The sequence below is a fragment of the Eimeria tenella genome, genomic scaffold, assembly GCF_000499545.2.
Source record: "Eimeria tenella Houghton genomic scaffold, Eth_scaff12, whole genome shotgun sequence".
In the NCBI taxonomy this organism is placed as follows: domain Eukaryota; phylum Apicomplexa; class Conoidasida; order Eucoccidiorida; family Eimeriidae; genus Eimeria; species Eimeria tenella.
Genome location: NW_013541485.1, coordinates 63,162 through 130,516, shown reverse-complemented (window position 1 = coordinate 130,516; position 67,355 = coordinate 63,162). Strand labels below are relative to the sequence as shown.

Genomic DNA, 67,355 nt, shown 5'->3' with positions numbered 1-67,355 from the left:
AGGATCTGCCAGCTGCTGCAGCAGTATTTGGATAGCCTCGCGGAGGAGTCCCTCTGTGTCAAGTTCGTGCTCTCCCAGCGCTGTATCCCCTGGTGCACCAGTTGCTGCATTTGTTGCTGTTTCACTTCTCGGCAGTGAAGATGATTGTTGCTGCTGCGCTAAGGTCAGCGTATGCGCTGAGAAAGCTCCCAATGCTGCTGCAGCGGCCACCCGCAGGCTTCGGTGGTAAAGAGGAAGCACAGCGCTCCTGAGGGCCCTCAGAATGTGACAATTTATCAGGCGGTGGCGCTGCCACTCCTCGAATGTAAGCCGACAGAGTAATACACATGCACCGCTTAGCTGATCTGGATGGTACTTCTGCTCCTTCTGCTGCTGCTGTTCTTGACCATGTCGCTCCTGATGCTGCTTCACAGGGAGTGATGCTGGAGCAGTGGGAGCACCTGTCATAAGGGGACTTACAAGTTCTGACTGCAGCAAAGAAACAAGTGTTGCGCGGCTGTGTTTCAGGAAGTCTTTACAGGAAAGAGGCTCCGACAAGTTTGAAGAGGTACCTGAAGAGACAAATTCGTGAGGGCTCGCGGGTCTTCCGTTTGGGTCTTCGTCCTGCTCTGCAGCTGCTGGGGCTCCATAGCCACCCAAGACCTCCAGAGCTATCTGGATTCCTTTGCAACGACCAGCTACATAAGCGGAACTAAACAATGTGCGCAACAGCGAGGTGAAGGAGCCTTCCTTTTCGCTCTGGAGGCAGCCAAAATGATGGGCCTGACAGCATTTCACTTCAGCTTCTGTTGCAGTGCTGCTCGTGCGCGTTGCTTGTGGCAGCAGCAGCACTTGTGGGTATCGCCTAGAAATAGCCTGCAGCACAGAGAAAAGCCCCTCAAGGACGGCCAGGCCGCTCCGTTCGCAACTGCTGCAGATCCCGCTGTCTACTGCACCCTTTGGCTGCCCTCTTGCGTGTGTCGTTGCTGCAGGGGGAGCATTTTCCCTTGACTGAAGCTTTTTCTTCTTAATACAATCTTCTTTAGAGCCCTGGTACTCTGCGGTAGAGCTTAGATGGGCCATAGTCGAGTCTTCATGGGCAGGTGGCGTTAGAATGCACAAGCAGTTCTGCCACATTAACACTAAGGTCTGCAGGGACTTGCATATCAAAGATGGCAGGCTGCAGGGACCCGTAATAGCTCCCCCTCTTCTCAGAGGAACCAAAAGCGCCTCTGCTATTTGGGAAAGCCTTTGCTTTTTCCCTACCACAGCAGCAACCATGGATAGGGTCGGCCCTACTAATCTCAAGGCTGGGGTGCCTCTTGCCAACACTTGGGCAACGAAGAACTCATAGCCGTCCAAAGACACAATATCCCTCTGGGGCTGCTTATTCTTCTCTTGTTCATAAATTAAGACTCTGGATCTTTCGCAGTTCCGATTTTTAGCTGCCTGCGACGGTGAAGCTGTGTCAGCAGAAGAAGCTGCTGCTGATGCAGTTCCTACCTCCGTACAGGTAGAAGCCGCTTTGCTGCGCTTTATAATATTGGCAGCCGATGTGCTAAGGTTAGGCTGCTCATAGGCAGTAACCTCAGTAATCTTCACAGTAGTGCAAAAATTGCAGGAGAGCTCCTGCTGTTGCTGCTGCGGTTGAGAGTGCTGTTCGATTAGCAGCTGCTGTCGTTTAAGCTGCACACAAAGTGCCTCTGTCAGTAGAAACACCACGGGATGGGCGAGACGAAGGGCAGCAGCCGCGATTCCTGGCTGCAAGATGCCCACAGGCAGCGCAGGGAGCACCTCTGCGAGGCCTCTGAGGGCTGCCCCTGCATGGCTGTTCAGGCTTTCCTTCTCATTGGGCGGTCCTGCGTATGCAAGCGTGCTGTGCTGGTGGATGGGACCACACTGCAGCAGAGCTGGCTCTGACGCAGCATCAGCAGAGGCAGTTCTGATCACTTCAGCAGCACTCCCAACACCAGTCCGACGGGAGATTAAAGCAGCATTGGCTGAGAAGTCAGCAGAAGGATTCGCTGTTCCAGAGTCAGCGTGGGGCGTCTCTTCTGCAAGGCCGTAGCACACCAGGGATAAAAGGGAGAAAACAGCGCAGCGCGAAACCTGTGCAACTGTGCAGGAGAGCGAGGTATACGAGCCGGGACCTGCGGACTGCTGCTGTCGTGTTGGCAGGGCTGGGCACCCCAAACTATGGGGAATTCCTTCGAGTCCCCCGGACCTGGCACTGGAAGACTCCGAGACCCCAAAGCCTAGGGGTCTCATAAGCTTTTCCCAGTCGTCAGCCTTCATTAGCACGGCCTTCGGACCGCAGCGCATGCAGGTGGACGCTATGACTGGCCATTGCCTAAGTGGCGAGGCCTCCAGCAACGCACACAAACAGCCCACTGCAGCTTTACAGACCTGAAGGACACAACAACAAACCAAGATACAAGCTCTTCGTTTGAGTCGTGGCCACAACCTGCATAATTTGGCTTGGGTTAAGCTGCTTCCCTTGTATGTTGGTTATACGCGCGACCATATGCTGAAGTTCACGCGCAGTTGTGTGCAAGTGTTCGGAAAGACAGACACAGTGAGAGGGCTACTTAGAAGACAGTGCGCCGAGTCGAGCGGACTTTGGGACCTTCTTCGGCCGTGGCAAAGCAAGCCCATGGTAGCTCGTGTTGAACTGGATGCCGCATTCCCAGAAGCTTGCTAAGCCATTTATCCACCGTTTCTTCCGTCGTCTGTTTGGAACGCAGGGAACACGTAAATGGGAATGGCCTCTGCTCGTCTGTTGCCGCCGGAGAGTGGAAGTCCGGCAGAACAACTGAGGCTGCAGCATTGCAGTTAGGGGTGGCCCGTGGCAGCGGGCGCGGCCCCTTGCACTGCAGCAGCAAGCCCCAGTAAGCGAAGAGTTCCCTCCCGCACAGGCGTAGCAGCCCCTCGATACACCGCAGGCATTCGAGACGCAAGGCGTGGCCTCGAGACGCTGACTCCGATTGACGCGCTGCGGTGTCGCCATCAGAGCGCGTTGCTGGAAGACCTGAAGCGCGCCTTGAAGGACTAGAAACGGAAGACTCCTGGAGTCCCCTTCTCCAGGGTCGGCCCATACAGGTCCACTGGTCCGTCGTAGGGGAGCGGGCCGTTTTGCTGCTGTCTATTTCACTCTCTTGAGTTGACGCAAAATCAGTCGCCAGGCCACAAGAGGGTCCCCAACCTGTTGCTGCTGCTGCGTTGCGGAGCTGCAGTGGCTGCTGGAGCGCAGCAGCAGACGGCTCAGCCAGTGCCAGAGGCAGCAACAACAGAAGCAGCTCGACGCTCAGTTCACCTACAGCGCCCGGAGGAGCCGCAGCAGGGAAAGTGACGCCTTTATCATTCTCTGGGCCAGCTAGGCCTGCCTTAGTAGCAGCACCAGTGGTGTTCTTTGTCCTTGCTAGCTCGGCCAATAGAGAATGTATCGAGAGCAGAAGGGCTCTTGCGACTGCTATATGCTTCGGCTGGGACGCCGCCAGGCCCGAAGCTAAAATGTGCTGTTGCTGCTGTCGCTGGAGCTGCTGCTGCTGCAGATAACGCTGCATCCCACGATCTGTTCGCGGGCGGGGTTCTGAACCCAAAACTCGATGCAGCACCACGACAGCAGCAGCAGCTACAGCAAGGGCCTCCTTTAGCGCTGCCGAACCGGCGGACCCCAACTGCGGCGCAGCGCGAAGTAAGGCGCACACACAGCATATGGTGTGCCGCTGCACGATGAGCTCTGCAGCGTTTGCTGTTATGCTGCTGCGACAATAATCCGAAAGGATGAATAAGGCTGCTTGGGCTGCCTCGACTGCAACTCCTGCTGGCTCTAGGAGACCCTTCTGTTGGTGATGGGTTCCGGCAGGTGGGTTAGAGTAGACCACAAAGTCTTTGAGAAATGAAACGACTGCAGCAGTCGCACCACGGGCATCTCCACTCTCCGCACAAGCGCAAGCACGGTCAGCCAAAGTGGCTAAGGAGGCAGGCAGCCGGTGCTGCTGGTTTTGCTGCTCCCTTCGTCCTTGAGGGTGGTCTTGGTCGTCATCACAGAACCTCTGGAGGGCTCCCAGGAGTCGTCTGCACAGTTGTGCCTGGTGTTTCTGCTGCTGCGCTGTGTACGTCGAACCCCTAAGAGCATCTGCACTGGGGTAGTCAAGCTGCCGTCGACTCTGTCTGTTGAGCTGTACCTCATCATGAGTCAGTCGTGTGCCTGGAGGGCAATACGAATCCCGATGGGCGCCACTGGGGGCCCCCATCTGAGCCATCCTGAGATTGCTGATGCCTTGCGGGCGCTCCTCATGTCTGTTCAGAGCACACAGATTACCAAAAGTAGCATAGGAAGTCCTCGGCTGCTATTTAGCTGCCTCCGGACTTAAAAGGTCTGCGAAGACCTCAGCTTCCCAGGAAAGAGACACATGGGAGACAGCAGTCGAGTCTGTGTATCCAGCATCCAACAGTACTGTGAATTCAGCTTTTAAAACAAAAGTATAGGAGGGGACAGAAATTTTTATTACTGGTGGTCTCTCTATGGAGGTAAAAAAGGATGGTGTTCCGCAGTACAATGCAGCGAGGCTTGAGCTGGGGCTGACTATGACAGCCTGCACAAGCATGAAGCGCAAGCTGGAAGAGATATTGTTCAGCTTATTTTATGAAGTCACAGTCTTCTTGGCTAACGACTTCGTCTGTTATGTACGCTTGTTGTTGCTTCTGCCTCGCTAGTAGTGCCTGCACCAAAGCACACGCTGCAATGCCCTGTGTATCTAATCGTAGATAACTGCAATCACGTAATCTCTTGCTGTTTAGCCGCTGACTGTACCTGGTAGACATATACACTGTGAATCAGTCGTTAAGATACGCTCAGGACGAACGATAGCTGTTCCTGGGTACTGTCTGTATAGGGTTGTTACAGTTTGCCTTCGCGATATCACTTTTACCACTCCAAAACAGGTAACTACAGTCCGAGCGCAGCAACTGCCCTCTACAGTTCAGGGCTGGAGATCCGAAATTAGGATCTTCGGTCTCACTGGGGTCAGCAGAAGGAGTCTTGTAGCTTGTTCCAAACTTCCTGCAAACGTAGTGAAGCGGCACATCATAATGCGAAACCGAATTTGAGCGTTCTGCTTCATGTCCGGCATTTTCTGGGTGTTTCTGCTTGATAATGAAGCTGAGTTTTCTCCTGTTCGTCTCTAGACTGCGAATTCCGTGGCACTGATATGCATTTGCTTCAGGGGGAAGCAGCTCAAGTCCTTAATTAGTGCTCATTCTTCGTTTCATGGACGCATCTATCTTACTTTGAAAAATCCTAATTGGCATTTCCAGTGCACCTGTACGACAGGTGCCACGAGCCAGCAGCGTTATGGGCAGCTCCGCGTGCTAGCCAAAGATCAGCGATACTTGCTAGTAATAAACGGAAACTGGCGCAGATAGTAGTTTTTTCTCGTATTCAATCACTACTGCGAAGCGACGAATGCAGCGCCAACAGGGTTAGGAAGCAGCAGGGCGGGGGGGCAAACAGGTCACATAAACCTTAAAGGATGCTTCGTGAAGAAAGCCCTTGTGATTCTGACTGGTGCTCTCTAATAAACCGTGGTGCATCGCATGAGGCATTAGACGAACCAAGGTAGCATAAGGCCTTGTATCCCTGGCAGAGTAATGGTTCCTCCGAAGCATAACTCAGAATGCTAGCTTTCTTGCGTGGACTGTTAGGCTAGCATGGCCATGGGTACTCCAACAGTTACGCTAGCTGCAAGTACATAGAAGTGCACAGCTGAAAAGGCGAACGGATGTGTAGCCGCCAGCAGAGGTCCCTGTATTCCGTCTTTGCTCGAAATTGGTGCAACAAGGAGCGGCCGTGTTTTTGCATGTTGCCTTGCTAAAATTCACTTCAACCTATATTAGAAGACAGAGATTAGTTTGTCTGAAGGACGAGGAAAACGCCTAATCGTACGCACGACATCCCGAAAGACCTTCCCATCCTGGTTCGCACCTCTCTATCTGAATCACCGTTTAGTCGATGAAATCTTGGAGTAAGCCATCTTCAAATGAACACGCAGGAGAAGACGTCTAATCTTGACTACACTAGCTGTGGAACTATTGACCAACAGGCGTCTGTTTCCACCTTAGGGGTGCCACAGGACTAGGCAGAACAGTTCCATCTACAGCAGGCTCAGGCCCTCAGTTCCAACAAATTTCTGCCGTACTATGCCAATAGGACGAGCTAAGGAGTAAAAAGACGGCGTCGCATGACAGGCCCTGCCCCTGGGAGAGGGGGATACAGTCTTCCGACAAAAAAATGTATTGGTGGTTCTAGTTTTCTGCCCTTGTGTGCAGAGTCAGCCTGACATACGGAAGAACAAACTTCGCCATCACGAAATTCAGAAGAAGAGGGGCACGGGGCAGTAGCCAATACCAGCCGCCGTTGGGTTAGCTATAGTATATTCTCCTTTGAGACGCTCTTCCTTGACACCGTATGGCCAAGCTCGGCTTATCCGAGGTTTTGTTTCGTGCGGCACTGCAGCCAGTCACCCACCCATAACCAAAATCCCACACTCTCAGCCTACGCTATGTCCGCTATGTTTCACGTTAACCAAAGTTGCGCGGTTGGCATTCCGTTCAGATAGAATCCGTATATCCTGCCTGCCCGCTCTAGCATTTAGTAGCTCTCGGTTATGAGCTATAATCCCTCACTGTTCCATCCCGGAGGCGGCTGCTCCATAACATGCCTCGTGTAGCGCACAGTCTTCCCTTCTGCCAGCTTAATCGGCCGCGGCCTATAACGACCTGAGAGCAATACAGTCCTTCAAGCACCAGGAAAGGCATCCTCTCAAACCTTGTTTTCCCTCCCTCTAATACCTCTTAGCAAGTTATGTTAGTTCCAAGGACTCCCCATCATGAGTAGACAAGTGAACGCTTGTGGCACTCACAGCAGCCAATGCTTTACGACTTAGTGCGCCTATGCACGCTGTTGAGTTGACAGCCAAAGCTACGTCAGTGCAGACCAACCAGCTCTTAAAAGCTAGAAAAGCTAGGTACTTCCACACTTCTTCAAGCGTCAAAAAGCTTAATATTTACACAGAAGTAGAACCCACCCTTCCACAAACGCTGTCTGATCAGAAATTTGCAGCGGTCCCCGTCAACGGCAACTGGGCTAATGGCCTGTAAACAACGCTTGGCAGCACGAGCAAACAAGAAGTTGGCTATTTGTTCTGTGAGGCTCTTGGCCCTCCTAGGAAAGAGAACTCAAGGAGTAAATAAGAATCACTATAAAACACGGCATGGCTTTAGAAGAGGGGCAAGAGGAAGTTGAGGTGATGGGGCTGGCAGTGTCGCACCCGTTTTCTGTCCCTGGAGTCCGGGATGGCGAAATGGACGCACTTAATGCCTGGGGAGTCGCCAAGTACACAAATACAGACACAAATATGCAGCATCGCGAGGCATCCGAAGTTCTTCAGTAGCCTTTGGGGGGAAAGAACAGAGCATTAGCAGCGCTCAAAACTTATACGTGCCAAGGACAGCCTCCGTACTCGGCTCAAATCAATGTAAGTGCAAGTAAATGGGCATAGAACAAGGCGGAGAGAGTGGTGAAAGAAAAAGCAGCAAAGGCTCCGTAAAGCCCCTATCAGCTTACGAAGCACGCTGCAGGTTAGTCTGTATAGGTCATAGTCGGTCCTGTAGAGGTACTTCATGACCCTCTGTCTTCGTGCTAGCCAGATAGAAAGAATCCTCTTCTTAGAGTGATCCCGGCGATGCTTTAGGAGGTGCTGCCGGGCGTTCAGGATTTTCTCCGTAAGACAGGCAACTGCAGCCAAAACCAGCACTCAACCAGTCAGTTTACCTGCCAGTTTCCCATGCTGAACATGTGGGCTGCAGGAGTCACAAACTCTAGAAACGCTTGGCACCTTAAAAGTTGGGGCATTACTAAATGCAATCCGGCAGCTAGGGATAAGTGGAAGTACACTAAAACGCACTCTGAACAGCGCTGCTGCCAGTGTCGAACGGGCGGCGCTGCAGCTGTCTGCAAAGTTGCAGCTTTCTCCACTGATGTATTTGCTTGTTGGAGGCACAGCGAAGGGAAAGGCAGTATCGGACGGCAGGGTTTAGTTTCTCTAGGTCTTTCTCTCTCCACCGTTCAATGTATCCTTCCGGAATCTAAAGGGACAAAGCGTGAGAACATGAAGCCCTCGAAATCCACAAAGCTCCAGTCTTAGACTACCAAAACGGCGTGATCAAGCGCCACGTAAGCCAGCTAAAGGGGTGTCGGCGAAAGGAAGAAAAATGTGTGTGCAGGTGAGACAACACGTGATTGGGCCAGCTGACACGATGGAGAGAAAATGACACTGTGTTAGGTCACGAGCTTGCCTCTTCTCTTTCGCTCAGAAACTCCTTTTCTGCCTGAATGTACCACTCGGATTTGGGTGAGCGGATCTTCAGGGGAACGACTCCCGCAAAACGGTGCACCTTTACACGCGCGACAAATCGACATTGTACTATACTATGCCCCCCACACAGCAACTGCGGCAAAGGCATCCCACTATTATCTTTGACAGAAGACGCGGGTTCTTTAGGTGCGATGCATAATCCACCAAACGGTACAGGGACCCTTCTAAAAAGGGCGGGGGGCCCCAAAACAGTTGCAGCTGATCCTTTACGGAGGGGAAGAACTCCTTCAACGGAGACAGGGGCCTTGTAAAAAATCAAATTTGTCGAAATCCAGGCTCTTGCCACATCTTTTGCATTTGCGGAGTGGGGGATCGCCCCTCTGGTGTGAAAATTCCTTTGTCCGTTTTGCCCGGGGTGGTTGTACGAGGACAGCTGCTGAGCTACGGAAAGAGTATATGTTTCGCTTGAACGAACGAGATGAGCAAGAGTGGAGTACCGAGAGGTGCCCAGCTTCAATGCCACCCCTCCCACGACATGGAAAGTCATGATTGTGCTAGCCAGTTGCTGCCTCGTAAGACTCAGTCTTGTAGGCCTTCCACAAGCCCTCAAGCACCAGTATACTTAAAAATTGTAAGTTCCACCGGATGAAGACTATTCAGTTCCTGGTTTGCAGAAATGGTAAGGGTTAAAGCCCAGCCTATGCCTCCAACAAAACGGGACAAAGGAGACTGCAACGGGATCGCAAGCCCCCGAGCCAGTGGCAGCTTATCATCATATCAGTGCATTCACCTACCACTGTGGGCTGCAGTACGCAAACACTCGCTAAAACTTTCAGACATTTTTCAATGCCCATAAAACCAGGAGGATCACGCAGACTCTCCACACGGGTGCTCTGCCCCTTGGCTAAGTTCTAAAGCCCACTCTTCATACAAAACTATAGAGTAAAAGGAATTGCATGGAGTAGAAAGAACACATGAAGGCAAGCGTCTGGACGTTGACACAGGGACCCGAAGAGCCCCAAGTCCCTTTTAGGGGCCCTCTCTCGGGCCCGCAGCCCCGCAAGAGAAGGAGAAGGACAGGGAAATACCTAAATGTGGCGTACAATCGTATTGCATATGTTAGTTCAATATGCATTTGACATTAATTCTTCATTTATAGCTAGAACGCCAGATCTTGTGCGGCGAAACACAGATCAGTGACCCTCAAGATACTTGTGTGCAAACACGGCCTGCTTTCGGTTCTTCTGAAGTCGTCCTCGGAACTTGATAGTCTATTCTCATTGTGCAAAATCAAGAGGTTATCGCACTCTGATCTACTTCTCTATTGCTGGGGCTTCAGCGGCAGGGAATCACACCGGCCTGCCGTTTCTCTGCCTTGGCTACGTCGACCTCTCGCTGTGGTCCATTATAAAATGGCGGAATCTCTGGTATCTTCAGAGGACAAATATGGCTCTCTCATGGTCGACCGGGCACTGCTGACTTCCTTGATGGAGGCGGCAGCTTGTGGCAACAAGGACTCCCTACTATCGGTCGTGCGCAAAGTAGAAGAGCGATATGGAGCCCAGGCCTCTTCAGATTCTGAAGGCGGAGCTGCTGCAGTAGGGGACAGTCTGTCTCCCGGCGCCTTGTTGGGCTTTAGAGATGCTCATGGCCGCACAGTTGCGCACTTTGCTGCGCTTGGTGGGGCCCCCGATGTTTTGGAACTGGTGATTAAACTCTGCCCCTCAGCAGTTAATGTCAAAGATAACAGCGGGAAGACTCCTCTTTTTACTGCTGCGTCTTTGGGACACATAAATTCCTTGGAACTGCTCCTAAATAAAGGCGCTAACATAGGCGCAAGTAGCGAGGGCGGTAGCACTGCCCTCCATGAGGCCGTCTACGCTGAAAAGGCTGCTGCGGTAAAGCTCCTGCTTGAACGCGGTTCCAACGTAAGCTACCTGTGCCTTTGAGTTTTTGCACTTCTATTTGCTCCAAGTTTCCTCCACCTGTCAGTCTCTGTGATGTGCATTCGTTGTCGCATTTTGTAATCCTGTGCGGGGCATGGTCTTTTCGGTGCTGCTTCAGCGTAAGGTAGACTCTCCTGTGTGTGTACGGCATGTGAGGAACTCTCGTCTTTGTGTGTCTTATTGCTTTTATCCCTGTCCTTGAGTGTGTCTGTGCGCTACCGCACTTCTGCTGGCGTCAGTATTAGTATGCATGAACCAGAACATGCGTACTTTGTGATCTTTGCTTCACTTTTGCGAGTCTGTCTGCGATGACGTGTCTTGTCTTTCTGGCATCTGATGTTCCCATGGGTTGTCGTTCATCTCTACACGCACAGGCAACTGCCAGTCACGTGCTGCTTGTCACGTGCTGCTTGTCACATGTGGGTGGCTCGTTATGCTTCTCAGCCGAATACGGCCTCTGATATGGGTACCCCGATCCAGATTGCGGCGGTGACACAGCAAAAGGAGATATTGGAACTGTTATTGTCGCACGGAGCGGACCCCAACGGCGTCCCCAGTGCTGATGCCTCTTCTGCCCCTTCCAGCCCTTTTCCGCCGGCATTGATCCTGGCTGCATCCAAAAACGAGTGCGCCATCTTAAAGCTGCTGCTGGAGAAAGGCGCAGACCCGAATGCTGCGGATGCTGAGGGCTTTACGGCTCTCCACTGCACGGCCGAGTCAAACTGTGCATCGTGCACGCAGTGTCTTCTGAGCTCAGGAGCAAACTGGGGGATGCTTGCGAATGTACGTGAAGGTGACTGCAAAGCGAATTGTGAACCAGCATGGGCACACGACACGTCACACTTGAAGTTTAACTATCGCAGAAAGGAGAGAATGGAGTGTTTGCAGGGACGGGTTGCATGCACACGCAGCTCTGGGAAGGCACACTCAGCTCTGAAGAAGTGAAAGCGCATCACTGCTCCATCTGCAACATACCTCTTAATTTGTGTTGTCTCGAAGAGGGCCTGCCCCTTGTTTGTCATGTGCTTTGTTGGAATTGATAGGACGGTTCAGCACCTCTCGATCTGGCACGCCAACACAAATCTGAGGCGGTATTGAGACTTCTGGAGCCACTCGGCGAAAGTCTCCGCAAGCAGCGACCAACTCCTTCACCATCCCCAAAGGTAAGAACGTGCATTCATCGCAAACGTTTTTACTCTCCGTAATTTACCTTCCTTTTCAGGAATCATTGACACAAGTTTCTCTATCGCGTAGTGCATGCACGTGTCTTCTCGTAGCCCCTGGCGCGATGCTGGCCGCCAAATGTGCCCTGTGAGCCCAAGGCTACGGGTTTGCTCTTGAAAGACTGCAGATCAGTTTGCTCTGGAAAGACTGCAGATCGTAGACAGAATTTCGCGACGGCAGGAATCACAGATGACTATACGCCGTGTAGCCAACAAAGCATCGCTGGGTGATACGGGAAAAATGAAAGAGAGGGAGAGAGGCACAGCCCATCTAGTCGGGAGGTGGACACAAAATCAGGCGGAGGGCTTTTATTTAACAAATGTTGATTGTTCCTCAGGAAAGTTCAACTGCTGCGGAGACAGGAGGAACCACCACGAGCAATGATCCGGCTGGCAAGGCTTCTTTCGTCCCGATTACCTTGGATCCGGCTGGCCAGGCATTGCCAGAGATGGTATCGAAGGTAGAGAAGTTGAAAGACGAGGGGAACGCGGCTTTTCGAATAAGTGATTTTTTGACGGCGAGGGCGAAGTACACACAGGTGCCTACTGATGTGCTTGTGTCTGTTTCATCGTCTATCTGCTCCTCAGAAGTGATCCAAAAACAATCAGTACCACGGGCTACAGTGTTCGTAGAGGGCTTGGCGTGGGCTATGGTTGGCGAAAAATTGCTGCAGATGGACGCGTGCGCATGTCTCTAGGCAATCGAGGATTGCCCAAAGGTGGAGACCCTGCGGGACCTGCTTGGTATCCTTTATTCTAATCGGAGCTTTACCAACGAGCAACTAGCAGATGCGGAAGCGGCCTTGGCCGATGCGCAGTGGGTAAGACGAAGCATTTTCAACAAGCTCACTGAGGAGAAACTGAGAGCTGGTGGGGACTAGGACCAGCTATATTTAACGACGTCCGTTCTCTGCAGCATTATTCGGCGACTGCCACCAAAAAGCATGCACACCAATATTGGCGCACGGCTCTGTATCTGATGCCTTGTCCGCTGATGCAAGTACAGCACGGTGATCAAAAGATCGCCTGGAGGGTTTATGTGAAGTGCTTGTATCCATCTTCCTGGTTTGGTCATCTGCTTATTGCCTGCAGCTCATGCGAGTCATGCGGGTGCAGGCTACACAGTTGCGCCCCGAATGGAGCAAAGCGCATTATCGGCTAGCGCGTGCCCACCGGCTGTCTGGTGGCACTGAAGATTACATATCTGAGCTTTGGGAGGCTCTTCGTTTAGACCCCACTAGTTTGCAGATACAGTAAGAGCTTTGCGATCCTATTCTTAAGAGAAATGGCAAAATGTCCTGACCAGGAAATTTGGCACATGAAGTGTCGTACCGGCTGTTGGAACCCCATTAGGCGAAGTGCTGTTGCTAGATGAGATGCTGTAGAATACTCCGGGTCTATGACGGCCCATCTGACGCAGAGATGCACAGGGTTGAAGTATTCATTCTTAATTGCAAGGCTTTCAAGAGCTAGATATGCCTATTGTCTGCTTCCATTCCAGGGAGGAGATGAACGCTGCCGTCCAGGCCGCCCGACAGGCCAATGCGAAGGATAAATCCAACGTGTCTGCCTGATTCACCATGCTTCCTTCGGCACCTCACTTAAGGGCTGCGTAAGTTATGTTGACATCGCGCCAGAACCGTGAGAATGGCTGCGACGAACAATCTCAGTGCTACGGAGACTCGAGAAAAGTGTGGTTAGCGTCGAAAAGTATCTTCAGGCAGACGCCATGAGGGTGTACAGTGCACCCTACATAGCCTAGTTCACATTGGTACCGTAGAGTCGAGGGTTCAGCGTTTAAATGGCTCCCTCCACTGCCAACGCGCAGCCAGGCGCCTCGCCAAGTGCTCGTGCGTGGCCATCGTGCAGCCCTCGCCCGGCAGAGGGTTGAAGAACCCCCGAGGCTTAACTCGGGGTGTGAGCACCAGCAAGCAACCAACACCTGGGACAACCTGGACGCGCTCTCGCTATGGCTCATGGGTCAGAGAGCCCCCCGTTCGTGCCCCTCGAACTGCGGGAAGGGCGGTCCCTGGAAATCCCAGCTTGCGCCATTTTTTTCGACCAGCTCGAAAATGAAAATCCTGTCTCGTCTATACGCGAGGGCTGTGGCATCTGCTGCTGCCACAGAACGGCAAGAGGCCGTCTCATCTCACTGCGGGACTGGAGACAGTTTTCTGCCCCTCTCACTCTTGATAGTCTACAAGCTAAGCTATTTCTACCGAAACAGACCCAGCCAACTTCATGCTACATGACGTATGGGTGCCACTGACAAGCATTATCCGGCACTCCCTGTTGTTAAGATGACGCATCACCTCCCCCATCCCCCTGAGTTCTCCGGTGCTCCCCGTTATCAGGCGCTGGCTCCGTTGGGGCTTCGCCCACATGCCTCTCTGGGGAAGCAGACGGTCTAGCTGCGTCCACGGGTTGCTCCGCAGCGGTAGCACTTGTGAGTGCGCGAGAGGCTTCGGACTCAGGTGCTTCGACCGTCTTCCAAGACTCTGTGGCGCATTGCTGAACCCGGCGGTTGTATTCACGCCGATTTTCCGCGTACAAGCGGGCGGCCTCCTGGTTAGCCGGGCTACTAGGGTTCGGGTCGCTTAGTAGCGACTGCATGAGCACAGCACCAAAAACGACTGGGCGAGGTGGCAGAGGATCGAGAGCACCGCCGAAGCTTAAGAACGTAGACTCTTGTGTCAGGCCATGCACAAATCTCCCATAGTTCGCGCAAGCGTGGCAGCTGATTCGCTGCAGTATATGGACTTTGTCGTTCAACGGGCTGCAACTGTTTACATCATACCTGAATCGATGTAAGGATCGCTGATATGTCATATATGGGACTCCACTGCGCCTGCAAAATGTCCAGGCAGATATTTCCGTCAGTGTAGACTGCGCAAAAAACAAGCAAGGGCCGTGTGCTACTGAACCCCGCGGGCACGCCCAAAGTTTTTGGTAAACCAAGTTGGAAGAGTCGTCTAAGTAAACAGCCCGCGCATTTCGTAGCTCGGAAGCACATTTTCTGTGAAGAGCATTCTACAACCCTACAAGCAACAAAGGTACGGGACTCACCGTTGGGGTGAAAGAGCCGAGAGAGGAAGCGGACATGTGGAGGTTTGTTGGGGTATTCATTCGTGAATTTGAGCTCAAGTTGGAACGTTCCTAAAAACGGGAAACGAAACACCTGGTTTCAGGCAAAGTTCTGATGCGGGACGTGATGAGGTATCAGATAATACATGTCATCCAGGAGTCGCGTGTAGGACGAAGCCAGTCCCTGGTGCAAGCCTCACCTCCCTCCCACGGGGTATCCTCTGGGCCAAAGATTACAGCATGCCATCGCATAATGTCATTTTGTACGGGGGCGCCGCTCACACCAAATGGCGGGTCACTCTGTAGTTTGCGAAAGTCACGGATCAGGCGCTTCCTCTGCATTTCATATGCCCACAGCAGCGATTGTATCAGTAATATCACAAAAAACAGAATTACTTAGCTGGTATTCCCTGATTTTCGCCTTTGCTCCGCCTAAGCTCCTAATTCACACAATGCATGTGCCGGTCAACTATGGAATGGTGAGCCTAATTGCCGGCATTTTGCAAAGTGGTGTTACAAAGGTGATGAAGCGGATCAGAATATAGTCGCTGTCTCGGCTATGTCTGTGCCGAGTTCAGCATTTTTAAGCGTGTGCCTTTATGCGGAACTGCCGCGCCAAGGCGAAACATCCCAGCAACAGATACCCAAACCCCTCAGGCGACTCCCCAATACGTGTTTAAGCGTTGTTGAAGAGAGATTTTGTAAAAGGCCAATACAAGACCTACAGCATGGCTCGCCATGGTTCAACAAGACCTGGTTTCAGCTCGACAAGGGAACGGCACTCCGCACCACCTTAAGGGAAAAATCTCGTCAGATCACTATATGATGCAAAAGCCATGAGCGCTCCGTGATGAACACGGAGAATATAATTTGCAGCGAAATCCGTTTTCCGAAGTCCAACTAAAGCCTTGATTCGTTGAGCAGGCGGCTGGCGCACCCCTGTGCGTCCAGCCCGGCTCCACTGTGCATGCGTTCCCTCCAACTTCTTAGTTTATATTGCAGTAATAGGATAAATTTGCAGTAAAATGGATATGAAGTAGAGGGTCATAGGTTCCCGGGCGTCTACATGTAGCTTGGTTTATTCGGGTAATCTGCTTGTAAGAACGTTAGTGGCCGACCCGGTCGAAAGGTTGCTTCATAAGCTACTGTTCCTAAAATAATGCAGTGACGCATTTTACAAAAAATGCGTACTATTTTCTTGTGGTCTTTGGACCGGGAAGCAACTAAAATCTGTGTGTTTCCCTTCCAGCATCACCATCCAGCTCATACGGAACTCTCACACAGCGACCACCACAGTGGTGCATTAACACATTGGAAATCCGCGAATCTCTTCCCGCTTCCATCACTAAAATGAACCGTTATAGGCGTAAAAATATTCCGGAGAGAATTAACAAACTGTGATCGACGGGCTACGGCAGTATCTGAAGCCGCCATTGTGCATATCTGCATCACAACAGACGGCGTTCCTTAGACTCGACCTCGCTCTCAGTTTCTGAGGCTGTCGGAATTGCGGAGGAACTACCAAGGAGTCTCATCGTGGTTCTGCGCCCACAAAATCGCTGTCTCGGCGACCCAGGACCGTTAAATTTTTCGCACATCGAAATACTAGACTTTGCGGATATCGACCTCAGGCGAAACTACTGCGAACATAATGCAAGAAAGTTGCGTCTCTCGCTGTCTTGATCCGTTGGCTGGACGGCCTAACCAACTTATATGTGTTCATTCAACTTAACGTACGTGGCAGACGTCGTTGAGAACGTCTTTAAACAAAAGGGTTCGAATGGACTATAGCATATAAATGCGGCTCTACTGAACAATCGCTCCGCCATCCTCTAGACATAGCATACCAATTCAAACGCGTCGAAACGCACCACCGATGCTGTGTGGGCGGACTCTGTTCTGCAGTTGAGCTTCACAGGCGCTGTAGCAACGAGAGGAATTATTTGGTTCTCCACGAGTTGCAGTCCAATATTGCGCCTTCCTCTCAGGCTTGTACTTGTTGATCTGCCCTGCACTGTAATTCGTCAAGCGCCATCACTGGTTCTACAGCACTTCGAGATGTCCGTTTCAGCAGCCTTGTCACTGTCCCAACCTGGAAAGTTTGGAAGCTATACCGAATACGTTTTCCCCCGAAAAGGGAAGCCACTAAGCAGTGGGATCACTCCTGCATCGATTGGCACAGACTTGAACGACACGTACAGAGCACGCGACTAGAACATCGTTGCAATAAATGACTTGACCATTGCGCTTCTGAGGGAAAACAGGCACAATCTTGTTACGTCAACGTCCTGCGGGTCCAAGGACAAATCTTCGCATTGCTCCGAAACTGCGCAAAAGCATATGAGCGCTGGAAACGCCACTGCACACTACCACTGCATATCAAGCTGTCCCTGCAAAAGCCTACTTCTGACCCCGGAGGTTGATGTAAATACGTGTGCTGTGTCTTTCTGCCTAGCTAGGAAAACAGCAGATTCTGAGCACTTCAACAACTCCACAAGTATCGCTATTCGCGTTCACTGGTACTCGGGAGATCGGGCACTCCAATAATTCCTCAAGTAATGCTGTTCGCGTTCATTGTTACTTGGAAGAGTGCTTGGCCGGCTCTGTAGTAGCCTGTGTGTAGGTTCTCGGCAGTAGGTGTGTTTCTGCAGCCCCTACTTTTTGTACATTGGAATAACGGAGAGGGGCTTTACACCCACTAGAGTCACCAAGCGTTCCGTACACCCTCAAGTTGGCCGGCAAAGAAGCCAGAGTAATACCATGAGTGCAAGAGATCTGCAAGGGCTTCTGCATTTTCCACATCGAGGTTGCCCGTGATATTATCAATCACTTTCTTTAATGCACCTCTCGCGGGGTTTGGCATGGAACGTGTAGCAGCTTCCATAGCATGAGGCTGACACATCAGGCTTTCTGGGGCCACCAGACAGGCTAGCTGTGCTTGCGTATGTCTGTCGGGTCGTTGTGTCCCCAGAGCACGCTGCTCTGGCAGGCCCCCTTCAAGCATCTCGTTAAGTCGCGTTTGCGCAAGCCAAGACACGGCAAGGCGCGGATTGACTCTGCAGAACTCGCGGTCGACAGGAATGGCTGGGGGCAGTAACGACTCCCCCAAGTCTGCCCCCAACTGCGCGATGAACCCATGCTTCTTTGCTGGTTGCCGACAATTAGCAGAAACTGAGGCATGCTGTTTCCTTTCATCACCGCCCTCTGTTGTCCCCTCCGAACTGGAAAAACCAAAAACCTGCGGGTTGTCTAGGATTGCTGACCGTATGCTGCCGAGGATGTGAGGGAAGTTAGCACCTAAACACAAAAGCATATCATCCTGAGGAATAGCCGTGCTAGGGATTCGCCACAGAAGCTGTAGAACAAACAGCTACAGTGATATTTCCTCCTAATTTCTACATCCAAATTCTTCGCCATCGGCGAATGAATAACGTATAGAGCGAGGCACTGATGCTGTGGCAAGAAAGGAACGCCATACAGAAACCAAGGCCCCGTCATTAAGCAGACGGGAGCTAAGAGGAGCGGGACTGTCCGAATTCACGTACGTTTTAGAGAAGCAGCGACGTGTTCCCTTAACTGCGTATCAATGCAGCCGTCAGCCACGCAAGCACTTTCCGCCCTTTTGAACTGGAGTGTGCCGCTGTCCACCGCCAATCCGTTTCCACGGAGCTTCTGCGCCTCTAAAACCCTACCTGAGGATTTCTCATCAGGTGGGCGGCCACATGTAGATGCATCCAGGGAGCTACGCTCCGTGCTGAGCTTTGTCGTGGGACCAACCTTTAGTGTGGACGAGCTGCTTCCCAAAGAAACAGCAGGGGGCTCGGCAACTTCTGCAGTTGTTGCTTTCTCAAGCTGTGAATACCAACGCACCACATGAGGACGCAGATAAATGGAAGACTAGGTGTCGCAGAAACTGAATTGAAAGAATCATGCGCAGATATAAACCCAGCGAGAGCACAGTTCCGTGTACTCATTACGGCCGCTTAAACAACCAACGCACCACATGAGGAGGCAGACAAATGGAAGACTACGTGTCGCAGAAACTGAATTAAAAGAATCATGCGCAGACACAAACCCAGCGAGAGCACAGTTCCGTGTATTCATTACGGCCGCTTAAACACCCTCGTGAAAATACTCAGTGAACGCTGGCACAACAGCCACCCCATATTCCGTTTTAAGTCACAATAAACCCTTTAATGTGGGGCCTACAGAATGCGAGCTGATGAGTTGGGCGAAGAAGGAAACCACTGGGTCAGCGTCCGCCTTGCTGGCTTCCTGGTGAACGCACCAAGTGGTCTCTGCTGACGTGATCACGTTAGATATGTGTGACGCGTCTCCTGTTGTGGTTTCGCTGGAATCACTATTCGTATCCTCATCGTCCTCCGATGTAACTGAGCTCTCCACTTCCACAGAATCCAGCACGGGTTCGCTGCCCCCTAGGTTAGCTACGTCACCATGGAGATCCGCAAAGTCACTAGCAGCACCTTGAGATTCTGTAAGTAGGCAATTGGACTGTTGTTCCTCTGGTTGGGAGCCGCTGGCATCAGTAGCCTGTTCGCCGGTTGTGCCGCCCATGGGTACAACTGGTAGAAGGCTCCCAGCCAACGAACACACGTCCTTTCTCTGCGGCAGGTGGCCGCTTTCCCGTCCCGCTATTCACTATACAGAAGTCCAGACCGTGCCAAGATATTGTGACAAGTGAGATCTCCTTACGGTCATGTGCAATCGGTCTACGGATCAAGGACTACCTGGTTCAAGTTCTTCTCGCATGGGTGCTTGGGGGGAAAGGCTCAAGCTCCCCAGGAAAGATGAGCAACGTGTAGCCACTTCATGCGCCGACTTTTCTTTAAAAACTTCCGAGAAAACTTGCTATACTCATTGCGCTGGCCAATGGCGCTGTCCTCCTTGTGGGGCTGATAAGACCCCGGTGGACCACCAGTGCTGCACGAAGCCTGCCCTTTCGAATTCTTCGCTGAATCTCTATATGAGTACAGCATCAAATGCGAATACGTTATTGAGGAGAAGATCCACGCGCGAAGACCCCATTTAGGGGCTTCGATTCCTTTTACAGTCCGAGGATAAACTGCAGATTTACGGCAGTGTTCGCTTAGGACTGCCTCTTCAATAGGCGCCCAGGGTTTTTAAATTACAACTTATTCAAATGAGGCTGCAGTTTCCTCTACAGTTTTTGCACAATGTAGTGTCATGACTCAGCGTGTTGCTGGTGCGGGTCTGCGACCTGTCCGCCAAGCTGCGTGTGGCATGCGCGTTCAGAGCACTCGTTTCTTTCTATATTAAACTCTCCGTCATTTGAGATCGTTTCAGCAAAATCATTCGCTGTATCTAGTCAACAATGCCTATTACGTGCTCTTCAGGCTATTAAACTGTATAGGCAGCCCAGTCGGCCGTGTCAGCTTGCTCTTTGCGCAGGGAACATTCATGTCTGTGACTGTATTCAGGCATGCATTTGTTCTCTGCACTTCTGAGCGTTGCTAGTATCTCAAGTTAAGCTACGTGGTGCCTACCTAATTTCGTTATCGCCCTAACGACGAAGAACCTATCACATTGTGACCATCTAGATTCAGGCTAGTCGCATCGGGAGTGCTGGCCTGCATTTCAACGCTTCAAAGGCCATCCAAATTTTACGTCTTTCCAGACTGATATGACTATCTGCTACTGGTTGTAGAGTTCTACGCCCTTGTGTGCTCACCCCCGTCTAGTACTTGTCGGAGGGAAACATGAATGCTGATCTTTCAAAGGCCCCCTAGCGACTGCTGAATAAATCTAAGTTTCTTCGAAGCCGAAGGAAACCCTCAGTTTGAACAGCAGCGAAGATGGAGATGCAGATGACCTTTTATTGGGGCTACGACGCCACCATCCTCTTTCCGTAAGGAAATTGCCAGCTGTATAACCAAACCACAACGCTTTTAGCACACCGACTGTGAATGGAAACCCAGGCAGAAGGAACATAAAAATGCCTTTAAAAGGTTGATTTGTTTTTTCGTGCGTCTATCGGATTGTTTTCTTCAGGTGGTGGGAGTGCTCTACAGCAACAGAGTTCTACCTTTCCTGCCTTTGCATTTTTATATTGTGCCTTGGCAGGTTAGTAATTGCCTTCTTTTCGTCAGAAAACTGCAGCCATAGAATCTTTCGTTTGCCTTCGTGGTTTTTAAGGAGTATTGAAGGATCCTGCCACCTCACACGTCCACTGCAATCTACGAGAATTCGCAGGGAGAGGAGCCCAGCCTGGCTCCATTTGAAAACACTTTAGAATGTGTGCGTTGCGATCTGAAGCTCGAAGTTGAAATCAATATGCCACGATATCCAACAAGGGCAGCCACAGGCCGCGGCACCTGTTATAGGTACTGGGTGCTCCGGCACTTCTGTGCCTACAGCGACAGGGGGATCCAATGAAATTAACAGCTCGCAAAGCCCTATGACAACTGAAAATGATAGATGGACTGGAGCTCCTCCCTTGCTTCAAGCTGGCGGTCTGCAGTCGCCGTACAACTTGCAGTCAGGGTCGTGGACTGAGGTGTCCATCAACAGTCAACAAAGTAAGCGGCCACCGCTTCCTAACAATAGTGGTAAAAGGTAAAAATGGCGAGAACGCCTCCTCCTGTGTCTCCGTTTTGCCTGCCAGGCCAGACCGACAGAAGCCAGCGTTGGTTGAGGGCCAAGCCTTTCATTCGGTGGTAATGTTGCACCCACCTTCGTATTGATTTTTAATTTTTGCCTTTAGATATAGTTGCACTTTTATGAAAGTCAGTGCCTTCGCAACCTGCATAGAAAGTTCCCGATCAGCTAGAAGCTGCACCGTTAGCTTGCTGTGGAGTTTCTGTGGCACTGTGCTGTGGTGTGCTTCAGGTTTCTGATGTTTGTCTTCGTTACAATAGACTGGGCTATGATGCTGGTATGCATGACATTCAATGCGGGGTTGTTTTTGGCTGTTGTTGGTGGCGTTGCTACTGGACAACTGCTCTACCAGTACACAATTCAAAACGGTGGCAACTGTTGTGCGGGTGGCATTCACGGCTGACGAGAGCCCCGTACCTACCGTCCAGTTCGCGAAGGTCTAAACTAATCACCTCCCAAAGAGATTGAGCAACTGGACATTTTTCCTGCAGAGATAAGCAGTGCAGCTACGCATCTCTAAAGCGTTCCCTAAAGTACGCAATTATCTCCAAGCAGTTCAGCTACGCATCTTTGAAGCGTTCCTTAAAGTATGCTATTGAGTGCCGCCACTCTACTTAGCTCGTGGAGCGACTTTGCAGCAAGATAAGCAGCTGCACATGCAGCTTCTAAAGCCGTGTTGCGGTTTGATGGACTTCTTGATATGCCATACTGCGGAAGGCTGCCATACTAGTAGGAAAGGAACGGGTTATCCTCTTGCTTGGTGGATATCTGACCGTCCCCCCAGTGTGAAGTATGACGTTAACTGCATGGATGAGGAACATCTCACTTCAGAGGAAAGCTGCGGAGATGCCAGTGTGAAGTAGGGCGTCAACTGCATGGATGGCGAGCATATTACTTTAGAGGAAAGCTGAAGAGATATCTAGTCCTGCGTTCAGTCTTCTCGCCGGAACTCTGCTTCGGCTTTTCACATCCACGCTGTTCGCTAGGCAGCGAGCGGCAACTTCCGGTGACGAAACTACTAGGCACTGTAATTTATCTGCTCCGCTGTGCAACTCTTTCCCGCTGCAACGTCTTTTGCGTTACTGCCGCGCCTGCTTTGTGGATGGAGATAAGCCTTGGGAAATAGCTACACTTTACGGCCTCCGTACTGCCCAGCCCAAAACAAAACTCAGTGGTGCTTTAATCCTAATTAGTGAGTTGCGGAGTGTACCGGGGCTATCGCTACTACCAACGTGTATCACTCTAGGCAGCAGCGCAACGCAAGTAGCTGCATTAAGTGATCCATGAAGAAATAACGTCAGCAGGTATCGCAAGTGCTGGGGCTTGCGATACAGCAATTCACCACGATTCCCGCAATTCCTGGGCCATCAAACGGTTCTGGAAGCTTGCGTCGGCCCAATGCCGAGGAGCCAGTGCCGTTCCATAGCCCCACCTGCTTGCTCTTAATCTTGACTGGTCAGTATTTAGCTTAGTTATTGATTAAGGGGCTGTGTGTTGGTGTGCGTCCCCTCGCTCCATCCATTTCCCGCACTGCCCATGCCTTGAGCCGGCTGCGCTGCAGATACTAGACGCGTTGCCGCGCAGCAACTTTGCTCGTCAGTGTTGTCAGGTCTTCGCCCTCTCCAGATGAATACCTGACTTAAGCTAGATTCGGACTTGCGATAAATCTGGTGGCAGGAACAACTACCTCTAGCCGGTAGTCGTATTCCGCTGTTTACGGTGCAGAGCCCGCCACCAAGCATACACCTGAGAGAGGAAAACCAGCAAGTTAGATATGGCACCTGTGGACCATACGGTCCAATTCTATCGCTACTGGCTTGTCTGTCTAAGCAAGCCATCGCTCTGCTTATTGCTACTGCTGCATGCGGCGTCGATGCTGCCTTACGTTCTATGTATTCCAGCAGCCACTTCATATCTATTAGAAGAAGCTTCAGGGCTTTCGTCCACCGCTCATCCTGGTTCAGCTGCAAGCGGATACTGAAACCACCCACCCTATCTCCTGCAAAAGTCCACAGAAGCGCTTCAAGCGATTTTTGAGTTGAAAAACCCAATCCAGTTCGGTGCTATGAACTTTCGAATTGTCTCATGAAGAGGGTCTCAGCATGTTAATATACCATCTATTTCGTAAGGAAGCTCTGGAAAAGGCAATAAAGACGCGACACCTTGCTGTCTTCCCCGTCCTTCCGCCGAAGTAACAAGTTGGTCGAACAGCTGCGAAGGCACATTGTTTGCGAACAGAAGCGGGCGCGCGAGGCTATCAGAATCCCCCTCTTCATGTGACCAAAGATCCAAAAGATCGCATACATGGCATCGCTTACTTCTTTAACGCATTCTAAAAATGCGGTCATCGCAGAGTCGAACCTTTTATTGCTGTAAAAGAAACGGCTGAGCCCGACTTCCCCACCGCCACCGTGAAGTGGGAGGACGGCCCCATCTTTCTTTCTAGCCGCAACAACGCACAGTCACAGCGGCGATTAAATATACATGAATACAAATGATCGCTAGATGATGTTCACTGTCCCTATGCATGTCAAAGGTAGTATATAATATCATTCATGAGGACCCACTGCTGTGTGGCACGGTCACATGCAGTTTCCTTCTGACAAGCCAACACAGCGAAGAAAACCAGCAAACATCAGTTACCTAATCAAGAACGAAAATTGCCCCCTCGCCACTAGTCGGTAGTTGGATGGCTGAGTATGACATTTCCGGTAGAAAACGTCTAGCAGCATACAGAGATAGCCCCAGCCAGTGTTCACCTCAGACCACGAGGGGCAAGAAGGAGAAGAGATCCGCCCTGATGGCAAAACCAACCAGTGCAACACAATTATTTCCTCATCTGCTAACACAATTACCAACATCTGCATAAACAAGAGGTGCAAACCCAAAATGGATGGGATTTCCTGCTACTTATTGTCCGTGCCAGCCTGTTCCGTCCCCACCTATTCTGCACTTGTTAATGGACGGCAAAAATTTGCAGGTCCATATATGGAAGGCATCGTTCACCACGTTGATGCGTTTCAGCCGCTGGAGCTCCCGGCCAACGTAGACAAAGAGCCGCTCCATGGCTCGCTTCCGCTGAGAGGTCACATGCGGAGGAGCAGCAGGGACGGAAATGCTAATTCCACGATGAAAGTAAACGAATAGTGAATCTTGCCGTGATCGACACATTTCATATCAAAAGTGGAGCAACTGCTTTCCAGATCCCAATGAAAAATGGGACCTAGTGGATATGTCTCAGTTTCAGTAAGCTTAAAAGCAACTGCGACTTGCCGCTTCTGCCTCCATTACCTACTATTAGCCACAAAGCCCCTCTAGAAATCTCACAACAAACAAGACAAATTAAGAAAAGATGAAGGCGGCTGACTTCCTCATGACGAATCATGCGCAGCAAATGGTTCGAAAAGAGCAACCAGAACTCCACGTGCCACATATGTAGCTCAACCAACTCTGCCATGACCGCCCGCTGCTGCTCTTCTTTCTCCGCCGTGGATGCTTCAAGAGAAATTATTTCTGCCTCGAGCTGTTTTTCTTCTTCTTCTAACTTCTGTAGTTCCGCCATAGTGCTTGCACTGTCAAACGAAGACGAGTAGACGTCATCACGGCGCACCTGGAGGCTCCGCTCCAGCCTTTTTAAAGCCCTCTCATACTTGCGTATGAGGTATCTTTCGTGAGCGCAGGCTGGCTCCATTTCAGCAATGGCGCTCTCTAGGCAAGCCGAGCATAGAGGATACAGCACTTTAGAACCCTCTGCACCATCCATTCCAGAAACGTCAAGTGCCTTGCCATCTGCACGCTTTGTAAGCAACGAAGGTGAACATGAGCTGGAAATGCAGCTGACACCGTCTTCCTCTGAAAACGTGTAAAGTTCCAACTGGACACATAGCCCATCTCGTGTAGAGGGCAGCACGACAGGCGCATCCCGACTGGAGGAATTGGGCGCATAAGCGCCTTCCGCATGGACAGCCGTGCGCAACAAGTCATATTGACCTGAATCTTCCGTTCCCAGTTGCCTACTTTTCTGAGCAGAAGCCGTGTCCGCTGGGGGAGAATCTGTGTCCACCATGATTACAACTGGTCGGGAGCAGCACTCGCAGACATGGGAAGCTCTCGCGAGAGTGCGTACAGGATCACTTGACTGCTCCATGTCTCATTACTGGATGCAAAAAAGGTGCCAGATTCACAACCAAGGAATGAATAACCACGTGCGAAACACGTACGCAGTGTAGCTGCGGAGTTCGGAGGTGGGCGTATTCACGAACAAGCTGCTCTGTTGTCTTCCGCGGGTCGGAGGCACAATGTCTTGAAGCCTCCCAAGGAGTTACACAGCAGTGAGTCACCTCAAAAAGAGATGGAAGATTCGAATTATCTGCAATATGGTTCAGCGCAGCGAGCCAATAAATGCTGCATAGTCCTTCCGGGCAACAGGGGTACACTTCGAGATGATAACATGGACTTCTCGGTCTGTTACTTATCAAGACAGACGAGAACTGGAAATGGACTAATGCAAAGCCAGGTAGGGTCGTCAAACTAAAGGCACAGACATCATTGGGGCTGGCGTTGTTGTTGGTTGAGTACGAGGTCGCGAATGGCGGACGGAGAGTTAGCTCCTAATCCCTCATACTGTTAACTGTACTTCGTGTGTCTAAACTATATTTTTTACTTTAATTCAACCTTTGTTAATTTTTTTTAATGCAGGTGTACGGGAGCGGCTGTGATCGCATGTTGTGAGTCAGCACTACACAGACCCAGCAGCTTCCAACGTCCTCACCAACGCCGGCTCAGGTTTATTCATTTGGAAGCCTCTTCGCATTCTTGTGGAGAAGTATTCAGCGTTTTGAACATTGCCGTAGTAGCTTAACTTTGGGGGCACCAGGGCGCTTTGTAGCGTCCCGCCTTACAGCCCGTTCATCACATCTTCAGGGCCTAGTGCTTCCCCAGAATGAAGCTCACAGATGGGCTGCCTCCTTCCCAAATGGGAGTGCTGGGGCTATCTGCAATGCCAAAGACACCCCCAAAGCCTGTTCCTTCTCGCAACATGCCAGACTACGGACTCTCGTTGGACAGCAGGGCAGGTGCGCTAAAAGAAAATAAGGGCCCGACTGATGCGCCTCGTATTCCCCGTGAGAGCAGCTGTTTTATCTACTGTGCTTATTTCACACTAGCCCGGTTGGCAGCGGGGGGAAGGCCGGAACTATTCAAGAGCGCATCTCTCAATTTTACACCTTGACCAGGCAGAGATCACGCCCTCTGCCGCCCCCGTCGTTCGAGAGGCTGCTGAGCCACGAGCATATTTTACTGCTATTTTTGTGCAGGAGTGGGGCTGAGACGAGGTTGCGGTAGCGCTGGGAGCAGCACAGTCAGCAGCAGCGCCAGCGCACCTGGGGGTCGCGGCTGCACGACTGGGCGCAGCAGCAGCTCAGGCACGCCTTCATCCCGGTCAACCGTCGCTCGCAGGGTTAGTACGCCTGCGCCTCGACCTCAGTTGAATCTTGGCGGGTTGCTAGGAACGAATTCGTTTCACACAGAGTATCGCGAGCAGATGAGCCCGTCATGGTGGCTAGGGGCTGCGGCCTGCAGTTCCTCTTGGTTGCAACTTTCTCCCCCACCTGAAGTAATGGAGCTTGTGGAGAAGAAGAAACTTACGGAACAGTTTAAAACCGTTGAAGGACTCATTGACAGAGCAGTACGCAAGCCTCGCCCAATGCTTATGTTTTGTTTCCTTGATCGTTGTCATTGTTCACTCTACACCATTAGTTGCCTTTCATAGCATTGCAGTTGATTGCCATAGAAAGGGCCACGTTTGCTGGTGTGGCAACTGCAAGAGCTCGTTTATGGCAAATCAATAGCTGCCATTTCATGCTTTCGGCGGTAGTGACGACTTCACTTGACAGGACGTTTTTAGGAAGTTCCTGTTTGTTTTCTCAAGGACTACCTGGGGGCTCTTCGGCTGCAAGCAGATCGGCGCAACGTCTTGCATTTCCTTGCTCTAGACGAACAAGAAATGCAGGCGTATCTCTGGCAGCCCCGTTTCCCTCGGATTGTTGACTTGGTGCGACACTTTTCACACCCTTGTATTTAGCCCACCGAGGTCTCCAAGTAATGTTTACAGAAGTTTTTGCGTTGCTCGTGTAGTGGATGCCTATTGGCCCTCTTTCGTGCTGTCACTAGCCGTCAGCACACTTCACAGTCCATATGCTTAATGAATTTTGCTCCTAGTCGCGTTCCTTTGAATTGTGCTGTGGCATTCGAGAGCAGAGGAATCGAACAGGAGAGGCGCAAGCGCGTCCTCCTCCTCGCCATGCAAACTGCATCGTTAACCCCATGAATTTGTGGTAAGCTGCTACTGGCGAATTTGCTCATGCGCACGTCCCTTTTATAGTAACTGTGTTTAATGTAGGCCGTGTCTCCTCGACAGCTAAGGCCGTGAGGCTATGAAGGAGTGAATATCCAGTGTTGAAGTTTGCCAGCGAACATGCTGGCAGCGTCAGTGAGCGTACAAGCATACTCCGGGACAACTTGCGCACGGTTTTTTCGGAGCTGCAGTGCTAATTTTTCACGTTAGTTACACATGTCAGCGGGGTCATAGGAGGCCTTCTCCCATGGTGATGTTGGTTACTGTTGAACAGGCTAAAGTTTTTGACGCTCTCACCGCCTTTGTATTCAACACAAGCGCCGCTGCCGGCAGTTTCACCGAAGACCCCGCAAACTGGTGAAGGGATGGGTGGTGACCATGGGTTTAGTTTGTTTCAGAAGCCAGAATTACCCTATGAGTATTGTTTTGGCACCTCGGGCGAGCAGTTTTTGCCCATTCTTTTCGAGGATTCAGGCGGCGTGGCGGAGTGCGTGCCGCCTGATGAGCTGCTTATGTTTGAAGAAGACGCTCTACGAGAAGTGGCATCTCACATTGAGTCAAAGTTAGCACACGCACTGAGCTGCATGGTTCTTTCTGCAACTGCGCGTAAAAAAGCTGCAGCATTGATACGGAAAGTTCCTCAGGAGGCAACACAGTTCAGTGCGACTTCCTCTACTTCCACACCTTCTCTCGGAAGCCCTCAAGACGGTCCGCCGACTGAAGAAAAGCAACGCCGCATGGGCTCCCCTACGGTCCCTGGTGACAGACGAAGCGGCAGCAAGCGCCGCAGGTCAAGCGTGGCAGCAAGAATTGGCTCACTTGCGAGCTCACCTGTGAAACAGGCGAGAAGTAGCCCGACTCACAAAGCACATGGCGCTACGGCAGTGACAGAGGACGCTGTTGAAGGGTCACCACTGCCAGTCGCCTTTGGCTCCAAGGGGCCTGCAGAGGTGACACGGGCAGATGTCCCAGCAGCAGCTCAGACGGCGACGGAAAACGAAATTGTCACCATTGAACTGGAGGATCTGTTCAACACATATGGGGCTTGCCCGTCATTACTGAAACATCAGAACTGCTTTCAGCGGGCGAGGGACACTTCATAGAAATGTCGCTGAAGAGCTTTGCACCAATTGCTCCATGCTGCTCTAGCAAAATTGATTTTTTCTGTAGGAATATTTTGTCGAAAGGTACGTCAAGGAGCAGACAGCTCTGGCGATGTGGCCTCCGCAGTTTGTAGCAGTAGGTTCTGAACTTCTCGGCCCTCTACTGCTGCGCACTACAATGGAGGCGCTGCAAAATCATATAGCAGTTACAAGAAGGTGTACAGGCACCGAGCTGCTCGCGTGCCTTGCGCGATTCGGTTTGCTGCCGCTTGCTTTTCTTCATGTGTGCCGCATCTTCCTGTGCTGCATCATTGGTTGCGTTGCTGCTGTCTTTGAGGCTTCTCTTTTGTTTGCGGCTGGTTTGTTGATGCTGCTGCTGAACCAAAAAGTGGCTCGCAGCACTCCACTTTGCAGCAGTTCCTCTCTGCTGCTGTACTACCCACAGAGGTGAGCTGCTGCTGGGCATCACATTCCAAATTATTTGGTACTCCGAAGCGACCAAACGTTTGAGCGGTGATAGCTGCATCATTGGTAGCGGTGGCTCCGTGTCTTCACAGTCGGTTAGAGTGTAGTCCCTGATGCAGCGCCACGGAAGCTGCGAGAGCAGCAGGGTGAAACGAACAAGTTGAGCATAATGGTGCTATGCGACGTGCTGCAGCGGTAGCGGGAACAGCTGGAGCTGTTACAGAATTACAGGTAGCAGCTAGGCAGTGCGGCACGTTGAGGGGACGTGATACTGCAGAGCCAAGCCACCACGGGGTTGCAGTACAGCCCGAACTCCTATGGAAAGAAGGGGAAGTAAAGCTGCTCAGGGTCTTACCGCCAGGCTCAGGGGTTCCGCATACTCTAGAAAATCCCACGTTGCAGGCATAAGTAAAGTCAGCGAGACGCGCTGTCAAAGTATGTCCGGACTGCTGAAAGGATGACAAATAAAGGTCTCGGCCGTAGTTTTCTTCTGGCCCTTGCCTACGACAACCATACGCGCTATAGCCAGGTTGGTCTTGTCAGACTGCTTCACGATCTAAAGAAAACCTATTAGAATGAAGCAACGGAAAGCCAGTAGATCTGTTGATGCCCAGCCATGGACGTACTGGCAGCTTTTCGATTTTGGGAACCACAGCCTCCGTGGGCTGCGAAGCTTTTAGGTGCAGCCAAAATTTGCAGCATAAACCAACAGAGACAGTGGTACGAAACTATATGCAAGCCCCAGAAAGGGAAGGCATGCTCCTACGATGGGCTACAAACATAGAAGCAGCCCTCTTCTTCCCCCTCTGGCAACAGTCCGCAAGATCCCGACTCATATGTCGACGGCAGTTTCGCCCTTTCTTCTACTGTACGGATGCGATGCCATTTTGTGTGTACGGGTTTCTTTAGGTGAGCTACATTCCTTTAATGTGTGCAAGCCGTGGTTATATCAGTCCTGCATTGCTAAATTGCCCTCCATTACGTAGCTTATGCTGGAAAGTAACAGATTTTTGAAAGTAGCCCCACGCAGCATGATATAGGAAATCTTGTCTTGGTTTAAGAGCGAAGTACCATTAAGAGATTTGAATGTAGCTAATTTATGGAGCTGGGCTGCTGTTCGATACTTCCTACAGTATGGCGGCTGTATGGAAATTCTGGGACTTCGAGTCCACGACAAAGCGGCAAGTCACCGGTGACCACTGAAATTGAAAAAAAGCCACGGGGTATACTCGCTTCTATCTGGGATTGTGGTTGTCGACCCCAGTGACTTTCAGGTTGGATCGTGAAAGCTACGGAGAGTCCCAAGTATGCTGTGGGCCTCAACAGGCTCCTACGCCAGTGGAGGCCCGCAATGAGCTGCGGGCAGAGGGCGAGCTGCCCGAATCGATCCAGTGGAATTCCTGTCGGTGTGGACAACAGGCGAAAGCGTGAAAGCGTTCAAATAGCTCTTTTTATGCTTTAAGGGAGACAAGCGTGTTGCCTGAAGGCACTTGGCAAACAGTAAATGCAGTTTACCGGTCATCGTTTTAGTGAGGGCCTAGTGTAGCCGAGTATGTCCGACACATAAAAACGTTAAGCGTCCTTCTCCTAACGAGGTCATCACATTAGCCCGCTGCTGTCTTCCTTTCTCACAGAATAATGCCCTTCCGGTGTGTATGAGTGTTTGGTTGGCGTTTGCGCTCGACGAAGCGGAGTACCCTCCAAGTTCCGCTGTTTGAGTGTTGCTCTGATACTGGGAGTCTTCACTATGTTATTTCAGTGGTAGCACTTCTTGAATACAGGCATCTGCGTGCTCATTTTACCTACAAAATTTGCTTCAACTCCCCACTTTCCATTTCTATCTGCGCCGTATTTAGTCGAACCTAGTGACCTTTACTTTCTTTATCTCTCACATAATAACACATCTTTCTGTGTTCTGGAAAGTAGCCTCAATAGAGGCGAGGCCTCCTACACATTTTTTTCAAAGAATCCATCCCCATCACCCTCTCTAAGCAGCATCTTGTGGTGTTGAGTACCTCGCAGCGCCGCTACTCTCGCTCTACTATCAGATGTGTTAATAAAAAAGGGGCACATATGACTAACTTGGAGACTGAAGCGACAGAAAATATGCAGCAAGAGCACTAGCAGCAAGAGGTCTTCTGGTTGGCATCTGGCCAATCAGAACACATTTTGCCCCAGTGTCCCGCTGCTGCCGCTTTACAGGCTCTCTCTCTTCTGTTTTACTTGGTTGGCGCAAAATAAGCTTGATAGCTCCATGCTATTACGCAGTTGCAAAGTAAGTGTAAATAACAGCAGCCCCAGCATGCGCAGCCGCAGCCGCTGCCGCCGCTGCCGCCACTACTGCAGTAACTGAGGCTGCGACCGACGAACCCTGCAGGGCAGCGGCATCTGATTCGGGCAGCCGATCCTTCTGCTCATTTTCTGTGTTTCCTTTTAATCTTCAAAATGTACTTTGTACTTTGTTGCGTGATAAGATCTGAGAGAGACAGCCAGAACTGCGCAGCATTGCTGAAGCTGTCGGCGGCGCCCCCAGCAGCAGTGGCAACAGGATCATATGGCAATTTTCCCCTTTTTTTGAACCATCCCTTCGTTTCGTCTTAACTTTCAGTAGATATTTTTAGGGGGATGCCCCCCTAAGAGAAAAGCAGCAGACCAGCATTTCTCTAGGAGGGAACCCCGGCATGTCATCTTCCAAGAGGCTAAGGCAGAAGCAACAGCCGCTACAAGATCAAAGCCAGATTCAGCTGCAGCAACAACACACCAAATGTACAAGACTCCGTGCTGCGCGCTCCGGGCTTTTCGAGGGATCTGGAGATCTACCGACTCGACCGGCAGCCGCAACAGCAGCAGCATCTGGAAACTGTCCCTCTGCCCCTGTCAAGCAAAGCCTTCGTCCCTCAGTCGATGCACGTTCTCCAGCCCTCTCCCGTGTCTCCCAAAGACACCAAGCTCATTCCCAGGATGCAGCCAAATGCGGTCCACTGAATGAAGAAAGGCCGGAGACTGAGTCGACTCCGCGCAACAACTTGAGGCGACAGCCACACCAGCAACAGCGCCAAGCGCGAGCGCTAGAATCGACATTCGTAGCTCCCAAGGGGCCCCGCGTCCTGAGAGTTAGAGGTCTCCCCCGCGGAGCTCCTCATGAGGGCCCTCTTGGGCTCCTGTCGCGGCACAAGGAAGGCTCCAAAACCGCAGTCCAGGGGGCCACTGAGGCTCTGCAGGGGCACATGGGGACGCAGGACGCACATGAAGCCTGCAATTTTTCTATGCCTGTTGCTGCTCCACCTGAAGCATCAGCAGGGGTAGCACCAGCGAAAGAAGCAACAGCAAGATCGGCAGCCAAGGCCGATACAGGTGTTGTTAGTGAGGCTTCTTGGGCCTCGTCCCCACCATCCCCCTTGATAAGTGAGGATGCCGAAATAGCACCGAATGAAACGCAAGCTGCACCCGAAGCAGCAGCGGAAGCAGCAGCAACACAAGCAAAGACCCAGCCCCAACTTGAAGATGGGGAGACACTTGCTGATGGCTTACTTGGGGTCTGCGGTGAGCCCTTAAGCGACCCGCCCTCAGCACCAGCAGCGGCAGCAGCAAGCCAGCCAGCAACAGCAGCCGAGGGAGAGGACGTGGCGAGAAGCAGCAGCAGCAGCTGCCGCAACGTGAGCCAGTGCCTATCCAGTCTTCAGGACCTGCACACGGGCCTAACCCCCCGGCCGTCTCAGCAGCAAGGGGAGGGGCCTCCAACCTCTCACCTGTTAGGGGCAATCCAGGGACCTCACTGGGGCGCAGCACCCGGTAAGGAGTGCGCATGTGGCAGCTCGCGCTGCTGCAGCAGTTGCTGGATTGGCTGCGTTTCGTTGCAGTGGGGTACGGGCAGCAGCACAGGCCGCTTCTCAACTTCGTCTGTCTGCAGCACCAGCTCTCTAGCGAGCCTTACTGCTCCTGCAGGAGCAACAAAATCTACAGTTGCCGCTGCTGCAGCGCAGAAGCGGCTGCTGGAGCAAGTGTCTCAGGTCCTTCGCAGCAACGCATCTCTTGCTGCTGCCACAATGACAGTACTGCCTAGGAGTCGGCGGCTTGCAGCAGCAGCTGCAGCAGCTGCTGCAGGTGCAACTCCGCAGAAGACCAAGGGACCCATGAGGGGAAGAAGGGCTCCCGAAGGGATCAAAAATGAAGGCCGTAGCAGCGCAAGCAAGGCTAAGAAGACCCCCAGTAGGGGATCCTCCTTGAAAAGGGGGCTCCCGGTGTCAACGCCGAACAAAAGGGGTCGAAGTGAAGGCTCATCGTTTCCCCGCAGCTGCAGCAATAGCGTGCGAAGTAGCTGCAGGGTTCGGGAAAAGGCAGCAGCAGCAGAAGCAGTAGCAGCAGAAGCTACGGCTGCTGCAGTCCGCAGGGCAGGAGCCTCCAAGCAGAAGCAACTACGCCTGCAGCAGCAGCAGCAGCAGGCACACTACGCGAATCTCGAGTGCTTGTTGCAGGATCTGCGGCAAGAAGAAACACGGGATTGGTAAGTGTGCACCCGTAGATGCCCTCCCACGTAGCAGCAACTACATTCACGGCGGCAGCAGCTGAAGCAAGAGCAGCAGCAATTGCCACAGCAGCAACAACTGAGGTAGCAGCAGTCGCATGTGCAAGGGCAGAACTTGAAGCAGCAAACGCGGTTATTGCTGCGTTTCGGTGTGCCGCAGGTGGTGCGACGAGGACCAGCCCGAGTTGGCTGCGATTCCCTCCGAGGAGGCGGAACCCACGGGCTGCCCGCTCCTTTCGCCGCTTTAGCTGCACCAGAAGCTCAGGTAGCACTTTTGTACAGGAGAAGTGTAGGGCTGCCGCGAGCCTACGGTGACCCAAAAGGCCCCCGTAGAGGGACAAAACTTCCTGCTCTAACAGCAGCAATGTTCAGCTCATGCAGTTGCCTCTGCAGGGTGGCAGCATGTTTGTCCTAGCGCCAATCAGTTTGTGCTTGAAAAGACAAACCTGCAGAAATTATTTTTTCTTTAGGCTTGAGGAGCCTGTTTCGTTTTGCTGTAGCGGCAGGCGCTGTTTCGGCTGCTGCTGCTGCTGCTGCTTGTGCGCTGTTTTTTGAGAAATAGCACAGCTGTGACACTACTCTAAGACAATTGCTTGTCTCTCCAGCTGGCTTTGGCCTGAGGCATGAAATATTCGAGCGAGTTGAAATCGCTGGAGCCTCTGTACTGCCGGCTTGTTTGCGAGCCCCTTAGCCAACTCGCTTGCGAACGTACTCGCTAGCTAGTTTGGTGGCTTTCAAGTCACATTGTGAGCTACCTGGGTAGCTATTTTGGGTCAGATCCAACAGAGGAGACAACGGTAGGTGCTTCATGCCTAGAGGTGCAATTTGACTTCAACGCATGGATGTGAACGGCGTTGAAGTCGAAGCGATCCATGGACTGCAGCAGCTGCGTTGCATGAAGGCTCTATTGCGGCTGTTTCAGCGGTGCGCGGCGGGGCTCCGCCTCCGGTGGCTAATTCTGCTTTTGCAGTTTCTCTGGTGCTCTCCCGCTACATCCCGCCGAAGGAATCTCATGGAGAGAGTGCAGTGGGACTTCCCTTGAGGGGATATAGCGCAACTTGGCCCCCGCTGGCGGCACCGCCTTCGTACCACACGACGAAAACAATGCCGAGCTCGAAGGAGCATCGTGCAAAACTGCCGCTGCATGCATGCATGGTTGCATTTTGCCGTGAGCGCGTGGCTTTAACATACCAGACCACTAATATTCGTCACGCCGTGAAGCTAACGCACCGAGGGGGAAAGGCATTCCGTTGTCGCACCCCGCGAGCTTTCTATTTACTGGGCATAGTGGGGTTCAGAAAAAAACCCATCAAGTGGTGTGACAATGGGGCATAGAGGCGCCCAGTGAAAAAGCACCTTCTAGTGATGTGAAAGCGGGGCGTTTTTCCCATCTAGTTCATCAATGCGACGGTGTGACGCATCTTCGTGTTCAAATATGCTAAAGCCACACGCTAATGGCAAAATGGGACCAGCCCTAGAGCCTGCCAATCTTTCGCTATGAACTTCAATTGGAATGGTGGAAGCTTGCATATTGCCTCACACCTAGGAACAGTTCGCTGGTGTGGTTCTTGGTGTATCACAGGGTGTATGCACTGACAAGGGCGCAAGTACCGAGCAAGCAAAGTACAGCAACGCGGCTTTTGAACTAGGAACAACGCGAAGACGGAAATACTTATGCATTTCTCATTGATACCACTTAATGAAACAAATGGAGAGAATGGAGGCTTCCATTTTGTCGAGAGATTCCTTATCTCGCATCCATGCAAATAAGCGGGGTGAAATGGTGGTATATAACGCGAAAATAGCGCATCTTCGGCGAACATGCGAATCTGTGAGACTTTTACAGCGTGAAATGCTCTAAAGGCCAGTTTTTAAAGGAACAGCTCCTCCGTTTGCAGGCGAAACACGACTTGCAAGCGGCCATGCATGGGAATTCTAGTGCGCGGGCACACTTGATGACACAGGAGGCAGAACAAATGGAGCTCAATTTGAAGATTCTGGAGCCTTCGAGAGAAAAAGCGGCCATCCTGAAAGGTATGCCACTCTTCAGCTTCACTGTTACCTTCTTCACTTCGTCGCTCGCATGCCATCTTGCGAAATCATTCACATACTTTCAAAAACAGCTTCAAACGACTATTGCCACAGGGCTCGACACAGTTAGAGCTTCACAGAAAAGAGTGACAGAAACTTCGATAAACTTCTCAAGGTGGGTTTTAGTCCTCATTTCTTTTTTGTGCATGTTGAAATAATATTCCTCAGGCGGCTGAGCGTACTGGCAGCAGGCCTTCGTCAGCGGCTCAAGGACACCGCAGAGTATGACTGCTGTAAATTGCCTGTTCAGGAGCTGATGCATGACAATACTTGGCTCGTAGCTTCTACTTGGCCACGCCAGAGGGGGACTCAATACAGAAAAAACAGTACGATCGAATTAATCTGTTGATGCTTAAGACAGCACAATTTACACTCCTCTTGCGGCCAGGGAGGAGGTCAAAAACCTGGAGCAGCATCTTGCACAGGCTGACTCTGAAGAACAAGCGAGCGAGGAGCTGAAAGAAGTAAGTTGGAACAAGGAGCAACGCAAGGAGGTTCTCGGTGTGCAGACTGCGAAACCTGCATTTTAGGCTGCGAGGACAGAGCTTGTTTTTGAACAGGAAAAACTTAAAGAGGAGACTCAGGAGCTCATCAAACGCCAGCTGGCGCACGCGCGTGAGCAGTGCCAGCGCACGCAGCGCCAACTCTACCCGCAGCAGCAAGTTCCGCAGCAGCAGCAGTGGCTGTACCCACAGCAGTGGCAGCAGCAGCAACACCTGCAGCCCTTTGGAACCTTTGGTGAGGGCATGCAAACAAAGCCCACATCACACTGCTGTGCTCCCCCACCAGACCAACCGATGAACCCCGTGCAGTCTTCTGCACCACGCAGTGCTCCCTTCCCATCACCTGCTGCATGCACAACAGCTAATCCTCTTCAGTGGAGACAGCCTCATGGCCTTTATCTGGCAGCAGCATACTCAGAGGCATCTAGCTGCAGAGGAAACAGCAACCCGCAGCAGTATCTGCAGCAGCAGCACCAACTGAGCTACGGGCAGTTGACTGCAGCGGGTGGGCCGCACTTTCAGCGAGTTTCTTCTCTCGAGCAGCCGCCTTCGCTGCAGCAGCAGCAGCAGCAACAACAACAACCCAGCGCTTTCTATGGGGAAGCACCTGACACTTATGCAGTGAGCGCTGCTCAGATGCAAGCCCTACAGGACCTGGCAAGCGACCTAGAAAATGCGGAAGGGGATATCAGCCCCTCGGAGCATATTGCCAACCCTCCTTGGGGCCCACAACCTCGTCCATGTGAATCATCTGCTGCTGCAGCCTTGGGGCCGCCGCCGGCGAAACGCACAGCACAGTGGCACGAGACAGCAGCAGCTAAAAAGAGACTACCAGCGACTAAAACGGTGCCCAAGGGGACCTACAGGGTTCAGCGGGCAGCGGAGCAGCCTCAGAAGCAGCAAAAGACGCAGGAAAGCCAGGCAAATGGGGCTGCAGCAGAAGCAGATGCCTGTAACATCAGTGCGGCAATGACTGCAGCAGCAGCAGCACCGGCGCCAGAAATCTCAAGCTTAGACTCAGCCCAAATAAGGGCCTTGTATTTGTTGCAGGTATGTGTTGCAAGCGCAGTAAACCTTTTTCTTTTGTACCTTCAGGAGTGCGTCAGCGGAAAAAAGCTGGAGGCTTCGGAGACTCCGCAGGAAAGACCAACACCGCTTGTGGGGCTTCCCACCAGCCACGGCAACGACGGCCCACCAGCAGGCGGCCGCCAAGCGAAGGGGAGGCACAGGAGTCTGCAGCAGAAGTCTAGCGAGTGCAGCTTCGGCTCTTGCCAATTTGAAGTGGACTTATAGAGTGGTTGGAAACAGCGCAGAAAGATACGGAAGATGGACGCACTAAATAAGCTAGCTCTGTATATTCCTCATCAGCTCTTTGCACTTTTGAAAATATCCTACGTGACTATGAGCTTCCGCAAGCAGTGCCAAAGGCTCCTACTAAATGCTGGCTCTGAGAGGTTTGGGACCCCCCGATTTTTGCTGCCTGTGAAGCAGCTGTTTCTACAAGAATGCACGCAAGCGGAATACTAACTGTTCTGCTGAAGCGCACAGATGCAAAAAAAAGCAAAAAGAGTAAAAGTGTCTGAATAGGGAAGAGGCGCCGAAGGAATATCCAAAGGTCCCGCTCCTGTTGAGGGACCCAAGGGACCCTTTGCTTTCCAGCTCAGCAATGCAGTGTGATCGTTTGGGTTTGCAGCTAGGTCGCCCAAATAGGGCGCCCGCTTTGTGAGTCCTCAGCCCTGACCTCGGTGGTTTTGATGTGGTGTGTACTAACCTCTAGGTGCTGGTTCGGCCTCAGCTCGTTGTCCAGTGTCATAGGAGTACTCAAAGCCCTGTATAAGAAAGAGAAGCGTGAAAATCCTTAGGTGCCAACAAAAGGTCATTTGTTCCTTAGATGTAAGTACATTTAGCGACCGCAGCTTTGACGTCCAAAGGCGACAAAACTGCTACGGCTTACTGGTTGCCACGTCTGCTTTGCTCCTGTACATAGAGTCGCAGCAGCCGCAGCAGCAGGCCGACAGAATACCAACAGCAGCAGAGCCACACTTGCGATTCGGAAACACTATAGTATTTTGATGAGGTTCTTCACCTCAGCAAGGTGTAGCATCTCTTAGTTAGCGGGAAACGGGGAACAGCGGGGCAAAGTGATTAGCTTCGCCTTCCGGCGGGCTTCCCTTTAGCCCCTGTGCGTTTGTAAAGAGGAGATGCAGAGGCCCCGCTTTGCAGCCTTCCGTCCAGCCGAACACTTTGCAGAGATGCAGCTGACCCTCATGGTGCAGCTGCTGATGCAGCGGCTCCTGCTGCTGCTGCTGAAGCAGAGCTCGAATGGTTTGCTGCTGCCTTTGTTGGAGCGTGTCTGTAGCTGCACCGCGACGGCTGGTTCGCCGCAGTGCTCCTCTGGTCTGAAGTGTATAGACGGCTATTGGGCGGCGGAGGGCGTGAGCCAGCGACAGAATCTCGGGGCCTCCACCCCACGTGGTTTGCATACGCATGCGTCTGCAGTACTCCTGCGCTGAGCAGTTGTACTGCAGCGATGCCAGCTGCAACAGCTCCTCCCGCCCAACCTTCTCGGCGCCCTCCATTACAAATTCCTCCACAGAAGGGTCTTCCAACGTATTGACTGCCAGCTGTATCAACGCCGCAGACGCAACAGCAGCAGCGGCAGCAATACCTGGAGCAGCAGTGGTATACGCCTGTGTCACGTGCTACACTTCTTGTAATGCCTCTCTAGGTCTGATGGTTCAACTACTGAATAGGTAGACAGAAATGCAGTAAAGGAGCTCCCGACCGGGCTCCCATCAGAGATGGGCCCGCAAAAAGTAGCCCGCAGAAGATCCTGCCGGCCGCCTGACCTGTCTGAGGCTTAGCGCGGCTTCTTGGAGGTGCTCATCTGAGAAAGACGGATGGTAGCCAAACGAATCTTGCCACAAGGCAGCGGCGACAGAGACGAAGAGGCAGTCGCCGGCGCCGGGGCTCTGAAGGGATACTGCATCAGCAACGACTACTGCGTTCCTTCGCTGTGGCTGGGCACTCAACAACACTGCAGCATCAACAGCAGCTGCCGTTTTCACTTGCTATAGACTTTTCACTGGATACAATGAACACTGTGCCGAAGGTAAAAGCCAGTGCAAAGTTGGACTGTTCTAACTACCGCAAACCATAAAGAATTAAGTGTAAAGTGCTTACAGTAACCCATGAAATTGGAACTAATAATAATGATACACAACTTACTCTACCTGATTATCCTGACTATGTTACTTATCTGAACATGAGCTTTCCGTTTGTTTCCATCTCGATTCCATACAGTGCATTGGGGAAATGGGAACAAAGGGCAGCATGCGTATAATGCACAAAACATGAAATTCATTTTAGAACGGGAACATGCACGTAGGCACACGTGTTGAAGAGTCTGTGTACATGCACATCAACTGAAGTCTATGTATACTTTTCCCACTACGCTACCATACAAAGATGATCCAAGCTTACAATTACAAACGCAGCAGCAGCAACTATGGCGGCAGCAGCAGCAACTGATAGCAGCAGCAGCAAGTGCCGCTAGTACTTCTGGCTGCTACAGTCTAGGGCATTATAGTATACCTGACCTGATCTAGACAGAATCAAAAGGTGTACCAAGGAAAAAAGGATGCTTAATATTCGCTGTGTTCACAAGTGAATTCTTGAACGTATGTCTCCGGTACTGAATAGTGTAGTTTACTTAAATAGTGATAGAGATGCCCACGAAACACTGAAACTAAACATAAAGAAGCGGGATCAGTCGAAAGAAACAAATGAATAAACAAAGAGTCACAGTGGGTGAGCAATTGGAAGATTGGTGTCCGATTGGTGTACAATCGAAACTGTAAACAAGCGCATTATTCAATTAATTCAGTACCTGTCTAGCTCGCAGACACAGAGGGAATCCAGAGAGGTGAAATGAAATGGGTGCGAAATCTAAGGGGGCCTCCTGAGGGGACCCCTCACTCTGCTGCAGGAGCCAATGCAGCACAAAAGAACGTGCTGCTTCACACGCTTCGGCCTCCTCCATGTCACCCTGGCCACTGCTGCTGCTTGCATTCCTTTCTATCTCCTGGTTGATATTCTTGTGTACAATGCCGTTGCTGCTACCGTTGCTGTTGGAGTCAGTGCCATTATTTTTGCTGCTACTGCTTTTGTGCCGCAGGAGAGATTGTGTCCTAGGTACTAACTTCCTGGTCAGAAATATGCATAGCGCGGCAGCCAAAAGAAAAAGGAATAAAGATGCCAGTACAACGTCTTTACGTCTGAGACGCAAAACGCTGCTGGATGAAGAGTGCTGGGAGCTCCTTAGGGGATAGCGCCCTCTTTCAACAAATTCAACTTTCCTTTCCCGGCCCCTGATCCAGCATAGGTCCAAAGATCTGCAAATTGGGAGATGATTTAGCTCTGGCTGCCTCAGCAGCAGCAGCTGCTGCTGCTGTAGCTGCATCAAAAATGACCGAGGCTCCTCTTCCCAGTTGCCAAGCTGCCGTCGTGGTGGGATTCGTGCTGAAATAGGTGGATACTGCGAGCCAAAAAAATCAAAAGAGATAAAGATATGGGGGTCTCATAAGCAGCCATATATCCTAAGCTGTGGACCGCAAACTCTAGATCCTCAATCTGAGAGTGAATGCTGTCTGTTCACAGGCGAGGACTGCAGGGTCAATAAGCCCTAAATCTGCAGCTCTCTGCCAGCTTAAACATGAAATCAAAATCAAATCATCATCTTTCCAATAAAAAAATCAACGGAGCTCAAAGTAGGATTTCATTTGAAGCGTCTACCCAGGACTAAGTCTCCGTTGGCGGGCCCCAGCTAGGGCCCCCACGGCCGACAGCCGCCTGACCGTTGGGACAGACGTTAGGCCTCCCTTTCGTTCGCCTACTTTATGAATCTACTCTCAAAAATTTAACTAAAGGGGGCATAGTGTAAACGTAAAGCTGCAGGCTTCATGAGCTGACTGACTGCTGGTGTTGCTGTTGCAGGGAAGGCAAGACTACGAAGCACCATAGCATGCGGTGAACGCAACGGCAGAGGAAACACACGTCGTGGAATCTTCTGCAGTAGCCAGTTTTACAACATCGAATCCAGCAACAGTTACTGCGGCAGGAGCAGCAGTAGCGGCACCAGCAACAACAGCAGCGGTATCTGCAAAAGAAACAGTAATAGTAGACAAAGGACAAAACACAGCCACAGGAGGGACTTCCTGAATCTATAGAACCCAAAGTTTATTTTTTGTGTTAAGGCCTTTCTCATTCTACGAAGACATGACGAGGGTCCCTGGGGGCCCCGGAACACGGGGTCCCTTGGGGGACCTTGAGGACACAGCGATTGTGCGCAAGACTTCGTTTCTGCTCGAAACTGTAGACATTATAGCTGCAGATGCTGGCAGTTGGGGCGCTGTCGCCTCCCGCTTGAGCTCGCAGCAACAGCAACAACTGCAGCAGCAACAAGGGCCACCCCCCGGGAGATGGGGCCTTCTCCCACGGCTCTGCGCGCTGGAGGATTTCAAAGATCTTGAAAGGCGAAAGATGACGAAGCAACTAAGGGCTGATCATTCGCAAAGCCAGAAGGAGCAGCAGCAGCAGGACCAGGAAATATTTCCTGAAGCTGAAACTGCTTGTGTTTTCGTCTCTGCCTTTATCGAGGAGGCGACGCCTTACCTGATTTCCTTCGTTCGTCTGCTGCCTTCTCTCCGCCGCTTGACAATTTGTTCTTTCTTTTCGGTCCGTCCAAACACCAAATACCACATTTTAACTTCGGGGCCTCACAGGGCCACATGCAGTAACATGTGGCCATGCGAGGCCCCGAAGTAAAAATGTGCTTTAGTGGTCATTAAAAGATTGCAGGGTCCTCTAGGGGCCCTTAACGCCTGAGCAAGCTTTTCTGTAGCTGCTTTTGTGAAGCTGCGGTTGTGGCAGATCCATGGGGAATCCTACTTGGTCTCCGGATCTCTAATGTGATGCTGCACTGGCTTGGCTGCATAATTTCGTGTGACAGTTTTTACTGGCCAACTCGTCCATGATCTTCAAGTATTTGTGCAAATATTTGCCGACATTTTTCCTGATTTTGTGCTTCAACTGGGCCTTTCTGTCGTTTCAGGAGGAGCAGCATCGTTGGCACGCCTGTTGCATGCAGCAGCAAGCTGGAATGCCTGTCCAGCGTTTGGCTGCAACTTTGCGCAGGCAACGAGAGGGGCTGCAGCCAACGTCAGATGGGCCATCTGGGGCTCCCAAGTGGCAGGGGCCACTCGAAGTGGAGGTGCTGCACACCCCATTTCATGCAACGTTTCTCACTCAGGGATGCTTCCTGCTGACTGGTGTGCAAAGGAGGATGATAGACAAAGATGAACAGACAAAGACAGACAGCAAAGAACTGACAGGCAGCATAAAGGGAGAAGCAAAAGTGAACGAGGAAAATATAGATAAAATTTGACGATAAAAAGGAGGACATTCTCGCACCACCTAGTGGCCTCAGGCGCGCAAAGGCTTCTGCAGAAAACTCACAGCAGCATGCAGCAGTAGGCAACTGATATGGGGCGCCATTTAGAGAACTGGTGCAACAGCTGCATTCTAACTGTTGTGGCTGCTGTTCCTGATGCTACTTTCACTCGCAGAATCATCTGATGTCCCCATAATATGCCCCGATTCAGTGCGGCGCCTGCTTTCAGAAGCAGCAGCAGAAGAAAGCCTGCTGCAGCGTCAGCCTACAGCTGCAGCAGCAACCGCAGGTCTAGACGGGGACGTACAGCTGGATGACATTTCCCTCGCTAGCCTCCCCCTGCGGCACAGAGTAAGTCTTTACAGTCGCTGCTTATCTTCCTGGTATCGCTGCCGCAGTGAACGCTGCCGCACTTTTGCCCCTGCTGCTGTTGCAGCCTTTGCTCCTTCTGCCGCGTCATTGAAAGTGCTTCTGCTTTTAGATTGGTGCTCTCGATGCTGCTGTTATCTGCTGCGTGAAGGAAGCCTACAGCCGGTTGGCCAGCCGACTAGCAGAGTGTTGCTCTGCATGGGGTTGCTCTGCTGCTGCTGTCCACTGCTGCGGCGCGGCTGCGCGGCTATTGGGGCGTGCTGTGGCCGAAAGGATTCCTCCGAAGCCAAAGGGGGCATCGATTGCTGCGGCTGCTGCTGCTGGTGAACAGCGAGAGAGGGAGGTGTTGCTGCTAATTGTGGACAGGGTATGACACATCTGCCGTAGCAGCAGGAGTGGCAGCTTTCAAAGCAACACCAACAACAGCAGAATGGCTTTTGAGTCACCTTTTTACGGCGCTTGGACGTTATGCTAGACCAGCTACTACTGCTGCTGCTGCCGAACTTGCCGTTGCCTCCGATCTCTGCAGCTACAGGACCTGCAGTCCCCTTTGGCCCCTGGCAGCCTCCTATCACCTTCAGCTCCATCGGATGGGGGTGAATGGACTCTACAGCAGCTTAAGGTGCTGCAGCAGCACAAGCAACGACAAGAGCAGCCACAGCAACCGCAGCTAGTTGACCCCTCTGCTGTCCCAAGTCAGCTCATTGACTCCACAGGCGTGAGACGGCCGTACACAGTAACTTGGGACCCCCTCAGACCGTACTGTAACTCAAAGGGGCTCTTCAAAAATTTACAAGAACAGTAATAGCGGGAACGACAGCGCCGTTTGCAGTACCACCACCACTAGCCGAGGAACACCAGCAGCGCCTAGCAGATTCACCAACAGCAAGGTAGAACCAAGCACCGGCAGAGCAAGCAGCAGCAGCAGCAACACCAATATTATCAGCTGCACGTACAGCAGCAGTAGCTGCTCCAACACTTGATCTAGGCCTCAATGCGTTGGTTTGTCAGGTTTTCTCGGATTTTTCCTTGATCCGGCGTTTGTTGAATTGCGGATCATCACCCAATCTCGATTCGTGTCTAGACACCACCGAAACGCGGCAAAAGAATAGGCTCAATCGAAAACAACAGCAGCAACAAGAAATGGAGGCTCGCGCTGCAGGATACATCGAGGGTGGAGCACTTTTGCAGCTTCTCCACGGTCCCGAGCCTGCATGGCAGGCGTAGGTGCTGTTCTACACCCTAGACCCTTTTCTGCACCCTAGGGTTTGTTCGTCATAACCTCTAGGACTTCGGAACAACCAAGTGCTGCCTGCTGTTTGTTCAGTCTAGTTACCTCTGCCGTTGCTGCTGCTCCACATGATGCTGTCGCTTGGCGTCATCTCATGGGGGCCCTTTCAGCGGCCTTTTACATTGACCAAAATGGAGAAGATTATCCCAAGCTGGAGGTAATCGACTGTGATTGTGTATGTCTCATGCGTGTTTCTTCTGACCATTATCCTGTGTCTTTTTCTGTTTGTTGTTTTCCTTGCTTCCACTCCTAGCCAACTCCGGAATTCTTCCACTGGTTCCTTTGTCCATCTGTCTGTTTTCGTTTTTGGTTCCTACAGTAAAACTAGCAAATGCACTGGCGCTTTCGAGCGCCTGTGCACTTACTCATTCTTTACGTGCCTGTTCTGCGACTTCCCCTACGTTTTTCCGCTTGCTTTTTCCTCCGTCTATCTGTCCGCCGCTCGTCCGTTTTTATGTTCTTGCTAAATGCATGTCTTTTTGCGTTTCAGTCGCTTGTTTTCTGCTTGCCCCCTTTTTTTCTTTTCTTGCTTCGCCTCTTTTTGGCGCTGCTCACCCGCAGACAAAGTGATTTGCGCTGGCTGCTGCAGGAAGGCAGCAGCGCCCAGCAGTGTAGGAATGCGACGCTGCTGCGGCTTCTGCAGTTGCTCCAGCAGACACGAGACACTGACATCAAATGGGGGAATAGCATGTTGGCTCTTCAGGTGTTTTTCAGTTACTGCCGCCGTTGGCGCAACAGCGTCGTTCTTGTTCGTGTTGCTGCTGCCCCGTGTCACCACTTTCCTGTAGATGAGCTTCCGCACCACACCTGCCATTGTCACTGCTGCTTGCTGTGCTGCTGTTTCTGTGATTGTTGCTGCCTCTGCTGCAGCATCGTGTATCTTTGTGGCCGCTACTGGAGTTTGTCGAACATTTGCTTCTTCCTTCTTTACTTGCTGGCGATACCTTGACCAATGTAAGCCGAATCTGTGCGCCCTGCTGTCCCTCGATGTCCCTCCGTGTAACTTTGTCTTATGCTCCATATATCTTTCCGTCGCTCCATATTGCGCTGCACGGGCCTTGCCTTGTGCCCTGGTTTTCCGTCCTGCATCTGCCTGTCGCTTCGTATAATCTTTTACCTCCGTGTTTTCTGCCTTGTTTCGTCTCTCGCGCTTTGCAGTGTGCATTTGTTTCTCCCCAGTGCCGTTGCTAAGCAAATTTTTTCCTTTTTTATATGCTTATCCTCTGCACTTCTCGTCTTTTTGTTCATCCTGTTTTCTACATTTTATCTGTGTGTTTGTTTGTCGCTGCTGTCCGCAGCTTCAGAGAGCAATAAAGCGGGCTTCTTCAGGCTCCGGTATGTCTCGTTTCTGTCTCTATATACACCTCCTAAGACTGTTCCCTACTTATTCGGCTTTCAGTGTTACTATTCTCAGTTTGGACGTTGCCTTATGTTTGATATGCCTGTGCCTTCCATGGGGCTGCTTGCGTACTTTTGCATGCATACGCATGCAAGAGAAACCAGGCAGACGCATGCACCTTTTCCTTTATAGCTGGCGTCTTCTTGTTTAGCCCTATGTTGATTAGGTTTTTGCCCTACGTGTAATTTTTTTTTTGCAGTTCCTCTCGAGTCTCTGAATGCGTCCCTCCTCATCGCTGCAGCGCGAGCGTCACAGGCCGTAAGTTTCTTCATTTTCTTCGTATTCGTCTTTCCTCATATCCTTACCCGTGTCTCTTCCGTTTTCTGTCCCTCTGCACGATTCTTCTTTTCCCTGATTTCCTTTTTCGCCTCATGCTTTGTCTTTCTTTTCATGACTTTGCATTCCTTTGTCTAGTGTGAGTACTGCATGTCTTCTTTTGTTTGTCCGCCGTGTTGAACGATAAAGAGATTTCAAAGGCCGCTAGCTCTACCTGAATCTTCGTCAAACCTACATGGAGATTCTGCCGTCTTTCTTGTAGGGCCCTGACGCTCCGCTGGTGTCTTCCTGCTGCCAGCAACACAGCCGCAGCAATGGCGAGAGCAGTAGCAGCAGCAACAACGCGAGCTCCTGCAAATGCTGGGAGTGCCTACTGAGAGAAGCATTAAATAGTAGCCTCTCTAGAAATATCATGAACAACAACGCCAGCAGCAAGGGCAGTAGCAGCAAAGCGAAGGCCATCGCTCACCGGCTTTGGTGCATTCAACAGTCGCGCTCGTCTCTCACAAATAGTCGGTAAGGGCGCCTATCTATACAACCTACCTGCTTTTTCCTGTTTTCTGAGGTTCCTTTGCAACTGCAAGGTTATTCTTGCATCCTTCTTCTGCTTTGGCGTTTAGCATGCTGCCGGTACTTCCTTCTCTTGATTCTGAACGCTGCAACGCTGCTATACTCTCACGAGGGCCTTTCCACAAGCCTCATGGATCCTTTGGATATCTTGGGGGATCCTCTGGGGACGGACAAGGGGCCTTCGAAGGCATGCCAGCGAGCCGTGATGGCCTCCAAGGGAACTCTCACGGCCCCCAGGGGAACTGCTGGCTGTTGTCTTTGGCGCGTTCACTGGGAGGAAGTGACGATGCTTCTTCTTTTGCAGAGGCGCCTCCAGCGCAGGGACCTCTTCTCGAAGATTTCATAAAGAAAGGCTTGAGGTGAGCAAACTGGACTCGCCACTGATCTCAATCTAGAAATTTAAAGTTGTTGTAAACATGGTGTAATATGGTGCGCCGCAGTTGTAGTTTGACTCAGCATTGTGGTATGACTCTCAACTTCAGAAGCCGAATAGCGCTAGTCTAGTGCAGCGCAAATAGGATTGTGAACGTAGCACGACATAAACTAACTTCGTTGGGCGCAAAACAGTATAGTGTAATTCAGTTGCGCGAACCATGTCGTAATGAGACAAACATAAACTGTCGCATGACATAGGAAGACGCCAAATGGTATAAAGCATACTGGAGTGAATTAGCACGTGGTATGCCATAATCTTGTACAGCTACATTTCCAATTTTTCCCGATGCATGTACAGTGAACTGCCGATTGCTTTCCGGGCTTGCACAAGCAACCTCTGACTAAACAGGTTAATTTCCTTTTTTACTTAGCATTTTTTGGTTCTATGATCCTGTTGTGTTCTGCTTACAGCACGGTCAACTTTTTGTGGGTCGCAGCGAAGGAGCGAGCAGGAGCCTCTTGGAGGCAAAAGGAGACCCCGAAAGGAGTCCCAAGTCGCTCTGTTGTTACCTTCGTCTTGGGAGGGCTCGCACCCAAAGAGCTGCAGGCATTCACAGCTCTAAATGCCGCGCATGGGAATTATCAAGTAGGGGCCAACAGTGACGTACCAAGTTACGCTCAAAGCAGCTCCCAGATGGGACCCTTCTTGGTTGGCAGCACATGTCTCACTTCACCTACGAGCCTCGCTGCTCAGCTCTTCGGCGACCTCACAGGAGACCTACAGACTGCCTAGCTCTAGCCAACAAAAGTGACTCTGCAGCGTAGGAAGCTGCGAAAGTGTGTGTAACTTCAGAGTGTCATTAGCCCTTTGCTGGGGAGAGAAACAGAGAGGCGCGTCGCTGCAGAGTTGTACCGTGGCTCAAATATCCTGTTTACTGTGAAACTACTTGAGGATCTCGAGAAAGCGGACCCTTAGCACATGGCGCGCAGTGTGCGGCGCAGAAGGATATGCGTGGCCGAGTGCCTGGACGATAATTTTCTGTGTTCGTTTCATTTCCATAGCAGCAGACTGAAAGTTGCAGTTATGAATTTTGGGCTGTTTCTCTTGATCTCTTATTCGCTTTAGGTGTCACAATGATCGCACGCGGAAATAAACTCATTGGGATGTGCAGTGGTGACTGCTCGAGCTCTGTTCCTCGGGCCTCCGTACAGAACCACAAAAAAATAATCGTCAAGTAAAAAGATATGAGTCCGACAGAGTAGCTGCCAATTTAGGTTGTCTTATACTCTTAAGTGGCTCGTACTGCTTACAGGGCCTCTAACTTTCAAGGGGAGCAATGGGCTGTCCAGTGACCACCATCTGGCTGCTGGCAAGCGAGGACCTGTGCAAAATTTTCCCCAGAAAGCTCGAAAATTCAGAAAACTCATTTATAAGGAAAAACAAAGTTTTTAAATGAGAATAAATTTTGATTTAAGGGGAAATTCACTTATTTCAACGGCTTTTCACCGTCTTTTCTGTTGGAGCACGCCGTGCTGCAGCGGCCTGAGCAGAAGAGATACAGCAGCAACTTCGGCCCACGCAGCAGCAGTTTTGTTCTCTTCTTGTTGAAAACCTTGTCACCTCAGAGCTGTCTGCCTCCTATGCCTCTTTTTAGCTGCCGGAGTGGCCAAGCTAGGGCCCCCACACGCAAGACAGGAGGCTACAAGCAAACTTGGGATTTTCCCTTCTGTTTACTAAAACACTTACCCCCTTATACATACTCGTGAACTTACCAGGACGTGACCATATGCACACCAGCACGCGAACATGGAGGTGTGAAGAGCTGATGCTCGCAGCTACAGGCGTGCCATTTCCGCAGATGAAGCAGGTTTCCTCTGCAAACAGAGCAAGTGAGCTTACAACGCACGCAGATCGCGCTTCGCCAATCACACGAACTGCAACGCCGAAGACGTTGCTCGGAGGCGGTGATTTGACAAAGGGGAAAAAGTGCCAGTCTCCTTCAGAATGCTTTCGAGAAAGTGGAGAAACACATTGTAGCAATACGCACTCATTTACTCCTGAGCGCCCAGCACAACTGCTCCCTGACACTGCTATTCTGTGTTTTCTGCTCTCTACGGTGCTCTTTGTGTCCCTGTGGATTTGGGCTGCAGGGTACTGCGTAATTCTTGCTGCACGCAGAAAACCAACAGCGGCAGCGACAGCAGAAGTAAAGGGCATGCATACAGCAACGGCACTGGCGGTGGTTGCTTAGCTAGCATAATCCGGAGCAGCAGCAAAAGCTGTAGGGGAAGCTGCATCAGCATTCGCAGTACAAATAAAACTCAGTGCAACGGCAGCAACAGCTGCGATAGCAGCAACCGCGGCAGCGAAGACAACAGCAGCAACAGCAGCAGCAGCAGCTGCTGCCCAAGCGCTGCGGTTCATGTTGCAGTTGAAATAATACAGAAACAGAAACATTGATTACCGCTGCTGCAGTAGCGGCAGCTGCAGCAGAAGCAGCAACAACAGAAGCAAAGCCAGCAAAGGTTCTCCATCGTGTGCCACCATGAGTAAATCTCTTGTGGCTGCAACGAGCGGCGCAGTGGCTGCGTGCGTATCCACCCTTATTGTTTTTCCGTTAGACACGCTGCTAGTACATCACCAGGCAGCAGCAACTAAGCAGCCAGCCAAGCTGCTACAGCAGCAGCAGCACCAGCACCGCAGCGCATTGCAGGCCCTCATTGACGTCTTGCAGGAGCTGTTGCAGCAGGAGGATGCAGCAACAGCCACCCCTACCACTTACGCTTCTACTTACAGCAACAAGAGCAGCAACAGCAGCAACAGTAGCAACAGCGGCAGCACCACCAAAGACAAAGCGGGACAACTTATTAACCGGATAAGCCGCCTATACAGTGGTCTGGGCATTAAGCTGGCCGAGCAAATAATTAGAAACTTTGTCTATTTCTATTTGTAAGCTGGAGCTAAAACCTTAAAGCATAGGGTTTGATGCATATGGGCTGCAATTTACCCCCTAACACGATGAAAATTGTGGCTGAACTGAAAAATCTGTGTGAGCCTGGATACCAAAAGAAGGCACGGCATGTACTGTAGGTGTGGAGATATATTGATATTAGAAAAACGATTCTCTCATTCTGCAGAGCTGTTAGAGCCCAGTTTGCCTGCGTTAGCAACTTTCATTCAAATACGAACACCCATGTGCGTGTGGGTATACCGTCTGGTATGAATTCCGTGTGCCTATAGTGGATACCAGGCAGATGCACAAAATTCAGAAAGCATGTGAACACATGAACATACTTATTATAGCTGCGAGGAAAAGAAAAGTGCGTGCATCTTTTTGGCAGTATAAATGAGTGTTGATACGAACACAATTAGTTTTATTCGGCTCTTCTCATGTTTATTTCCACGCTGCCTGTGTGCGTGAAGCTCTACATACTAAGCTGCCTGTGCCGTAGCCTCGGTATGTTTAGTTCTGTATGTATGTGTCGGTATCTACTGACGTGCATGCATCCGACAGAATACGCAAAATTGCATAACCGTGGATCATTTTTTCGATAATATCAACTGTGATAGTCTTTAGCAAGACTTAACTATAAAAAAGTGTAACTATTTGTGTTTGTGAATGCTCACATTTATATTTACGTATCGGTTTCACCTTCATGTGAATGTCAGGTACCAAGCCTTGAAGAGCCGTGCGGCGAAGGCTGGGGGTCTCCGCATCAGAGGTGGTACTTTGTTGCTGGCTGTCTTTGCTGCTTTGGGGACCCAGCTTCTGACGGCTCCTTTGGATGTCAGCAGCACACATGCCCAGCTTTGTCGGCAGCCACTGCGTACTATTTTCATGCGAATTCTGAAAACGGAAGGTTCGGCTCCAACATAAATGCCGTTGCTGCTGCATAGATGCTCCTGGTACAGGATACGCTGCGAAAGATTTTGCTGTTTCGGTTGCTGGAGATCGTGGTGAAAGTAGTGTTGATAGTGCTGCTTCTAACTCGTGGTGCAGCGGTTGCCTTCACTCAGAACGGTTGTACTGATGCAAGTACCGTTATCGCTGCTTTTATACTGCAGATTCTGCATTTCCATCTGCCCCCTCTGGCCTTATAGCGGCTTTTGCTCCAACTGGCGTTAAGCTGTGGCTGCTACCTTTTCTATTGTTGGTGGCACTGCTGCTGTGTTGCCGCAGGGCCTTTTGGTTTCTACCGAGGCTTCGGGGCATCCCTCTGCCTGTGTTTAAATCCTGCGATCACAAATGCTACCTTCGACAGCCTCAAGTAAGCACAGAGAGCAGCAACGGCAATTACAACAACACCACAAGAAGCATCAACGATTGCAGCAACACCTTCTGGCAAGAGGAGCAGAATTTCTAGCGTCGGCTACAGTCAAATGCGCACCGTCTAGCAGTACAACGCCTGGAATTTGGAAAAGGGTGCACTGTAAGGTCTAGTGCTATTGTTTTGGTTGCAAAGACTGCTACTGCCTGTGTTGCTGCTGCGCTTGCTCTTTTTCTTGTTGCTGCTGCTGCACTGCAGGCTCTGGCTCCAAATGGTCAATCTCCTGCGGGCAAGGAGTGTCATGGATCCAATTACAGACGAAGATATTCCAGTTGAACGGATAGGGGTACGCATGAACTCTACGCTATAAGACACACACCCTAAAAACGTCATTGTCGGTCTTTAGCCCTCAATGCTGGTCGCCAGGCTCTTAATTTGGCAGACTCTGATAGCAAACGGCCACTTACTGCCGTGCAGCGAATGTGTACCAAAGCATTAGGGGCAGAGGCACAATGTCTGCTGAAGATGCGTGAATGCACGTGAAGTGGCAACGTTGTTGCTACTGCTGCTGCTGCTCGTATTTGCTCTTTTGCCATCCCCATTTATGGTTCTGCCAATTATGTCGTTGCTGATGTCATTCATGCCATTGTTGTTGCTTCTCTTACTGGAGCGGACGCTAGTACTGCTGTCCATGCAGCTACACAAACAACGGAAACGGTGGGTTGTAATGCAGGGTTTAGGGTGAGCAATTGCGCCATTTGCTTTCCTGTGAAATCCTGCACAGCAAACACTACCGCCTCTGACTGGCGTCCAGAGCTTCCTCTTGGGTGCTGTTTCCAAAGCATTTGCAACGATCGCCACGTACCCCTACATCCGAGCCAAAGTACTAAGTTTTAACCCTGAACTGCACCACTTCTGGAACCGTGAACACTGTTGCCGAAGGCCAATTTCTGAACCAGAATTTCTGAACGTTTAAATAAAAAACTTAACCCCCAAAACCTTGATGAGAAGCGGCGCCTGCAAATCTGGAAATTCCAACTGAGTTTCTTTGAATACTCCATGTTTGTGGCGAAAACTAAACGTTAAGTGATGAGCATTGAAGGCGCTTGGGTGCACGCATGCTTCTTTTGTGTTACGCCGTTTACGCCACTTGATGACATTCCTGCCGGGGCTCTTGCTGTGGCTTTTTCCAATGTCTCAGTTTCTTGTATTCATATTCCTTGACTTATGATATAGCCTGTGTTTTCGTTTCCTCAAAAGTCCAGGATGCAAGTAGTTTTAAAGTTTATCTTCAGGTGCTACTTCAAGCCCGCCTGCTGGAACGTTCTGCTAGCCTCCATGACAACTTCAACGGCTCGCAGCAACAGCAGTACGAGAGACACACACAAGTGCTTCTTCATTTTTGTTCGCGCCGCTTTTGTTGCTGCTGTTGGTGTCATTGTCGCTACACTGCCGTGGCTGAAGCTGCTGCATGTGGAATTATACTGGGACTCAGCGCATCTCTGTAGTTTGTTCTTTTCATGTTGCGCTAATTTCTTCACTATCTCCGGGTATCCCTATTCCTGTTGCTAGTAGTGCTGTTGCTTCTACAGATTCTGCCACTGCAAATCGTGCTGCTGTTTCCAGACGTGCATTGGTTTCTGGAGACACAGATGTTCCTGCTGCCCCAGGCCGCAAGGGGGACCTTCCACTTGAGCCTCAGCAGGAAAGCCCCTCAAGCATCAACGAGATACAAAGAAAAGGCTCTATGGAGCCGCAGCTGCAACTGCAGCAACAACAGCACGCCACAGTGCCACGGGCGGTATCTGTGCAGTCCGCACTGGACAAGGAAATTGAGGCGCAACTGATTGCTTCTGTTCCTGCCTCTGCGTGCCTCTGCGACGATGTGGGTACTAGGGTTCAGGGTTTATAGGTTACGTTTTGGGCCTCGATTGAGGAGCGACAGTTCAAAACATGTTGTTAGAAACCAGTCTTATGCTAGCCTTCATTTTGAGTGCATGCAGAAAAAGTTCATTCAAGTACAGCAAGAGTGCATCCCTTGGCAGCCTCTCTTTGCTTCATGTTTGTGCGTATTTTGCATGTATTCGACTCGGCATCCTCCACAATGCTTCTACGTAGGTTTGCCTTTTTTCTTTAGCACTTGCGAGCGTGTTGTTCTTTGTGTCGTGTTCATTTTTGAGTGTCTTTGTGCATTCCTTTTTCCTCGTCTGCTTCTTTGCGACAATTCGTGCACTTTTCTAAACCCGCCTGCATGTGTTTGTGTCCCTATCTGTCGTGGCCGGTCTCTTCGCGAGCTCGTACTGCCACTATTGTGGTTCGCTTGTTTACCACAGACTATGCGAAAACCGGCGTCTTTCTGTCTCTCGGAGTGCAGTGAGGTGAGGGTTTGCGCTTTGCATTGCCTCCTCATTCATCGCTGTCCGCCTTGAAATATTGTAGAAAATACAATTTGTATGCTAATAAGTACGGGTGATACGTATATCTATACACGAATGCACTAGTATGAATGCTCAGTGCAAACGTGTTAATCACTGCTTCCCAAAAACGCTGCTTACTGCTATTCATCGGGCAGTATATGTGTACCCTTTTCATTGTCTATTATTATTATTGTTGTTTGCACATACCTACATCCCAGGCTGGGGGCCTCTGCATTTGCGGCAGCTCAGAAGAAGGGTCCCCGCCCCATTCCGCTTATCGAAGAAATCCAAAGACAAGAGACATACCCCACCTTCTAGACGAGGTTAGCTGACACAAATGACCCAGTAAACCACAGGTTTACTGGGTCATTTGTGGGAAGCTCTTCTCTGAAGAGCTTCCCATGATGGCTTATAGATTCAGCTGCTGCTATTAGCGAACCTTCCAACGCGGGGTAGTGAATTGTGTCTCGTTGCTGCTGCTGCTGCTTCTGCCGTTGTAGGTGCTACCACTTCTCTTGCTGCCCTATTCATTGGTGACAACGGTTTTATTCTTGCTGCTGCGGCTTTGGTGGTACAGGAGGCTGAGGGTGGCGTCGTGGCTGTATTGGTATCCGCTTTAATGCAAGAAGGCTTTGGGGGGCTTTACAGAGGGCTCGGGTTGCAGCTTCTGAAGACGATTTTGGCCGCTTCTATTCTTTTTCTGATTAAGGAAAAAATACAAAACCAAACGGCACAGGTGACAGAAACGTGCTGCTGTTCTTTCTCCTGCTGTTTACCGTCACGCTAATTCTCCTACCGTTACGCGGTCTTCTGCTTTTACAATTGATCCAGCAGAAGTGGCTGCTGTTGCTTGTCCTGCTGCATTTGCATTTGGTTTCACTGATAGAACTGCTGCTGCACCTGCCGCCTCTACTGCCGTTGCTTTTGCTGCTAGTGTCGTTGCTACTTCTTTCCCCTTTCCCTCATTTCTCTTTCTCTCATACGCCCTCATGTGTTTCTTTTTTCTGCAGACATTTGCCCGCATAGAGAGACTGTTCTTGAACAACCAAAAGTAAGCACCACAGAGCACGACTGAAGGCTAAATGCCTCACCACCTATTATTGCTCGGTAGCTCAGGGACGGCCCCTCACTGCACTCCCAAAGAAGCCTAGAAGGCTTCTAATATAAATGGCCTCTTCGGGCCCACAAACAAGAAAGAACCAACCTCTAAGGGGCAACTGGGCACCCCTAAACTCCAATATTGGGGCCTTATGAGACATCTTAGGGCTCTCAAGGGCCTTAGACGGGGTGTATCGATGTGAGTCCGGAGAGAGTGCGTAATGCAGTCACACTCTGAGCCGGCGGCAGCAGCGCGTGACGTCCTTTGGCTTGTTCAAGCCAATCCGGTCCATTTCCCACCGCTGCGACATTTCTGCTAGCTCTCTGACTTGCTGCTTAATATTCGGTTTACTCAGTTCTGCTCCCTGATATAGTATGCGTTCAACTTGAACTTCCAAAGCAGCCGTTAGTGCAGCAAGGTTTGTGCAAAGCAGCGCACATATGAGTATTACATTATAAAATGTTGTTGCGACTAACGGGTGCGAAACATAAGAGACAATAAACAAATAGGAACTGTTGTTAGTGCACATTAAAGACAGGAGAGCGGAGGTCGCCTCCAGTAGTCTGACAGGTGACCCTCGAATGTCGCTGCCAGAAAGCCCCAAAGCCCTCAGGGGCCCTTCTACAGCCTTCTAGCTCCTAAAAGGCGACGGAACACCTGGGACTGAGCAGAGAAGCAGGATATCCCCAACAGCTCTTGCATTGTGCATGCAGCGCCTCTCTGCATGCGCGCAGCACTAAAAAACGAAGGTGGAAGAATAAAGAGCTGCATCGCAAATCTTTTCCTTCTGCTTCTGCCAGTTTGCCTGGCTTGTTTTCTCGGATTTTTAATGATTTGTGTGTTTCATGCTTTCTTTGTTCTTCTCTTGTACCCTTATACAATATTTTATTGTCTGGGTGAAGAGATCCACATACACACTAAGCCTCCCCTGAGGTCCTCTGCTCTCTGCCCCTCCACATTCCTTTCACATACGAATCATCTGGCCGCAGACCAAAAAACGAGAGGAATAAGGCAATCATGCTCCAAGGTAAGAAAAACGGATGATTAAACACCAGTGTGGGATCTACGGAGCTACATACACGCATAGACCGAGCCCATAAATAAGAATGTACTTATCTTGACCTATATCCCTGCAAGACGCGCGTAATATGCCGACGCTTATTTTCGCCACGCCATGTACAGTTGTTATAAGCCGACCAAACTGCATGACGTGTGCATGTTAAGGCGTATAATCTTTTCAGGCGCTCTCTTGACTAGCCGTTTCTTCATGAAATTGCTCTCTCACTTTCACTCCTTGCCTTTGGCTCTTCTTCCTCTCGCGCGCCTCTTGGGCCTCTTCAGCCTTCTTTCTTTCTTCAGGGGGAAGCCGCTCCAGTGCTTTTTGTTGTTCTTTCTTTTTATCTTGCCGCCGTCTCTCCGCTTCCTGCATGCATTCATCTATTTTAGCACGCTTGCATGCATCAAGCAAAGATTCATTACAGTCAACATGAGGGGCAAGTTAAATACGAGCAAGCACTCTTAAGTTTCATGAGGGCCTACAGGAGAGCTTCAAGACGCCCCTAATGAGCCCGTTTCGGTGGTCATCTTTGTTTGCCTATGTCTTCATTCATCACTGCTTGCCTGTCTACTATTCTGTCAATCACTTTGCCCACATCTTCCTCTGCATGACTTTTGCGCACTTTGCTTCTCTTATCTTCTTTTCGTTGTGTGTCAATGTTCCTCTGTCTGTCTTATTCCATCTGATTTCATATGCTCTCATCTATTTCACGAAGTGTCTGCTGTCTGCTGTGTTGCATCACTGCCTCTATATGTTCTTCACTCCATCCTCCAAGTATAAATTAAAGATTATTTGTGTCTTCTGCCAATTACCTCTTCCTGCTCCTTCCTGCGATTCTTGTGCTGCTCCTTTTCATAGGAAAGACGCATGCGCCGGACCGCCTCGCGGTTCTGTGGCCGTCCCAAACACACAGTCCACAAACTCATGCTGCTTCTGCAGCAGCTGCTGCTGCTGCTATAGATGTTGTAAGGGCGGATGCACGAACTGGCAGGATCTCTCCTCAAGAGGTCAGGGAGGTCAATCAAGAACAGAATTTCAATGGGGTCGCGCCGTATGTATACCCGATCGCAGCCCAGCTTACAGCGTCACTCAGGCGAATCGTCGCCAGCATGTCTACCAGCTTGCACGCTAATACCACGGGTAATCTGAATACACACAAACAGATAAATGATGTAGATAGTAAGTGCAAAATTTCAAAGCAACTGATACTACTGTTGAAGTGAAAGCAGGTTAATGGAGGAAGTGATGCACAGCCAAACTGCAAAAAGGCACAAAAAGTGCAGAAAATACGTTCGTGTTGCCTCTATTGTTGGTCTTCATGCACTGGCTCCAGCTACTACAGCTGTGTAAAACGCTGAAGCATCACTTAGCGTGCTGCCATCGCTACTGCCGTTGCTGCTGCCAATGCTGCAATACGATGCATACCTTTGATCGAACTCTGAGTCGCCGTCCTCTAAGTAGTAGCTCATTCGAAGAACACGCTTCCTACCATTAGCGCATCAGTAGCAGCAGAGGCGCCGCCAGCGTGCATGAAATTATAGTTGCTGCCTCCTTTGAAGGCACTTTAAAAGCCAGACACAGATCCACAACCTGAAATCTACATCAGTAGCAGCATAAGAGGTAGTTACTCTTGTAAAGCTGCTCACGGCTTCTTTGCTCCAGCAGCAGCAGTGCCGCAGATGGCGGCGATTGTGGCGGTGAGCGCAGGGTTGGTGTTGGTACATAGGTCTGAAGTGTACAGGCACTTGAGCCGGGGGCCCAGTTGCTGCATCAGTTTCGATGCTCCTGAAAAATCGAAAAGCTTCTCTGCTGCCTCCAATGTGTCGGACACAAGCGAAAACCCCTCGGGTATTAGAGCGCTCATGTGGCTTGCCAAGCGAACCTTGCAAAACTCCGTCTGCATTAGCAGCAGCCCCAGGCAGCGCAAAAATTCAAAAATGTAATCGAGAGAACTAGCACAGCAGCTGCGCTGCATGGAGACTTTGCCACTGCAGCACCAGTAACTTGTGTCGAACTGCAGTAGCTGCTGCTGAGGGCACGCAACAGGCGCTGCAGCGAAGGACGCCCATGAGAGCAGCAATAGCACTGTTACTGCAGCCAGAGCCGGCAGCAGTAACAGCAAGAGAGCAACTGACAACGTCCCAGTGTGCCTCGAGGAAGCTCCTTTGGTCTTCCTTTTTGCAAAAGCCAACAATCATTCCCTCCCCTCCATTCGGCAGTAAACATTCCAGCGTGATCTCGTCGTTTTCCCGGCCAACAAGCCCATTAAGGAGCCAACCCCGCCACAAATCCTGGCGCGGCACACACTGCAGCAGCAACAGCAACAACGATTGGGGCGCCATGTAAGACATAAAGACCGTGCCAGACCCATCACTTTTAATGAAGCTTTCGCTAAAAAAGCGGGCAAAAGGTACACGCCAAAGCAGCAGCAAGAGCGCAACAGAAAGAGCAATCTCTCCGCAGCAGCAAGTGCTGCACGCGCTGCACAGGTCGACCCCGCAATGAAGCTGCGGCAACAGTAGCAATTGCAGCGGCAGCAGCAGCAACGCACATTGAGTGTAACCTCCATGAATAGGCAGTTGCGCCTGCCGGAGCAAAAGAGCTCAAAGCAATCGTAAGAACGAGCAGCAAATGACCCTTTAGTCTCTTTAGAGACGTCAGCAAACTGGATGCTCAACACCTCCCGAACCTCCTGCATCCTGTAGACGCAGCAACAGCAGCAGCCGCGTCAGTTCCTACAGACGCAGCCTAATAGGAGTCAGAAGAATTAAGTAGCAGCATCAGCAGGGGCAGAAGCAGAAATAATGGCAATAGCAGCAGCGGCTGCACCTGAGGCAACCGCAGGAGCAGCAGCACTAGTTGTGGAAACGTCAGCAGCAGCAGCTGCAGCAGCAGTGAATGCGGCAGGAGCAGCCGCAAGCGCAGTAGCACCAGCAGTGGGTGTGGCAGAAGCAGCGGCAGCAGCAGCAGCAACAGCAGCCGCAGCAGCGGCAGCAGCCAGCACGGTAGCAGAAGCTGAGATGAGCTAATGCGCACCAGAAGATGGAAATATTAAAAAGCAGAGAAAATCAGGAGCAAAAAGGCAAAGCGATATCGCAAACAATGCAAACGGTAAATACTACTGTGGTCAAGAAACAACAATGAGGCAGCAAAGACAAAGGAAGACGAAAAGATAAGTGACGAAGTGAGTAAACAGATGAGGCAAACAATAAAAACGCTCAAAGCGGAGCGCCAAGGAAGCAGACATGTTATGCACAAAAGAAGAAAGAGAGGTGCTGGAATGGAATTTGGGACAGACACATGGAAAAGACAAGTGAAGAAAGAAAGACGCATGCAGCCAGCTCATTCAAGTAAGCAAAGAGAAAGAAGAGGAAGTTACAGATCTGAAGAAAAGAAACAAATATGTTGAGACAAAAAGCCTATTTGCCCTGCCTACCACTTTATAGCAACTCTTGTGTTCGTTGCCTTCCCCTTAACGGCCGTCCATATAACCATGACAAGCAAGACAGCAGCAGAAATGTCAACTAAATAATATCTCGTCAAGATGCGCCATATGTACAGCATGAAGGTCCAGCCGTCTCTAGGGGTCTTTGATGCTGCTGCTGCTACTGCTGCAGCCGCGGCGGCGTCTGCCGCTGCAGCGCCTGCAGTGGCAGTCGCTCCTGCTGCGGAGTTTGCTGCTCCTCCCAAAGCTGCTTCAGCTGTACCAATTGCGAAAACAGGCAAGCCATCAGCAGCAGCAGCTGCAAGGTATCAGCACGAGGGTCAGTAGCAGGACAAAGCGGCGCAGCAAGAGGCAGAAACAAGGACTAAGATGCACAAAGTGTAGGAGGAGTAGGTCAAAGAAAAAGACAATGAAAGGCGCATACAAATGACAAGACGAAGGACAAACAACGGTAGACATATCTGTATCGGGTGGTCCCTCCAATAACGTCCTCTGCTGTCGCCGTTTCTGCTGCTGCTGCTGCTACTGCTGCTGCTGCTGCTGCTTACTCGATGGCCTTGCCGGCACAGTCACTGCGGGCGCTGCTGCAGGGCGGCGACCAAAAGCGCTGGGGATCGGCAGCTCTTCAGAGGCTTCTTCGAATTCCGAGTCGTCATCTGCAGCGAGACGCGGCGCCCACAGACGAGATGAAGCTTTTAGTTGAGGCTTTTGGGTTTCAGTGGGAAGAGTCAGCACATGTGGAGGCAGCAAACCAGAAACGCACAGCGCCGTGTCATGGCGTCAAGCAGCTGCAGAAGATTACGCAGATCCACTAAAGCGCCGTCGACGGGCCCCGGCCAGTGGGCACCGCCAAAGGCGCCGCACCTATTTGGGGCCCTGGAAGCACTTGGGCCGGAGCGGGAGGCCTAAAACACGAGCCCTTAAAGGGCCCCGGGGCCCCAGTACCGATACGTCTTCTAGGAGGCTCTGTCTCACCGTCTTCGATCGTCACAGATAGATCAGAAAAGCCACCAGGAGCTTCGTGTTGTGGAGCTCGCGAAGTAATGGCTCCGGGAGAGGACTTGGCGGGGGCCCCCAATACAGCGGGCCCCTCTGCTGCACGCGCTGGCAAGAGCAGCAGTTGCTGCACTGCAGCTGCCAAAAGCAGCAGGAGCCCCCCTCCAAAATACTTCTTCATATTCACACCGCTAAGAGCTTGAGCTGCTGGAAATAAGCACGAGTTGAAGTATTAAGGGGCCAGAAAAGCCAGGCAGCAGTTGCTGGTGCATACGGAGGCACCACCGACGAACAGGGATAACGCTGGTTAGGTCCCGGATAAGTTGTCATACACGACAAAGTTACTGGATATAAATACCAAACTAAAGTTGAAGTGTGCTTATAGCCCGGTATGTTCCACGATAATGCGCATTTTACTCTGGGCGCCGCTGCAACAAACCTGGTCACTGGGTCCCACCGCTGCCATTAGTGTTTCAGATTTTTTTTAATGGCGCCCTGTATGAAAGATATTAAGAAATATTCCAGTTCATTCATTTCAATTTATTCTGCAGCAAAAATATTTGAAGTAGTACCTGCGTTTCTACCTGTGGGGTAACGTAATGCACTGCGCTGCTGTACCGGACATCTTGCGCTGCGGGCCTTGTAACAGTGTTGTTTGCAGCTGGGGTACTCTGGATATAGCATTTAAACAGCATACTTACTCTTTAAATTGTCATTTTTTATTTTAATTGGTTCCTTTTGTCCGGACAGGAGGCGATGCGCGTAACAAGCAGTGCAGCTTTGACCGCCGTGATTCGAATTAGTCAATACACTAACGGACTTCATGCTTGGGGGTCGTCTGCACTCGCGCGACAACCACTGTTATCTTACTACTGAATATATTCTTTGCATCCTATACGACAGTTTAGCAGTGCGATTGGCACATATTTTGGTCTCTTAAGTGACAGTGGCAGTGTGAAGACCTCGGTTCAACAGTAATGAATATACGCAACCACGGCGAATGGTCTTGTTACCCTGGAGGTTCCTTCGATTACAGTCAGCAGCGCACTTCTTGATTGTGTATTCAGTAGCTTGTGCAATAATAAAGACTAGTACTAACAGAAAAATATGTAAATGCTCTCACGTGTGTTCGAATACAAAATACGCTTTCACTAGGAACGCTCGCTATTCGTGTAAGCCGGAAAAATGTGCCCACTCACAGGCCCGGTGAGCCCCTTTTATCTCATTGTGAATACTCCCAGCGAACCCCTCAAGCACCTTCTTCGTTTTCACTTGGGCTGCAAAAAAAATTCCAGACCTACGCTCACTAGTGATCTAGAGGAAAAATATTCAAGGTTCATGTGCCGAATGCGAGTTGTACTACGCCATTTGTAGTGCCAGGCACTACAATTGACCTTCGTCGACACCCCTCGAGGCTTAGTAACGCGAAAGGGCACGAATAATATAGAATATTTTAAGGCATAAGGCACCATTGGATATTAGGAAATCATAAAAGGGAATAGAGTGCTCGCTAGCCAGCACCGGGCATGGGGCTGGATGCGAGGTTGGTGCCGTGACTCAGGCACTGACCCTCAGCGAGGGTCAACAGTCAGTTCTATTATTTTGGGTTTTTCTCACCTCTCATTAATATGAGCTCAGTTGTATATGGCCATTTAGGGTATACAGCAGTAGTTGGCGAGAATCATGGACTTTAGATAGTAGATGCAGAGTGTGCACTTAGTCAGACTAGCCCAGGGACCATACGTAGTAACAGTGTAGGCCAGCTGTTCACTACACCATTACTCGAGCCTTCCAAGCTGAAGAGTGGCTCGCAAGAGACCTTATCACAGTATTCCATTTAAGAGATACTCTATTGATGCTTTTAGAAATTTTCTTCTTGACATGCTTCAAACGCCTTCAACTGAACACGCATGGGCATGAAGCCGTTACTCTGGGTTCAGCCCGCCGCTTAATGCATGCAATTGATCAGCTGCACCTCATGGTATAAGTAGAGGCAGCACAGTTCTCCCCCATTTTAGTATTTTCTTGTTCGCGTGGAGAACAAGGAAGCGGATTTCAGAACTCGGAAGCCTTTCCTTCACGGCGCTTTGCAGTGTGCTCCCCCTCCCTAGGAGCTAGCAAGCAAGACACCACTCAGTCTCTGCCCAGTTATAATTTCAAATTCGTCGAATAGAACTGAGTACAGTATATCCCTTTTGAAGCCTGGAGAACCATCCCCTAATGCGGATGGCAAGGCGACGGCTGCTAACTTCGATAAGACATTTACCAATGGGCCTGGGGGAATATGCCGCTCCTCCTTCGAACTTGTTCCAGGTGACCCTGCATTTAAATATTAAGCACGCTAATAAATCATAATTGGATTTTTTTTTTGTTTTTGAGTCTTTCACCATTGGCTGTGACCCCTGTTGAAATGCCGACCCGAATGGAACTCATTCGGCTGTCCTTTGCGAGATGCTCTCCAAACCCAGAAAAACAATCAAATGCCTCCAAACCACATGAAAATTCCCTACCTTCCGTTTCTTTTCCTTTCGACTTATGTTGGGCCTACAAAGGAGCCATTTATACTGTCATGCTGCTTATCCGTCGTATTATTCATGTCAACTGCATTCAATGAATATCCACCATTCCATGGTGCCGGTTGGCATTTTCCTAGCCATCCTTACCTACAAAAGGTAACTATTACACAGTTGACAACTAACCTTTTTGTGATAGAAATAGTAGTATTCCTTCTCACTTGCGTAATCATGAGCCCATCCGTCACACAAGGCGCGCTCCCCTTGGCTGGCTAACTTTAGACTTTAATTAGCTCCTTGAACAATATCATCTTGCTCCAAAATTTGGCGCCTCCCTGCTGCTGATTTAGGAATAGCGATAATGGCTCTAGCAGTAGTAAAGCTTTTGAGGAACTAGATCGGCTCTACAGCAATTTTGGCTGGTACTTTGGTGTTTAAAATAGCTGTAAAGTACAGAAAAGCAACTCGTATAAGCATGCAGCGCTTTTCTTTATAGTTCTTCACCGGCATGTACCTTTGTCGCCATGCACGAACTATACCTTGCGTGCAGTGGGCTTTTCATCACAGCTACCTAAATGCACATTTGTCGCTGGAAAGTACACTGGATTAGCATTTCAGATCACCGTTGATCATGCACAAGTAGCGCGAGGCTTGCGATCCGTATCATGGGACTTGTTATCTAAGTCCGTGTAAGCTCCGCCTGAGTAAGGAGTAAACGGGAGCCTCAGTTCCCATGTCTTGCCTTTTCCCTGAAAGTCCTCACCTTACCATCGTCTGCTGATGGTGGACGTTTTTTTGGTGAGCTGCCGAGCCCGGTAGAACGACTCTTCTCACACCAGTTTGCTCTCTTGTGAGCACGCTTGGTGTAGCGAGTTAAACGAGAGTCTGCGCAACTTTCGCAGGCATTTCACCTTTAAATAAGCCATTTTTTCCTGGAAAGGCATCTTCAACCATATGTTTTTGTGAATGTTTCTGGCTTCTGTTGGAGATCTTTTACCAACGCTAAAACGGCTTCTGCGGTTCATAGGAGCACCTCAAGCGTGGTTCCGTTCGCTGGATAGTTTCTCAATCCATCGTGTTTGCAGCTCCTCGAAAAATTAGCAGGGGCTCCGCAGTATTACGGAAAGGAACAAGAGCATCTGCCTGTAAGTCACCAAGCGCCTTCATCCCGGAAGCATAGTTTCAGTGAATTTCTTCAAATATCTTGGTGACACTCTGAAGTGAGCAACGGAGTGACATTAATGACAAATAATATATGGGTTAATTCTATTATGTTTTTCTGGCTTGAATGGGTTGACACATGAGTTCGCTTGTCCACGATAACATATTCTCAGGCCATAACGGAAAGATTCTTTGCTTCAGGTCACTGAATAGTCTCAATTATGATACTTTACTGAGCTCTTTAACAAGCTCCGTGGTCGCTGTTCACCACGGATATATAGACATAAAAGGTAGCGCTTACTGAGCATATCCAGCCATTGAAGAACGCACGTAGTGAGTTTACTCCGTCGACTGCAGGCTAGTGAAAAGGCTCAGCTCCTTTTCAACGGCTGCCTGGAGGTACACTTAGCAATCTATTGGAAATCTGCACGAGCCGCACACAATGAAAGAGCGTAGTAGCATCATTAATAGTATATATAATGTCACAATATGCAGTACTCGTGTAACGCTTTAGCAGACTTAAGAGGAACTGTAGTGCCAGTAATACGCGTTCAGTTAATTAATTATCACTTCAATGAAAGATACCTTCGAGTGATACTTATATGGAAAGGAATGGATGCAAAATTAATAAAGAAGATGACAAAAGGACGCAAATTCGGTGAAGCCCTGAGGACACAGCATGGGGCGCATCATTCCAAGGTAGGCTACGGGTCTAAATAGGGAGAAGAGGGAACTGAGAGACGTACGCGAAAATTACACAGATAGAAGACGCTCGGCTTTACACAACTCCTGAGAAGCAGACACGGCAGGAGCACGGCGAAGGCGGCCATGGAAGCACACGGACTACGGAGTTTCCCACAGAAAGTTAAAGACAAACTCCACGGCCGGTAAATCTGGGAAAAACAGCATGAGTTTCACTGAAAAGGCTTGAAATGCAGCCTCTACTTGTAATGCCTACTACGAATGCTCAACTTTGCTGCTGTTCGCATCGTGAAGGCAGTCGTCACTACAGTGATCGATGGTGTGATGATCAGGATTAGATGGCCGCTCATCCCGACAAAAGCCCCGCTGCCTATACAATGGCTGCTTTCCGTAGCTTTGCCAAATTGTAACTTGAATCTTGAAGCACCGCTTCCCAAAAGCGCTATCCCGAGCCACTGGCGGGTCAGCAGGAATCCTGGACGCGACGCACACGCACTATGAAGACCACCTCAACTAACGAGATGTGCGCTAAGTGTGCAGCACAACAACGTGTTCCGTACAAAAAGCCCTCAGACACTATATAGTTCAATACCAGAACAATTAACGCATGACCAAAAGGGCTCACTCGCTCCGTCGCTCGCTCAAGCTTTTCTGAGGCTGCCGCTTTCTCCGTTTTAGCATTACCGAGCATAATAGGGTCGTGGAAATGCTTGATGCGTTAACCCATAGAACTGACAGTACGCCCGAATGCATCCTCCCAAAGAACTCCTCATCGTCAGACATCTTGGCTGTCTGACTGCAGCAGGCTAAAAGAAGCTATCACCCTACGCTAACATAGTTTGCAATGCAAATTTCTCTGATACGGTTTCTTCCTCGAATCACTTTGAGCTGAATCCTAAAGCGTAAGGGAGCTAAACGCACCCTAGACCTGGAGGTGGGACGTCTAAAAGAGTAGATCACACGGTTTCCTCACGGCTAGTGCTAAATGCTGGACTTTGCACCCCGTGGGTTCTGAAAACCGGCAGAATTGAACACGCATTGCTGAGCAGTTTGTCGTTCACCATTCAACTCTGCGAGCTACTGAGGCTCATCCATTCAAATACGCCACTAGATACAACACACAGAGCTACGAAAAAAAGGAATAATCCATTGTGGAAACTGCAGCATTGGTTTGATGCGGGGAATGTATGTGAGAACACCATTTATCGAGCCTCCACACGTGATAGTTACCATGTAGCAACGTCAAAGCCACCAAAACCCCAAAGCTAGCCAACGTGTCGGTCTAAGAAGCCCAATGTACAACATTAAGCATGTTCAGCAGACTGCGGAATTGTCATGGTTGTGAACAGAGTCACTCCCTGGAGTCTTCAATGCGGCCTCGCGCAGTGTCCGAACTCTTGGCGGAAGACGTTACGGTGGGTTCTTTTCCTAATTGTAATTTCTGCTTTAGCGGCATTCAACGATATCACAGGCGAACTGGTGTTGACGGCAATAACTAAGGAAGTGCCGTGTCTCAAGGGATTCCTCGAAGTTCCCCGTAAGGCACTCTGTTTCTCTGATGATCCAGGGATGCTCGAACTTCATCGTCTGCTTCGTGTTTAGATTGTTTAGCGTTATTGCTGATTCTGTACGTGTTAGTGCCGTTGGCGGGTTCAGGGTCGGCGCGTTCAGGCCGACAGAATCCTGAAGAACTGACGAACTCGGAGCGCCGCAGCTGCAAGTAACTTGTCAACCAGCAATTTGAACCTCAAATTATTCTTTAAAACAATTTTGCACCTTTGTTATGACTAATCGAGACTCAGCAGGGCCAGGATAGCTTAACACGATGCGAACTCATTCGCATTGCAGGTAATAGCCCTTGTGTGGGGGGTATCGAGCATCACGCTTGTGTTGTGTCGTCAGCCCAGCATTTATGAAAATAAATCCACGTAAATGCCACCACAATCTATCATGAGAAGCTCGAAAAACCGCTGAATAACGGTGTAGCCATCGTGCTTAACATTCTGTGGTTCTGCTCAGGCCCTGTGGAGCCTGCAGGAATCTCCGCACTTCAAGCGGAAATTGAGCGACTTAAGCGCTTGAACCATTACAAATACATGTTTTTTCACAATTGTCATAAGATGGGCATTATTAAGCTTGCGGGTTTGGCTCTTCGGGTCTGCTTGGGCAGGAAAAAAGTCCCCACTGGGATCACTGCTTACCCGCTCACCCGATCCCCACGTTCAGCCCTGGGGAGCGAGTGAGCAGTGACCCTTCCACCTAGCCCCCGCCTCACCCTTCCGCAAAATATCCTTGTTAAAAGCTTTGGGCATATCACAGATAGCAACCGCTCCCCTGCCCTAGCTCAAGCTCTTCTGAGGCTACCGCTTTTTCCGTTTTAGCACTATCTAGTATAATGCGGTCGTGGAAATGTTTGAAACGTTCTGATGCACTGGCAGTGTGGCCTACGATGAAAGCTCGTTCCCGTGAGTGCACTGATTATGCGTAGCAGAGTAGACACAAGTGCAGGTTTTCGGCTCTTTCACTGTAGCGGATTAAAAGAAATCTCTACCTTACGGTTGCGTCTTTTGGAATGCAAATTTCTGTGATACAGTTTCTTCCTCGAATCACTTTGAGCTGAATCCTAAAGCGTAAGAGAGCTTAACGCACCCTAGACCTGGAGGTGGGACGCCTAAAA

At 50.7% G+C, this 67,355-nt stretch overlaps 15 protein-coding genes across 15 annotated transcripts in view; 8 read left to right on the top strand and 7 right to left on the bottom strand.

Moving 5' to 3' along the window:
* Positions 1-4,244, bottom strand: part of ETH_00026905 (uncharacterized protein) — a gene marked incomplete at both ends in the record, with an annotated part of 6,339 nt that extends 2,095 nt beyond the window's left edge. The window contains 2 exons of the mRNA XM_013373083.1: positions 1-2,385; positions 2,598-4,244. The exon at positions 1-2,385 is cut by the window's left edge and continues 776 nt beyond it. Coding sequence (XP_013228537.1) covers positions 1-2,385; positions 2,598-4,244 — 4,032 coding nt within the window. The remainder of the gene's footprint in view (positions 2,386-2,597) is intronic.
* Positions 4,245-6,353: 2,109 nt separating this feature from the next.
* On the bottom strand, positions 6,354-8,904 carry ETH_00026900 (ribosomal protein S15, putative; the record flags this gene model as incomplete). Its single annotated transcript, XM_013373082.1, has 7 exons — positions 6,354-6,490; positions 6,667-6,759; positions 7,068-7,134; positions 7,311-7,360; positions 7,607-7,777; positions 7,947-8,127; positions 8,338-8,904. 7 exons carry the CDS (start codon positions 8,902-8,904, stop codon positions 6,354-6,356), a joined length of 1,266 nt encoding a protein of 421 aa, XP_013228536.1.
* An 865-nt stretch (positions 8,905-9,769) lies between these two features.
* On the top strand, positions 9,770-13,100 carry ETH_00026895 (ankyrin repeat containing protein / TPR domain-containing protein, putative; the record flags this gene model as incomplete). Its single annotated transcript, XM_013373081.1, has 7 exons — positions 9,770-10,285; positions 10,748-11,086; positions 11,347-11,466; positions 11,865-12,065; positions 12,225-12,347; positions 12,619-12,779; positions 13,028-13,100. The coding sequence occupies 7 exons, from the start codon at positions 9,770-9,772 to the stop codon at positions 13,098-13,100; spliced, it is 1,533 nt and encodes a 510-aa protein (XP_013228535.1).
* A 721-nt stretch (positions 13,101-13,821) lies between these two features.
* On the bottom strand, positions 13,822-14,952 carry ETH_00026890 (ubiquitin-conjugating enzyme e2, putative; the record flags this gene model as incomplete). Its single annotated transcript, XM_013373080.1, has 4 exons — positions 13,822-14,133; positions 14,324-14,412; positions 14,593-14,682; positions 14,811-14,952. 4 exons carry the CDS (start codon positions 14,950-14,952, stop codon positions 13,822-13,824), a joined length of 633 nt encoding a protein of 210 aa, XP_013228534.1.
* Positions 14,953-17,314: 2,362 nt separating this feature from the next.
* ETH_00026885 (uncharacterized protein) lies at positions 17,315-19,185 on the bottom strand (the record flags this gene model as incomplete). The annotated part of the gene is made up of 3 exons (XM_013373079.1): positions 17,315-17,907; positions 18,156-18,462; positions 18,820-19,185. 3 exons carry the CDS (start codon positions 19,183-19,185, stop codon positions 17,315-17,317), a joined length of 1,266 nt encoding a protein of 421 aa, XP_013228533.1.
* Positions 19,186-22,960: 3,775 nt separating this feature from the next.
* ETH_00026880 (beclin 1, putative) lies at positions 22,961-25,312 on the bottom strand (the record flags this gene model as incomplete). The annotated part of the gene is made up of 7 exons (XM_013373078.1): positions 22,961-22,992; positions 23,132-23,245; positions 23,361-23,457; positions 23,565-23,688; positions 23,890-24,043; positions 24,189-24,324; positions 24,614-25,312. 7 exons carry the CDS (start codon positions 25,310-25,312, stop codon positions 22,961-22,963), a joined length of 1,356 nt encoding a protein of 451 aa, XP_013228532.1.
* An 876-nt stretch (positions 25,313-26,188) lies between these two features.
* ETH_00026875 (uncharacterized protein) lies at positions 26,189-28,704 on the top strand (the record flags this gene model as incomplete). Its single annotated transcript, XM_013373077.1, has 5 exons — positions 26,189-26,321; positions 26,562-26,932; positions 27,176-27,298; positions 27,505-27,581; positions 27,876-28,704. 5 exons carry the CDS (start codon positions 26,189-26,191, stop codon positions 28,702-28,704), a joined length of 1,533 nt encoding a protein of 510 aa, XP_013228531.1.
* A 3,146-nt stretch (positions 28,705-31,850) lies between these two features.
* ETH_00026870 (uncharacterized protein) lies at positions 31,851-33,942 on the top strand (the record flags this gene model as incomplete). Its single annotated transcript, XM_013373076.1, has 3 exons — positions 31,851-32,961; positions 33,148-33,673; positions 33,855-33,942. The coding sequence occupies 3 exons, from the start codon at positions 31,851-31,853 to the stop codon at positions 33,940-33,942; spliced, it is 1,725 nt and encodes a 574-aa protein (XP_013228530.1).
* Positions 33,943-35,411: 1,469 nt separating this feature from the next.
* Positions 35,412-37,581, top strand: ETH_00026865 (uncharacterized protein; the record flags this gene model as incomplete). Its single annotated transcript, XM_013373075.1, has 4 exons — positions 35,412-35,525; positions 35,659-35,728; positions 36,143-36,249; positions 36,346-37,581. 4 exons carry the CDS (start codon positions 35,412-35,414, stop codon positions 37,579-37,581), a joined length of 1,527 nt encoding a protein of 508 aa, XP_013228529.1.
* Positions 37,582-38,399: 818 nt separating this feature from the next.
* ETH_00026860 (cysteine protease domain containing protein, putative) lies at positions 38,400-40,330 on the bottom strand (the record flags this gene model as incomplete). The annotated part of the gene is made up of 3 exons (XM_013373074.1): positions 38,400-38,912; positions 39,138-39,260; positions 40,178-40,330. The coding sequence occupies 3 exons, from the start codon at positions 40,328-40,330 to the stop codon at positions 38,400-38,402; spliced, it is 789 nt and encodes a 262-aa protein (XP_013228528.1).
* Positions 40,331-41,565: 1,235 nt separating this feature from the next.
* ETH_00026855 (uncharacterized protein) lies at positions 41,566-42,733 on the top strand (the record flags this gene model as incomplete). The annotated part of the gene is made up of 2 exons (XM_013373073.1): positions 41,566-42,024; positions 42,401-42,733. The coding sequence occupies 2 exons, from the start codon at positions 41,566-41,568 to the stop codon at positions 42,731-42,733; spliced, it is 792 nt and encodes a 263-aa protein (XP_013228527.1).
* Positions 42,734-42,895: 162 nt separating this feature from the next.
* ETH_00026850 (uncharacterized protein) lies at positions 42,896-43,913 on the top strand (the record flags this gene model as incomplete). Its single annotated transcript, XM_013373072.1, has 3 exons — positions 42,896-43,090; positions 43,260-43,475; positions 43,638-43,913. The coding sequence occupies 3 exons, from the start codon at positions 42,896-42,898 to the stop codon at positions 43,911-43,913; spliced, it is 687 nt and encodes a 228-aa protein (XP_013228526.1).
* Positions 43,914-46,486: 2,573 nt separating this feature from the next.
* Positions 46,487-47,812, top strand: ETH_00026845 (uncharacterized protein; the record flags this gene model as incomplete). Its single annotated transcript, XM_013373071.1, has 3 exons — positions 46,487-46,590; positions 46,695-47,003; positions 47,491-47,812. The coding sequence occupies 3 exons, from the start codon at positions 46,487-46,489 to the stop codon at positions 47,810-47,812; spliced, it is 735 nt and encodes a 244-aa protein (XP_013228525.1).
* Positions 47,813-49,565: 1,753 nt separating this feature from the next.
* On the top strand, positions 49,566-54,760 carry ETH_00026840 (methionyl-tRNA formyltransferase, putative; the record flags this gene model as incomplete). Its single annotated transcript, XM_013373070.1, has 10 exons — positions 49,566-49,969; positions 50,690-50,880; positions 51,201-51,288; positions 51,547-51,634; positions 52,584-52,657; positions 52,915-53,173; positions 53,622-53,666; positions 53,924-54,028; positions 54,283-54,441; positions 54,716-54,760. The coding sequence occupies 10 exons, from the start codon at positions 49,566-49,568 to the stop codon at positions 54,758-54,760; spliced, it is 1,458 nt and encodes a 485-aa protein (XP_013228524.1).
* Positions 54,761-56,041: 1,281 nt separating this feature from the next.
* On the bottom strand, positions 56,042-60,483 carry ETH_00026835 (uncharacterized protein; the record flags this gene model as incomplete). Its single annotated transcript, XM_013373069.1, has 10 exons — positions 56,042-56,227; positions 56,674-56,751; positions 56,943-57,006; positions 57,287-57,346; positions 57,508-57,758; positions 57,997-58,167; positions 58,413-58,560; positions 59,298-59,604; positions 59,855-59,962; positions 60,282-60,483. The coding sequence occupies 10 exons, from the start codon at positions 60,481-60,483 to the stop codon at positions 56,042-56,044; spliced, it is 1,575 nt and encodes a 524-aa protein (XP_013228523.1).
* Positions 60,484-67,355: the final 6,872 nt, after the last annotated feature.